Below are 72,089 nucleotides of genomic sequence, written 5' to 3' on the forward strand. Positions count from 1 at the left end.
TTGTGCACTTTTAGTCAGCATCCACGTTGTGCACATCGTGTTTGTGTGTTACCTTCAACCATCCTTGCTGGACACTAATATAGCTCTCCTTTTTTCTTTTTTTGTGTTCCCTTAAAGGACTGTTACACACCTTGACCACGCCCCCCGCCAAGCCCGCCTTGCTTTGCCCATATTATTCCACGTCATAGCGCACCCGCGCGCGCACTCGGCAAGTACTATAAGTACTGTTTGCTATTCGCGGGTCACGGGGTCCCGGTCCCAGGTATTATTCCTTTATTTATTTTGCTATTTTTTATTTATTTATACTTTCTTTCTCTTCTCCTATTTGCGTGGCCAATTGCATGATTCCTTACACATTAACCACCAGCATGTCGCCCATTCTAGAGACTCGGACAAAATTGATGGAGTCTGGGCGTGCAAGTGCTACGAAAAAAATTCTCCTTCAACCTCGACTCACAAGTCTATTACCACGTGTGGGACGTGCTACTACTCAACGTTCACACTCAGTTTCTAATAACATGCAACTATGTCCAACTGAGGGGTTTATGTCTGAGGTCGAGGGTCATTTTGGCCTCCCACCCCCAACAACTGAACCTTTTTGTACGGGGCCCAACGCTCGAGATCAACCCTCTGGCCCCAGTACTCCTGACCCTACGCTTATAGCTGCCCTTGATATGCCATCCCGAGAAACCAGCTTGCATGGTGCCCCCACTGATAACACACTAATAGCAGCCTGTGCCGCAGGTGATCTACGACCCACCACAGCTCTCTTCCTGGGGGACGCCATGCCCCAACCTGTTCAGTGCTCAGTTCTGGCCCAACACAAACTGAGACAAGCTTACACTCATATGACTATGATTGGGGAAACAGAGGAGGAGGATATTGAATTTATGAACCTCTCCAATCGGACTGAGGAGCGTTCCGAAGAAGTTTTCTATGTGTGCTCAAATACCGGTGATTTAATTCAGCTAGAGCAAGATATTAATAGCCATTTTGCTACAAATGGCAAAAATCCATCACCTGTGTTCCCCCATGATAATACGGCAGTGGTTGAATCGATGGCTTCGCCTGTAACACACCCGTCTCGTCCCCCTGAACCAATTGAGGAAGCTGATTCCTACATAGCACTTACCCCGAGACAACCACGTTTTGATCAGGTCCCCCGAGTCTCTGATTTCTTTCTCAACCCCAATCTCAGAGAGAGATACTCCTTTCCAGAGGCTCCGGCCACGAACAATACGTTGTCAGCAATGAATACAGCCCTGCTAGCTGTCGCAAAACTGTACGAGGGTTTGGATGCAAAAGTCTCAAAACAGACTTCCTGTCTTGAGCAGCTACTTTCCCTGTACTCAAAAACCATAACACAAACTAATCCATTGAATCAGATTCAAGAGCTTTTGAGCTCAAAAATTACCTATGCAGTTTGTACACAGACACATGATAATAATTTCACTCCACATACAGGAGGGGCACCAATCCAACCTAAATTGTCTACGATGCCGACCACAGATCAATCTTCTATTACAATCGAAGATATCAACACCATTGAAAGTACCACTAAGATAACGGCAAGTTCTGCCATGGTACCATCAACTGGTTATACGAATGCTCCCACGTCCGTGCTTGCCTCTATACCAGAGCCAAATGTTTATGCGGATGCTCCTGCACCTGCAAATACCACACTATCTCTACCATCACCCACCCACCGTACCCACACTCTTTCTACCCCTACCCCCACTCTGTCTACCCCTCCCACACAACTCATACTCTCTCTCCCCCTACCCACCCTACTCAGACTCACCCACCCTATTACCACTTGCCCGCCCTACCCCCACTTTATTTAACAAAACCAACCTACCCCCACTCTCTTTACCCCCACCTGCCCAACCTACCCTCACCCCCACCTCCCTTCCTCGTCACCCAACCTACACCCACTCTCTGTACACCTACTCTCTCTACCCCACCCACCCCATCTCTCTTTACCCCACCCAACCTACACCTTCTCTCTTTACCCACCCTGACCCACTCTACCCCCACTTACTCTACATGTACCCACCCATCCTAGCGCCACTCTCTCTTTTCCACCACTCGCCCCAATCCACTCTCTCTACCCCATCCACACACTCTACCCCACCCAACTCTCTAACAATGCAACTCTCTCTACCCCGCAAACGCACTGTACTACAACTTTCTCTACCCACAACCACGCATCTGACCAACTCTCTCTACCCAGACCCACCATATCCTCATCTTCCATATAGCCACCCTAGCTGCACTCTCGCTACCCCCACCCACACTACTATCCTCACTCTCTACCCCCACCAACCAACCATATCCCCTCTCTCCATCCACACATACCCATCCCTCTCTTTACTCCATCCACCCACCCTAATCCACTCTCTCTACCCCACCTACCCATTATACCGAAATCTCTTTTCTCACAACCACCCACCCAACCAACCCTCTCTACCTCCCACTCATACACCCTACCCACACTCTATCTAACCCACCATAACCACACTCTCTACTGTCACCCAACATACCCCCACCCTTTCTACTCCCACCCATCCTACCGCCACTCTCTCTCCCCTACCCTCTCTCCCCCACTCTCTTTTCCAGCCCTCTCTCTACCCCAAACCACCCACCTTACCCACACTCTCTAACCCATTCTCTCAACCCCCAAATACACATACACTCTCTCTACTGACACCCACCCACCTTGCCCACACTCACTCTACCCCTCTCCCCACTCGGTCTACCCCTTCCCACACAATCCACACTCTCTCTACCTCTACTCACCCTACTCACACTCACCCACCCTACTCCCACTCACCCACTATACCCCCACTTTATCTACCCCACCCAAACTATCACACTCTCTCTACTTGCACCCATCATAATGCTCACTCACCCCCACCTGCATTCCTCCTCACCCATCCTGCCCCCACTCTCTGTACCCCACTCACTCTAACCCCAATCCACCTACCCTACCCCCACTCTCTCTACACCCACTCTCTCTACCCCCACCCAAACTACCCAACTCTCTCTACACAGTCCGACCCATCCACCCTACTACCACTCTCTCTAAGTATACCCATCCATCCTAACCCCACTCTGTCTACCGCCACCCGCCCCAATCCACTCTCTCTATCCAACCCACCCACTAAACCCCACCTGACTCTCTAAAAATGCAACTCGCTCTACCCCCACCAACCCATCTTACCTAACTCTCTCTGCCCACAGCACCAACTCTCTATACCCCTCCTTTGAAAGGTTGCACATGCCTCCTTGCACCCTTGCAAAGAAGAGCAGTAAACAACAAAACTATTGGCATTACCAAAGCTTGTTTTTTTTATTACCTCTAACACATGCAGGATTCAAAAACATAAAACTAGAACAAATCGGGGTCTGCAGTATTCTCTTTGTGATACCCTTCAGCAAATCCATCAATCACATTTGCACATGAGCATTTCAACAATGCTCCATTTAGCTCCAGTGCAAACTTTTCTGAATCTGGTTCAATATCTTGGTAAAGGCTAACCAGAAGGCATCTGTGTTAAGGTATTTGACATACTGCCGCTCCTCTACCCAGCCGCTCTGACATATGTGAGGTTAACAATGTTATTCTGGTATGGCTTAATGGCGAAAGCGCCATGGAAACACATCTTACTTTTGTGTAGATTATGGTCCTTTTCAATGTCTATTATCTGGAAGGCAATTCATCACATGTTCGGAATTTATCTGGCACCTGGTGGCTATTCCACCCAAGCTCCTTTTATATTCCTTTGCTCTGCCATTGTGCAATACAAGGACCTACCAAAGAATTCAGGGGACATATTGATTTTCCGTTCACAGGTCCAGACGTACTTCATCTTGAGTTTATTGGCTGGGCAGATAGAGGTGGACTTTTTTTTCCATTGCGGACTCCATTATTGCTATCGACAGAAGCAGGGTTCACAAAGCACAGATGGAGGCAGGGGAGACTTTGCTGAAAACTGTCACTCTTGCAGAAATACATTTTCTCTCGTTGAAAACAGTGCATAATACTTGGTTTCTTTCGCCCTCTAAGTGTATTCATCGCTATAAATCGTGCGCCTTGTTAATCCTCCACGCAACTCCCAACTGTGAACTGTTTTCAGTAATCGTTGTGTATAGAAACAGGTAGTGAAACTATGTTCCCTTCTGGCCACGTGCAATCCAAACCCCCAAACAAACACACCTGCTGTTTAAGGGAATGTTCAGTGAAGTGCACTCAAGTGCAAGTTTCAGCTCCTTCCTAAATACCGGAATTGTTTCTTTATAATAAAATAAAAGTATAGGAACAGTAAAACTTGAAATAAAATAATAAAAATAGAGGAATACTGCTCCCAACCGCACCTGCCCACTAAGACCATGGACTGTTTTTTCCGAACTACCACCTACAGAGTCTGCACCTCCACACAGAACGGCCAACAGTGCAAGCCTTCCAGTGATACGCAAGAGGCACAGCACACATAACATCAGCCCTGCACAGTTCCCTAGCGCACCTAACTTCCGCAGACCATGCAGCAGCAGTGCAAGCTTCCTTTGCACATAAAAAAATGACAAATGGCAACATTAGCAGTGACAGCCAATCATTGTCTAAAACATTAGCGGTAGGGAGGTCACCGCATCAGAGCAACAGGGGTATTTCTAGGTCTGGAAAACATCCGGGGCTACACTAATGTCGGGACTGTCGGACTTGCGACTAGCTAGTCTTTTGGTTGTAGCCCTTGAACTTCTATCCAGCGCTACAGCCAAAAGACCGGCAGTATAGCAGGCGCGTAGGAGATCCATAAAATCTGGGGGGGGGGCAGGGGACACTTTGGGGACTTTGCTTTTTTTATTTATTTATTGTGTTTTAGTCAAAGAACTCGACTTCGCAAAATGAAAATAGCAGTACGTATTAAATTACATATATCATCACTGTATAAAATAAGCGAAAATAAGAAAAGAAACAGAAGTAAATTAAGAAAAAGAAAAGCAGTTCAGAGTATAAAATCCTCCCATGGATGGACATTTAGAGAGGACTTTTATAATACTCTCACCTGCACTTTAAGTGCAGATGCTTTATGGAGTTTCGCCAACCCATCCTATGCTATTTCACTTAAACCCTCAATGATGGAACATGAGTGTGCCCCTTTTCAGCAGTGTATGGGCTGCAATCAGACCTCGGCACCAGGGTATTCACTGGATTTACATCGCTAGCGGAACAAGTGCTGTTGTGAATCTCGAGGCTCTGCTGGGTCACCCAGATGACTTATGGTGGCCTCTATTAAAACGTGTCTATAACTCAATATCAAGCTGGTGGTGGTTACCAAAAATGCCACTGCATCCCTATTTTAAAACAAGTGTTGGCAAAGCCAACCGTTTGGGCTTTAATGTAGGCATGGAAAAGGAGCTTGCCATGCATCGCCATACTGTTATTAGGTACCTACTGATGCTCCTGTAATGTGTGCAGGGGCTATGGCAATGACACATTGATGGTATTTTGGGCAGGGCAGAAATGCCATGTTTCTATTTGTTGGAATACAGATGAAGTGGCTGCATGTGTCTGCATCTCCTATGGTAGCAGTGGGCAGGTTTTTATGTCCTCAAGAAGAAGTAATAGTGGTGGGCTCAGGGTCTAGTTTGCTGCTATTGGTGGGTGCATATAACTAAGATTTGATGGTCTCTCCCAGCTCCTGCACTGCATTCTATTCACAGCACCTACCATTGGTTACACAAACACTTCCATCATCCAGTGGCAGATAGATTTCTTGGAGGATCGAGATGATCTCCCTTCCCCTTGTTTGTGCCCTCCCCGTCTTTGATGTGCGAAAGAATAAAACAAACAATCCCCTGACGGGGAATAAGGAAAAGAGAGCAGGCTGCAAGAGTGAAAAGGTTTTATCTGGTGAATAGAATTCAAGAGATATCTGAGAGCTCTCTGCACAAATTATCATTACATTACGTTTTATAGGGTAAATGACGCAACTAACATAGGTTACTACGTTGGTCCCGGATTGGTCAGTTCACTCGATGTCTCAGGTGGGGTGGCATCTCTTCATCCGGGTTGGTCGCTTGGTTGGCGGGAGGATTGACGTCAGTCATCTGTGCTCCGAATGGGTGAAGGTCAGGTCGCTGGGAGGCAGGATGGTCACTATCTAAGCTAACATAATATATTCTCAAAAAATGCATGCACTAAATAATAATTGTTCAAAAGACCTTCAGTAGTTTATCATGTCTCTATAAAAGTCACACATATATCTATACTATCAATAACATAGGATTATACAAGGCTTAGGTTTAAGGTCTTGACCACTATAATACACTGGTTGAAGTTAAAGTCCGTACACATAAGAATCTCTAGTGTGTGGCATTTTTTAGTGGTAGGCAACGATATATTGCAGCAGGGGTCTAATGTTAGTTGGGGATCGGCTGGGTGGGCATCATGGCATGGTCAGTAGTCTGGCACATGAAAGGAATATCTTGCAGGGACACAGGGTCACAATGGGGGTAGGTTTCCACTGGCGAGGGTGCGGGAAGGATAATGACATGTTTGTGGAGATGGGCGAGCTATGTGCTTAGCTCATGCTTGTTCACATGCAGGACAGTGATCTCAGAGGAAGAGCGATGTGTTACATTTATTATTGTGTTGCAAGCATCTCCGGCTTTCAGCGTGAGAATGGACCCGCAAAGATTTCCAGTCAGAGTGAGAACGGGGGTGGGGCCCTGTGCCCGGCGCGCCTGGCCAGGCTGCTGTGAGAAAAGGGAAGAGAAGCATTTTTGTACTATCGCAGTGAGGCCTAGTCACCAAGATGGAGTCGAAAGGGGGTACAAAAATGGATGCCCCGTGTCCTGCTCAGTGGTCCCATCTACGCGAACGTCAACCAAGGTTAACATCGCATAAGGGCAAGGGGCGAACCCACTACTGGAGGCACTTGGTCCGAGTTTTGTACGGAGAAGTAGAGGACGCAAGGGGCCTGATGGCCCCTGCCTCACTAGAGATCTAGAATGACAACTAGCCCACAAATGGAGTTGACACGATTACGAGCGTTGTGTGACAGGGGACAAATGTTGCCCAGAGGAGGGGAAGTGCCACCCAGCGTAGCCAGTGAATTGACACCCTCTCCCAGTGTAGCGGGTGGGTCTACACTGTCGCCACCACCACAACATACAGAGGGGGCCAGAAAATGAGTGGCAATAAGGAGAGTTTTTCTTTCACTTGAACGACAAACCAATAGGAATAGTGCGGGCCGAACCTGAAGAAAGCCAGAGAGGGGAGGGACAAGGAGGTGAAGATTCAGATAGAGAGATAGATGAAGTATGGAGTGATTTAGATGAGTTTGAGGAAGGGGCGGCGGCAGCAGGACTATCGCTCCCACCACGAGAGAACCCTAAGCATGTGGGAGGGCTAGAAAGGTGGAAGGGAGATTGAGCAGCAGGCTGGGAAACATGTCACTAAGCAAGGCAAAGAAAAGAACAGTAAATAAAAAGGGAGAAAGGACAAAGCTACAAATGCCCCTTATACACAAAGGAGCAGGGCAACATCATTACATAGCATGGGCACAGATGGACAAAAACAACCTGTTGAAACTCCTCCCTCCACTCTTGTGTGGGTTGGGGAAGTGGATACACACATTTGAAAAGAGTACATCAGGGATGCCCCTGGCCATAGGAGATGTAAAGAGTTTGCTGGTATCTGCAGTGGGAGATAAGGCAGACGGAGTGTGGGTGAGGGCAGGCTTTCCGGGAATAACAATAAATTGTGACCGACATGATGGGTCATCGTTCAACAACGTAAGGTCCCAAGTATGGGATGCACTGCGGAAACATTCCTAGGTTCTCCAGATTTACATTTGGTAATGCAGTGTACTATGGGAGAGGAGCAGGAGGCTGTGCGTTCATTCTTCGGTGCAGGGTCTGTGGAGGACAGAAACGGGCACAGCTTGAGACCAATCCACCGCCCTGTTTTATTTTATTATTAAAAGAGGGCTTCCAAAGGAGGTGCAAAAGGCCTTGGATAGAATAGCTGGGATAGAAGCCAAGGGCTGGCCCGAAATTCAGAGCATTATAGTACATCATTGAAGGAGGATCAAAGAGAGAGAAAAAGAAATAGCACAGAGGAGGTTGGCAGACGAAGCAAAGCTCGCTCAGAATAAATTGGTGAAGGTCGCTGCGATTAACACAGCCCTATCCGATGAAAGACAGGAAGGAGGGGCAGGAAACAAACCAGGAAGGGTGGCAGCCAACTGGTCTGCAAACGAACAGGAGCATTGGGCAGGAGAGGAACAATACGAGGGCCCACAATGGCAGGGCAGGCCTACAAGAGGACGAGGTGGGTATTGGGGACAGAGAGGGGTATTTGGGGGACCGGGAAACAGAGGATTCGGAGGGCAGGGTATGCAAGGAGGGAACCAAGGGTCCTGTTGGAACTGCGGAAGGTGGGGATATTTCTCTAGAGAATGTCGAATGAGACCTATGGGGTACTACCAAGGACCCCCTCCCATGGGAAACGAACAACAATTTGCCCACCCACATTCGGGCAGTCCCTATGGGTTGCCAATGGGTGGTAGTGGATGACAAGAGCAATATTATAACGAATGAACCACAAGGACCACAACAAATGCAACCCAGGTAGCAAACACAAGAGCAAGGTATGCAACCACAACTAGCATTCCAGAAGACAATGGGAAACACAACCACCAACATCTTTGCTACCACAGCTAATGGCGTGCCAGCACCATTTCGCGGTACAGCGGTAGTTGGGGATAACGTTTTCCCTGTCCCAGGAACAAACACATACCATGATTAGGACAGCCCACAGAAAGCACTTGCGTGTCCAGTCCTATCAACTACCCTCCGTGCAAAAGAGGAACCACTACTGGGGGCAGAGATAGGCAACAAACAGTTCATCTTCACGGTGGACTCGGGAGTGGAAAAATCGTGCCTCCTGGAAGGCCGGTTTCCCCTCTTGGGGAAAGATTTGGAAATGCAGGGGTTTTCTGGGACTATTTTCAAAGTTCCTTACACAAAAGATTTGGATATAACAGTGGGGGAAAAACTGTTCGAGCGCCCCTGCTGTATCACAAAGATTCACCCATAAATTTGCTAGGGAGGCACCTTCTCAGTAAGCTTGACAAGACCATCTCCTTTACAGAAAGAGGAATAGTGTGCTTCACCCCGGGAGTATGTACCATGCGAGCAATGCTGATGATCAGTACCATGGTAAATGAGATTGTGGTAAGAGGGGTGCCCACAATGTTGACATGTTTATTTATGGGATACAGGTTCTGGCTAGAGTGGTGCCAGAAATAACACGAAAGTAATGGAGGGTGACATCTGATTTTGTTTTTCGCCCAGTAATATGCCCCGAGATAGTGCCTCGCACCATCCTATCAATTGATCTACAGGGAGTGCAAGTATCAGGCAGACATATTGTGGCAATAGGACTGACACGCATAGATGTGAGTGGAGAACCGTGTTATGCATAGATTCAAACATAGCGCTAAGAGATTTAACTGATGAAGAGCTGTTTACTGACAGTGAAACTGACGGGGAATTAATAATGGAAATGTGTGTGCCCTGTGATATAATGATCCAACACAGACAGATACATAACCCCCTCATAGCTAGCGTCAGTAAACCACGTTCCATATTCAACGAAGATATGGAGAAGGTACTACAAGAGGTATGGACGACTGGGCCTCACGATGTAGGACTCCTGCAAGGAGTAACGCCCATAAAAATAAAAATAAAGCCAGGTACAGTACCACCCAGAGTGAAGCAGTACCCTTGTCTAGAGAAGCAGAGGAAGGAATAAAAGGAACAATAAGTGCACTACTCCAACAAGGTATAATTGTACCCTCAAATTCCCCATGTAATACTGCAATTTATCCGATAAGTAAGGCAAGGGCCGGGGCTTGGAGGATGATACAGGACCTCCGCCCATTTAATGACATCATACAGAAGGAGTTCCCTCTAGTGCCAAACCCTGCATCCATTTTATGCAGCATCCCGAAAAATGCCACGTGTTGCACTGTAGTGGATTTGAAGAATGCCTTTTTCTCAATATCACTCGACCCCAGTTGTCAATACATAACAGCCATTACCCTGGGGGGAAAAAGGTGCAAACACTGCAGGCTACCCCGGGGATATTGTGAGAGCCCCAGCATTTTTAACAGGATTTTGCATGAAGACCTTGGCAACATTGATGTATAAAGCACAATAGTTCAGTATGTAGATGATCTTCTTATTTGCAGTGAGAGCGAAGTACAGTATAGAGCAGATTCAATAAAGTTATTGACCCTGTTAGCAACAAAGGGGTACAAGGTGGACAAAGGAAAATTGCAATACTGCCTGGCAGAGGTTTTGTATTTAGGACAGCTGATTTGGAAAGATGGGAAAAGAATCAAACCAGATAGGTCAAAAGCAATACGTCACACATTGATACCCAAGACAGTGAAGGACATGCAGAAATGTCTAGGAAAATGTAATTACTGCGGTGCCTGGCTATTAGATTATGCTGCATACACCCGCCCCCTCCACCAAGCACTAAAAGAAGCACAAAAGAACAGCACTCCTCTCAAGTGGACACAAGAAATGATGACGCACTATTTCAAATTGCAGGACCTCATCACACACGCACCTTTCCTGGCGAATCCTGATCATGATCGGGAGTTTTACCTCTTTTCACATAGCAATGGAATATTAATGACAGCAGTACTCACCCAGAAGACATCACTAGGCCACAAACCACTGGCCTACTACAGTAGCACCCTAGATTCAGTGATGCAAGGTCATTTTGCATGCGAACAAGCTCTCACAGCTGCAGCCTTCGCTATAGAAAAAAGCACCACCATAGTGATGGGCTGCTCTGTAACACTTTACGCCGAGCACTCACTGTTTACCATACTCGAAAGATCAAAGTCCTCTTTCACTACCCAAAAGCCAACAGCTTATGACATTATAATATTGAGCCCAAATGTACATGCAAAACAGTAAACCCTGCCACATTCATTACAGAGTCCTGCACAGTAGAAGACATGCAGGCACACAATTGCACCACATACGAGGCAGAGGAAGATGACAACCCAAAATCAAGCGTAAATGCCCTAGAATGAGGAGAAATATACTTCATACATGGGTCAGCTTCTATAGATTGTGACACAGGAGAAAAACATGTAGGGGCAGCCGTGGTAAGAATAGAGGGGGAAGAATATGAAGTAATAGTACAGAAGTGCCTCTCCTCACATTACTCAGCACAAGCAGCAGAACTCATTGCATTAATTGAAGCAATGCGCAGTGAAATATACTCTGACTCTGCATATGTGACAACTGTACACTTGGGCTTGTCACGATGGTGACGAAGGGGATCTAGCAGAGCGGATGGCTCCCCTGTACAACATGCAGCATTATTGAATGACCTCAATGTCGCTTTAGCAGAACCATCAGTAGTGGCCTTGGTGAAGTGCCAGGCACATACAAACAACACAGACGCAATCTCACTTGGGAATGTGCCAGCGGACGCAACTGCAAAAGAAGCTGCATACTTCAACATCCCACCAACAACCAGAGTGCATTGTAAAAACACCCACACAAGAAGACAGGGAGGATGGGTACAACTCTACCCCCGTACTACAAATAATAGAATTGAAAAGGTGTGCACCCATGAAGAAAAAGAGTTGTGAGGAAAAAAGAGGGTGCAAACAATCCCCCACAGATTTGATATGGTGGCAAGAGATGACAGGAAAAGTTGCAATGCCCATAGAATTGTTACAAATAGCGAGCCAACAACTGCATTTTCCAACACACGTTACAAAGTAGCATATTGCATTAGACATCCAGGAGGAGTGGTTTGTCCCTAATCTACAGGAGCACTTAACAAAATTAGCCATAGAGTGCACGACATGTCAAACATACAATTCAGTTATGACACTAAGATCACTGTGAGGAACGTTACCACACACATCAGGGCCATTTAGAAAATTACACATAGACTATGCCGACATGGGAGAAGGACGCGATGGGGCAAGATACCTCATAGTGTTAGTGTGTCCTTTCTCACAGTGGATGGAAGCAGGACCATGTGCACACCCTGAAGCCAAGTGCGCGGCTAAGTTTTTGGTGAGAGAGGTATTTTCCAGGTGGGGAATATGTGACGTGATCCATCGGATAATGGTGCGCACTTTGTAAACAACCTCTTTAAAGAAGTGACCTCATTGCTGGGAGTGAAACATGAACTCTGTTCAATTTATCACCTGCAAGCAAACGGGATTGTAGAAAAATCAACAGCCTGCTCAAGAGCATATTGTCCAAGTTGTGTCACACACTTAAGAACAACTGGGTTTGTTGCTTGCCCCTAGCATTGTTCCAACTCAGGCCGCAGCCAACTAAAGACCACCATTTGAGCCTGCTCAAAATAGTGATGGGAAGGTGGATTCACACGCCACTATCCCCAGTAAGAAGAGCAGCAGATGCTCATAGAGCCGCTAGAGTGCTAGGGGATGAATTTAAGGAATATACCACCCAACTGACAAGGGCAGTGCAGAGCATAGCAAGACAAATAGCACCTGCATTCACTCGAGAGAGTGAAACTGACACAACCACACCCAAGGCAGTGCCACAGGTCAGTTAATGCCAGGTGAGAATGTGTATGTTCGAAGCTTCGTGCGGAGGTGGAACTCCCCACAATTTCATGGCTTTTATGAAGTGATTTATTGCACACCCTCCGCCGTAAAAATGCAAGGTTTAAAGTACTGGGTGCACCTTTCAGATGTACGCAAGGCACACAAAAGTAGAACACCACAAAGTGAGCAGAATCAGGGTGATGTCATGATCACTGCTTCCAAGGAGCCAGGACCAGCCCAACGTCCTTGGAAGCAGGCCCCTAACCTTAATCCTAGGCACCAGCCGGTCGCCACGGGGACCTTTTCGTCCTTGTCCTGGCGCCGGTGGCACCAGGCTCATCCGAATCATCGGTCCCGGCACTGGAAGCGCCGGGCTCATAATTTGTGTGCAGATGCTTGGGTGGACATACCTGCAGCAGACCATGCTGCTTACTTACCAGCCACTTAGAAGTCCTCTGTGAACAGGAACTACTTTCTTACCTGGGTGGGGCAAGCTCCTCTCCCTGGATTCAGCACTGGAAAGCTTCTGGAACTGGAACTCTTTTCTTACCTAGGCGGGGCCGTGGAGGAAGATGCCTCCTCACTCCAAGGCTATTTAAACCACACCCGATAGATGAAACGTGCTTTGTGTTATTCTGCATCTGCAGCAGAACGCTCACCGAGTCTGCTCCAGCCTTTCTTCTTACGATCCTGAATCTGCAAGAATCATACTCACCATTCCTGCATCCTGAATCTGCAAGAAGCATACTCACCATTCCTGCATCCAGTCGACAGCAGCACCTGCAGAGACAAGAAATAGCAGGTTAGCAAGGCAGCCTTAACTCGCAGTGCTACTCACCTGATCCATTGGCTGCGGTCATTTTCGGCACGCTGCACCTCCGCCTACGAAGACAAAAGCATTGTCACTACTTACCGGCACTCCGTGAATTCTGGATTTCTTCACACTGCATTGCCGCCTGCGGAGATAAAAACATTGTATCTTCTTACGGACATTCCGCGGACTCCGGCGCTGCAAACCAACTTCTGAAAGACAAAAGAAGAGACATTAGACAGGTATTTACTTACGCCCATCGCGCTCTTCGCAATAGAACGCCTGCAATACCCCGGCGTCTCTTCAGCACGAACTACGCTGCAATGGAAAAGACAGTTAGAGCGCTTGCATTTACTCACGCATTTCCAGGCACTTCACTCCATCTTCCTCAAGAGTCCTGCAAGACAAAAGGGAGAAAAGCATTATACGAAGTCCTGTTCAATGTTAACGTGCCTTGCACCTAAAGACTATAAAGACTAAAAAGGTGTCTGGAAACTCACCGCTCGTGCAGTTAACCACGGTAACGGTCTTCTGAGTCCAAGAGGCCTATGTTTCACCAGTGAAGGAACTGGCAACAGCGCCCTGCACCAGACGCAGATGGAGAGCCCAGCATTCACCTATCTAAGGTGAGCACGTTGATCTGGGGGCTCTACGGAGAGGGAGAGAGAGGAAGAGGGACATTGAACAACCCAGACCATTAACCCCCATATTCTTTCACCTGCAGAAACCTCACCCTACGAGTTCGACACACAGTGCGAAGAGGTTCGACCCCAGAAGCCCATCGGGTTCTGAACATCACCTTTCGAGTCACAGACACCTTCCTGCCAAGATCAGCGCCTCTGTGGGAATCAGGTGAGCGTTACAGAACACGAAGCCCACCGCAAAACTCATGCCCAGGCGCAATGGAAACCTCAGACACTGATCACTTAGCCCAGTTGCTCGGGGAATTGAGAGCAGAAGTACATGCAGCTCGTCGGGAAACAAGCTCTCTAAGAAGAGAACTGAGAGTTTCCAAGGAGCGAACAGAGGACCTCGCTCGGCAATTGCTATAAACGCAGGCAGGACAGACACCCCTGCCCGCTCCAGGAGGAAGCTATCCTTCTGCATCATCTGTAAATCCAGTGCAAATCAATCTACCTGGTAATGTGCCCTTGGCTCCGCCCGAACGTTTTTCTGGTGACCCAAAGAAATTTGCAGTGTTCCTCAACCAGTGCCGCTTACATTTCTTATGTCGACCAGCTGCATTTCCAACAGACCAGACCAAAGTGGCTTTCGTGCTTTCTTATCTCAGTGGGAGCGCCGCAGATTGGTCGATCCCTTTAGTCACCCAGGATGATCCGGTTTTACATGATTTCCAGGCCTTCCAGTCCAGCATGGAGAAACTGTCTGCAAGACATGCACAAGGGCAGGCCTTGGACAATGAACTTCTTTCATTACGACAGGGTAATCAAGACCTCTTGACCTATATAGCCTCATTCAACAGACTCATAGTGGAAACTCAATGGCCCGAGGATAAGAGAATAACGCTTTTCTACAGAGGCCTGCGTGGAGAGCTCAAGGATGTGTTAGCTCAAGTTGTGAACCCTCCACAAGAATGTTCAGACTATATTGACTTATTCGTCCAATTGGACCACAGATTACAGAACAGGAAGGCTGATCGTTCTAAATTTGATACCCGAGTGTTTTCTAAACCACAGACTTCTACTAAGGGAGCTAACACCCTGCCTCCTCATAGGTCTTACGACTGTCAAATAGACCTGATACCCAGAACAACTCCTCCTTGCAGTAGGATTTAAGCCCTCACCGAGCCAGAGAATCTTCACCTCAGGCAATATCTGGACCAATACCTAGCTAACGGGTTTATCCGTCCCTCTAAATCTCCAGCTTCCTCGGCTTTGTTCTTCGTTCCGAAAAAGGAAGGAGACCTTAGAACTTGTATAGATTACCGCGCCCTGAATCAAATCACCGTTAAAAACAGATACCCGTTACCTTTGATCCCTGAACTCCTGGACCAAGTCAAAGAAGCATGTATATATACAAAGTTGGATCTCAGAGGAGCCTACCACTTCGTACGAATAAAAGAAGGCGAGGAGTGGAAGACGGCCTTTCACACCTAGTATGGGCTATTCGAATATCAAGTGATGCCCTTTGGACTTTGTAACGCTCCTGCCGCTTTCCAGTATTTTATGAACGATGTCCTTAGAGAACTCATAGATGTGTGTGTTGTTGTCTACATTGATGACATCCTTGTCTATTCATCATCTGAAGAGGAACATCAGAGACACGTTAAAAAGGTTCTCGAGAGACTGCGTCAACATAACCTTTTTGCCAAGCTTGAAAAATGCGTTTTCAACGTAACTGAAGTTGAGTTCCTGGGATTCATATTGTCACCTAATGGGGTTCATATGGATTCAAAGAAGGTCGATGCAATCATCAAGTGGCCATCACCAACCTCGGTAAAAGGAGTTCAAAGCATGTTAGGCTTCGCTAACTTTTACCGCAGATTCATTCCTGAATTCTCTCGGATAGTCCAGCCCATCACCGCTCTGTTAAAGAAGAACAAACGTTTTGAATGGTCTACTGAAGCAGAACAAGCCTTTCAGGACTTAAAAGCTAAATTCATTTCTGCACCTGTTCTAAAACATCCTCGCCCAGAACTCCCCTACATCGTGGAAACGGATGCTTCTAGTCTTGCTATGGGGGCAGTGTTATCACAAAGAGATCTGGTCACACACCAATTACATCCAGTAGCCTTTTGGTCCCGCAAATTCTCGGCTTCCGAGATCAACTATTCAATTACAGACAAGGAAATTTTAGCTATCAGATCGGCCTTTAAAGCCTGGCGGCATTATCTGTTGGGAGCCAGACACACAGTCACTGTAATGACTGATCACTGCAAACTACAATATCTGAAGATGGCCAAAGCTCAGTCTTCCAGACAGCTTCGCCCGGCTCTGTTTCTGGCTGAGTTTGACTTTATAATTACTTATCGACCCGACAGTAAAAACGGAAAAGCAGTTGCCCTCTCTCGGATGGGAGTAGATGAACATTTGACCAATCCAGAACCAATTCCCATAATCCCAGAACAAAGGATTTTGGGGTTGGTCAGCGCTCAATCCTTTGAAGACATCAAGACTACAGTCAAGTCACTCGTAAGTCTGGCCGATTTGCAGGACTGGCAATTAAAGGGAAAAGAATTCTCAGTGGATCAAGACCTACCATATTTCCAAGGGCGATTGTACTTGCCCTGTGAGAAAATACAAAAACAAGTAATCTCCGGTTATCACGACTCTCTAATGGAGGGTCACCCTGGCATTCCCAAAACCATGGAAAAGATCAAGAGACATTTCTGGTGGCCATCATGGAAGAAGGATATTAGAGACTTTGTAATCTCCTGCGGTGTGTGTGCCCAGAATAAAAGTCAGAAGGAGAAACCAGCCGGCCTTTTACACCCTCTGGATATTCCTCCCTGTCCATGGCATACCCTGTCCATGGATTTCATCACGGACTTACCTCCATGCTCAGGGTATAACACCATTTTAGTAGTCGTGGATCTATTCTCCAAGATGGCTCACTTCATTCCCTTGAAGGGCCTACCTTCGGCTTCGGTATTGGCCCGAGAATTCTTAGAAAACATCGTTCGGTTACACGGTTTTCCCTCGGTTTTAATCTCCGATAGGGGAAGTCAATTCATCTCCCACTTTTGGCGAAGTTGCTGTCGTCTAGCCCAAATTGATGTAAGACTTTCAACCAGTCACCATCCCCAAACTGACGGACAAACCGAGAGGACAAATCAGACTCTAGAGCAATATCTGCGTTGCATGCTCCAACAAACTGAAAACCCTTGGAAGGATATTCTTTGGATCGCTGAATACGCTTACAACAATTCGACTCATTCTGGAACCGGGAAGACTCCCTTCTTCCTATTATACGGACATCATCCTAGAACCTCTAATCTGGATCCTCCCCAAGAATTCGAAACACCTGCTGTGGATCATTTGCACTCTGAGATTACCCGTGCTTTTAAAGAAGCCACTGCCCATCTGCAAAGAGCTAAAGCTCAAGTCAAAAAGGGAGCAGATCGACACCGTAAAGAGGCCCCTCACTACGCAGTAGGAGATCAGGTCTGGTTATCCACTAAGCACCTGCCTCTAAAAGGACCCCGCACCTTCAACCCGAGATACCTTGGACCTTACCCCATCTCTACCATAGTTAATCCGGTGGCGGTCAAATTGGAATTACCTGCGCATATGAAAATACATCCAGTATTCCATGTCTCCTTATTAAAACCAGTACAACCAGAAACCCGATTGACTGAACTCCCAGAACCTGTTTTGGGAGACGGAGAACTGGAATTCGAAGTAAAGAACATTCTAGACTCCAAGATCTTCAAATCTAAGTTATATTATCTGGTTGATTGGAAAGGATACGGCCCCCAGGAAAGGTCTTGGGAACCCTCAGAATATGTCCACGCACCTCGTCTGGTCAAGAGATTCCATCTGAATCACCCCGACAAGCCAAAACCCCCGGAGTAGACACGCTTAGGAGGGGCCTTGAGGGGGGGTACTGTCATGATCACTGCTTCCAAGGAGCCAGGACCAGCCCAACGTCCTTGGAAGCAGGCCCCTAACCCTAATCCTATGCACCAGCCGGTCCCCACCGGGACCTTTTGGACCTTGTCCTGGCACCGGTGGCACCAGGCTCATCAGAATCATCGGTCTCGGCACTGGAAGCGCCGGGCTCATAATATGTGTGCAGATGCTTGGGTGGACTTACCTGCAGCAGACCATGCTGCTTACTTACCAGCCACTTAGAAGTCCTCTGTGAACAGGAACTACTTTCTTACCTGGGTGGGGCAAGCTCCACTCCCTGGATTCAGAACTGCAAAGCTTCTGGAACTGGAACTCTTTTTTTACCTAGGCGGGGCCGTGGAGGAAGATGCCTCATCACTCCAAGGCTATTTAAACCACACCCGATAGATGAAACGTGCTTCGTGTTATTCTGCATCTGCAGCAGAACGCTCACCGAGTCTGCTCCAGCCTTTCTTCTTACGATCCTGAATCTGCAAGAATCATACTCACCACTCCTGCATCCTGAATCTGCAAGAAGCATACTCACCATTCCTGCATCCAGTCGACAGCAGCACCTGCAGAGACAACAAATAGCAGGTTAGCATGGCAGCCTTAACTCGCAGTGCTACTCACCTGATCCATCGGCTGCGGTCATTCTCGGCACGCTGCACCTCCGCCTGCGAAGACAAAAGCATTGTCACTACTTACCGGCACTCCGTGAATTCTAGATTTCTTCACACTGCATCGCCGCCTGCGGAGATAAAAGCATTGTATCTACTTACGGACATTCCGCGGACTCCGGTGCTGCAAACCAACTTCTGAAAGACAAAAGAAGAGACATTAGACAGGTATTTACTTACGCCCATCGCGCTCTTCGCAATAGAACGCCTGCAATACTCCGGCGTCTCTTCAGCACGAACTACGCTGCAAGGGAAAAGACAGTTAGAGCGCTTGCATTTACTCACGCATTTCCAGGCGCTTCACTCCATCTTCCTCAAGAGTCCTGCAAGACAAAAGGGAGAAAAGCATTATACAAACTCCTGTTCAATGTTAACGTGCCTTGCACCTAAAGACTATAAAGACTAAAAAGGTGTCTGGAAACTCACCGCTCGTGCAGTTAACAACGGTAACGGTCTTCTGAGTCCAAGAGGCCTATGTTTCACCAGTGAAGGAACTGGCAACAGCGCCCTGCACCAGACGCAGATGGAGAGCCCAGCATTCACCTATCTAAGGTGAGCACATTGACCTGGGGGCTCTACGGAGAGGGAGAGAGAGGAAGAGGGACATTGAACAACCCAGACCATTAACCCCCATATTCTTTCACCTGCAGAAACCTCACCCTACGAGTTCGACACACAGTGCGAAGAGGTTCGACCCCAGAAGCCCATCGGGTTCTGCACATCACCTTTCGAGTCACAGACACCTTCCTGCCAAGATCAGCGCCTCCGTGGGAATCAGGTGAGCGTTACAGGTGAGGAGGTTGCAACCCCCTATACAAGAAAGTATAATAACAAGGTGTAAAAGGTAAAAATTACAGAAAAAGGTTTACAAAGGAAAAGAGTATGAGCAATGATAAAGAATGATTCAAATTAAAATGTATATTTCTCTCTCTCTCTCTCTCTCTCTCTCTCTCGCTCTCTCTCTCTCTCTCTCTTTCTCTCTCTTTCTCTCTCTTCTATCTCTCTCTCTCTCTTTCTCTCCCTCTATCTCCCCCTACCTCGCCACATCTCGCTTTTCTTTATATCACTGTGCTCCACCCTCGCGGTGTATTTTTACTTCCACCACTTTCCAGCTAGCATGTTTTGATTTCTGCTAACGTGACCCACACTCACTCTCTTCACTAATAATAGTTTGACATTTCAAATTATACCGTTAGAATTTTGAACAAAAAATATGTAATTGTAAAGAATAATGATGTATCATTGAAAAAGAGAATAAAAAGTTATATTATTTGTGTACTTAACCCATTTATATCACCCCTTCAGGTGGAAGTATGGCGGAAAGGAGGGCCCTCACTAATAACGTGACAGATGTAGACAGTGATAGAGTAAAAATTAGCAGTAATAGGAACTATAACTATGAGTGTGGTCTTTATTTCATGGCTATCGTTTTTTCAGTGATGTTGTTCTGCCTTGGTCTGTACTGGAGCGTTTCCTTTATGTTGGGGGATATAAAGGAGGGGTGGAGTGGGGTACACCTGATACAAGAAAGGTCCAACATAATTTGGGATGGCTTTAAACTTATTTGGAGCCACAATGCTTCTGTTGATGCTAATTTTACCACTTTGCGCAAAAAACAAACCGTCAAACCCCCAATTTTTACATATGATGCTGCTATGGGTTATGATGTGTATAATGTGTCAAATGAATATGATGATGATTATCCTATGTTCGGTAGTTCGGAATCGCCATTTGTAAATATGCACACAACTGAAGAACCTACCTCTGATGGCGATACAATGCACTTTATATCCCATGTCCCAGTTACTCTAGCGTGCCCCGCGTCACAATCACTGCAAAGTGGAAACAAACAAAATGATGAAAATGGACAAACATTTTTCCTATAAGACACCTAAAAGTGAAGAAGTTACATAATGATAAAGGGGAGGGTAGAAGACGAAAAAAGGGGGGGGCGGGAGGGATAAATGATGATGCATACCATGGGTTGGGATTAGATCAAATTGAAGACCCCCACCACCCAGACCAGTCCAACAGATGGTATACAGATATGAGTGCCACAGCTAAGCAAGCCACAAATGAGAGCTGTTACGTGTGCTCTCTCATACCCCATGCTTCTGGCACACCTATAGTACGTATACATCAGGAAATACCTGTTAGGGAAAATTCTCTTCTCAGGCTAATTTCCCTTACCTATAGAGTCCCCCAGCAGTCTTGTTGGATTTGAAGGGTTTATTTGTTTCTGCTGCTAAGAGTGAGACTCTTTTTCCCACTCCTACACATATTGCTGATGTGTGTTTTAGGCTATTTTTGTGCTAATGGTCTATGGGGTTTTTCTCACCCTCATAGGTATCATCTTTTTACATGTGTGTTACACACCACCCTCAGTGCAGTAACACAGGGGTGTCATAGTGACTCCCAAAATTAGACTCCATACCCTGGGACTGACGACTGTCTCCCAGGGCATGTAAAGTCCCCATTGACTTTACTAGTCAATAGTTATAATCAAAACCAGTACAACCCATCTTACTATGGAAGTACTGGAAAGGGTTAATAGATTTTCCCTGGTGTTCATTTTTGAGAGGGTACTGTCCAGTCCCTCGCTCCAAAGTTTCTGGCTGGTGGCAGTGGTTACTACCGTAAATATTCTACCGCAAATATTTTCCTATGGGATTTTCCCATTGTTCGAGGCTACCACTTTTACTGACAGCCTCTAACATACCGCCGGTTTATCTTTTTATTAACTTTACTCCGGTAGGTTTTTATTGCCAGATCTTTGATAATATTTCTTTCTCGTGTCTTTCGCTAAAATCCTAACCCAGGTCAGGGATCCTTTGTTCGTCCTTTTGGTGGGCTTCTGCACAGAAGCCCTCCTCTCAGCGCCACTGAGTCTGGGGTAGACAGGATGTGTGGGAGGGGGAATATGCACCCTGGACAGGGTTGCCTAAGCAACCCAAGTCGCACTCTGCCCTGATAGGCTTGGGGGTTATCCCACCAGGATAACCACCCCACTGTGTGAGTGACAGATATAAAAACAGGGCTCTGAGGACTGGAGGAACTGCATAGGATTCTGCTAACAATACCCATGTCGAATTCCCAGTGTCTAATCCATCTAGCCTTATGTAGGATACAAAGTACCTTCCAGGCACACACAGTAACAGTGCAACTGCTGAAAAATGAAAAACCGTGCACAAGCAAACCTCAAGGAGTGATATGTTTGAAATAACCATTTTCTATAATAAAAGGGACATTGTTCACAGAAAACAAATGGCAAGATGAGACAATCACATGCAAAGCTGAAGCACTGCGAGGACTGACAGAAGAGAACGTTCAATAGGTGAAATGAAAAATGCACTGTAGCCTGGTATCAGCACATTGCGAAACTAACATGGGTGACCGCACTTGAAAAACCGATCAAGATACAAAAAGAAATTCAGCACAAACTTTGCTTTCCTGGGGCGGGGAAGGTACAAATGGGCTCCAACAAGCACTGCAACAAGACAATCATCCTGCCAGACATGAAAAAAGGAACAGCCGCCTTAGTGGACACTTACTGGGTGTGTGGCAAACAAGCGTACCTACATCTCCCGCCATCATGGAGAGGCACCTGCACCATGGCAACGCTGCACTCAGCCTTAATGGTGATTCCAGAGAGCCATGTCCAAGGAGGGAGGGCACCAGTCAAAACATCAGCGGCACCCCAGCAACCAACCAAAGAGCCCTCCACGTACAACATCCTAACTGAAGATGAGTTACAGGACAGAGTTTCCCGCAAAAGGATAGCATCAAATTATATCTCCAGCAAATCTTCAGACCTCCTGGCAGAAATCCCGGATCAATTCAAACTTTTTAATTCTGCAGAGACATTTTTTGCATCACTGCTCGTGCCAGGACTCTAAGCTTGAACGAATGCAAAATGGCTGCAGATCATGCACTGGGAATTGACCCAGCTGGCCAATGACACAGAAGAGGGTTTCAACATCACTAAAGTGGAACTTCGCACCTTGCGGGTGATGACCATGTAAAAGCGGTAAGTCCTAGGCCTCCTCACAGCAATGGATGGCGGTGTTTGCCGAAAAATAGGGAGTGTATGCTGTACATTCGCACCTTCTGCGGATGTGGACAATGGGACCCTGTCCCATGTAATATCTGCAGTGCACAACTTTGGTTAAAGGATGAGAAAAGAAGGAGGAATCACCCCAAGCAACTGGTTCGATGACATGTTCAATTGGAAACCTTCATGGTTCAGCGTGTTGATGAGAATTTTTGTCCCACTCATTGTTTTCCTGTTACTAATTTTTTGTGTGTGTCAGGTAAGCGTTCATTGTTGCGCAAAATCAATGCCTAGTTCTACTATGATGATGGTGACGATGGGGCAAGGGACAATGGTACAAACCATGAAGGATGCACAAATACAGACAGGAGAATCTAATCCCCCAGAAGCACAGCATGACAGCAGTGTACCGTTACCCCGGGGACAGGGTGGATAATTTGTATCACACCACAATATAGGACCCAAGGGAGTTACAATAGTACAAGGAGGTCTGGGTGGACCTGGATGGGGATGGGGGAATATACATGACCTGCACCCCTGATGAATATGCTAGACAGGGCCAAAGCTTAAGAGTGGTATGTAGGGCCTGGATGCCAATAAAAGGCACACCTGCTTGGGACGAGGCGGTAATCGAGGCGTAGTACCTCCGAAATGCAACCAATGATAAAAAGTAAGTTGTTACTTTAGATGTAATGAAAGGGGGGAATGTTAGGAAGGAAGGGGCAAGTTAGCCCACGATACTTTCTACATGAGATGAACCGCTTGCTCTTGCACTAGTGGGGGACACCTCCACTGCCCATCTGCTACCTCAGTGAGGCCTCAGCCGGAGCAGAGGTGGGACTATTGCAAGACACACTTGGACTCCATTTTGTGTACCCTCGACTCCATCTTTGGACTAGGCCGCGATTCAACACTATGAAGTCTCCTCTCCCCTCAGCAGTGCCGCGCACAGTGAGCACCAACCGCCCCACCTTTTATGCGTGGCCCAAGTCCCTTTCACACAGATGCACTGAAGCTAACTGCAACAATGAATACTGTGTATCATATTATTCTTCCTCTGAGATCAATGTCTTGTGTGTGAACCAGCCTGAACTATGCCTTGTAGCTCATCCATCTCCACAAACCTGCTCCCCCACCCTAACCCCTGCTTTTAAAGAAGTACTGCTTTGGTAACCGTGTGCCCCCCTGAGGTATACTCTTGATGTAACAGAAGTGTGCCCCCACTACACTGACCACCCGCTGAGTGCCCCCAATAAACTCGAACCCCTGCCACAATATATCCTGTCCTAATCTAACATGTGTCACTCAACCCCCCCATTTCGCACAGATGTGTCAGTCCAGCCCAGTTCCCAGGTTATCGCAGAAAGTAAGACCCCAGCACCCTTCACCTCACTAACGACCTAATGTAAAGTTATGTCATTTTGTATGTACGACCTGTAAGCCTCCAAGATTTACTCAAAGGTATATTGATGGTCATTGTTTATTGTGTGCCAAGATTTAGTATCTATGCCAGCTTAGTCAGTTTCAACCGCATCACCAGCATGACCCGACATTCACCCAGCCCGGACAAGTCCAGCCGAACCACGTGAGGCTCACCATCCCACCAAAGGAGCAGCCAATCCTGAAGAAGCAGCACCTACAGGCCCCTATACATCGCTGCATTGTAGCCAATAGTAGTGTATTTTTGTAACCAGTATAGCTGACCTCACTGGTGATGTTTTTCTGTTTTATAATCAATTGTAAGTGTATTGTTTGTCAGAGTACTCACAGGACAGCAGAGTTCTCTGGATGTCGAATGCTATATAAACTTTGGCAACCTTGCAATCTGTTCTCTTAGTCTCATTCCCAACTGGGATGTGTCTTTTATTCTGAGTTTGTATTGGTTATTTGGGGAGTGAGCACTTTCACTCTGTTACCATTTGTGTGATCCTCAGCCAATGACTAGATACATCTTTACTATCACAACTATCATGCTCCTTTCCCTCAGTTTCATGTCACATTATACCACCTGCAAAACACTGGTTCTACAATATATTGTTCAGATGACATTAGATCATTAATCGTCGCTGATCAACGTATTATGTCTGCTGGGGATTCTCTGAAAAATGTGGCAGAATAACCTAAGACAGTAAGTAAAATACATTCTGGCAAAACCGAAACACAATGCCGGCTTTATCCATTCCACCTCCCTACCCCCTCAATTGTCGGAGTCAACTATTTTTGGTTTCAGTGGGAGGGGGGTGTTTGGGGGTTGACATATTTTTTAATGGGCGTTTCTCTAAGTCCAATTTGAGTGGGAGATCTCACCCTGTACCAAGCTATTTCCCATGGCACCTCCAATGCCGATCTACCTCCCGAACACTCCCCATTTCACTTTTTACATTCCTTTTCTGGCCTGCGCAGACTGGACCTTTTCCGCTGATCTGCGTGCAGAAACGTAGTCATTGCATGCTACTTCTCCAGCTCGTAACCCCACCAAAATGAGTGGGGACACCCTATGTGCCCCACTCCTACTCTACTCTTCCTCCCACCTTTTCCTTTTTCATCACCCAGCCGCATACTTGTCAACATGGCCCATTCTAATCTGTATGTGCTTATCCAGTCCTGGTTATTTTCTTTGCATTCTGGCACTTGTAGTTCCACTCTTCCTATTATAAACTTGGTCTACAAGTCCCAGAATGCAAAGAAAAAAACAGGACTGGAGAAGCACCTTCAAATTGGATTGGGCCATGAAGGCATCTATGCAGCTGCATTCCGATGACGCAAAACCTGAGCAATGAAAAACCAAACAGCTTTGTTTGAACTCTGTTTGAAGAGACCGTATTTTATGGGCCGATTATATGATACCTATGCCTTAAATTTCTTAAATGTGGCTCCTTTTCTAATCCCACTTCTCAGACACTCTCCCCTTTTCCCATTGGTTTTTGCCACACAAACCACGGTCTGGTTTGCTCTGGGTGGAGGCACCATATACCACTATCCAGACAAGGTTCAGCACCATGTGTGCACTACAGTGGTGAAGCGTGCAATACAAATGCATATTAATATAACATAGCGGCATCACGCGACAGTGCATGCAAGATGCCTCATCTCCGGCAAGGATAATGGCACTGACTGCAGGGTCGCCTATACTTTTTTAACCCCACCCTGCATTTTTCTAATGCCTTACTGTTCAGAACTCTCCCAAAATCAGGGAAAATGCCATCTTGCATATTTCAGCCAGGCCCAGGGCATTTCTAATCAGTTAATGTAGCAAGGTGCGTTAATGATGTATGTGTGCGGCGAGTGGCACTTGCCTGCTCACCCCTTGCGAAAGCTCAGTGCAGGAGAAGGCAGCTTCATCAGACATGGAGGATTCCAGCACTATCAATGAAGCGGAAGTGGGGGGAGGAGGCACATATAATACGGAGGAGCATACAAGAAGGCAGTATTACTGACCCCAGACAAATCCCCATGTGAAATACTTGCAACAAGACACACACACATGGCATCGAGGTGAAGGCGCTAGAGACACACGTTCTGGGGGGATAAAAGCTATGATATCCCCCACTTAAAATTGTGGGGGGGTTGTCCCCACTGTCTCCCCCATGTCCTACGCCCATGCAGCATAGCCCTCTACGCCCCTGCCCAGCAACGCCTCTGATTGCATGCATCAAAGATGGAACAGTAATGGTAGGGGGAGAAGAAGTGCAAGCTTCCCTCACACAAATAACAGGTGAAGTGAGTTCAGCAAAGCTCCATTCACCCACGCAACTGACACACCAGTGGAAACATCAGCAATACTAACTTCCCTTAAATACACAGAACAAATATAGCACAGGCAGCAGTGTCTCCTTATATTATAGCGCCCCCAGAGTCTTTCGGGTGGTGACTACAGAACACGATGAACTCAAAGAAAGAGAAGAGCATATGGGCATGGAGGGAGAAAGAGAGAGCGAGTCTGTCTCCCAAAAGGGCCCCTTTCGTCTTGCATCGTAAGGTTACTGACAATTCAGAACGTTGATATCGTTCCGAGAAGTACTTTGTATGGGTCTGCAGACTGCAGTTACACTCTGACAGGTTTTTCAACTTGCAGATGCGTTGTCTGGGGCTCAGGGGTCTATAGCCCCAGGTCTTTTGGTTGTAGCCCCAGATAGAAGCTCAGGGGCTACAACGGAAAGGCTAGCTAGCCCTGAGTCCTGACAGGCCCGACATTTGCATGGTCCTGGATCTTTTCCAGACCTAGCAACACCCCTGTTACCTTGACATTTTGAGACACAAGTAAAGCATTACCAAATGATAGTTCCCCAGTTCAGATGAATAAAAGAATCGGGACCTTGTAGGTCTAGTTTAGTTTTGTTTATTTATAGAGCGCACCTAACCCTTCGTTATCTGGGTGCTTGCACTTAAACAGTAGGCAGTGGTTACAAAAGCAGCTGTTTAAGGTTGTGTCCCGAGATATTCTAGGAAACGACGGGTGAATTTGTTGTAGTGTGCCCCTTTAAGTGACTGTGCTATGCACACTGTTGTCACGTGATGCTCATCCAATATAGGTGGGCCCCTGCGGCGCATGTGCTAATTCGAGCAGGCGAATAATTAAGCACACACTGTGTCTGTGTGTCCTTCACTGCTCTGGGCCTGAACTGGACCTGGCCCATCATCACAGTTGTCACAGCGGTGACAATGATAAATAGATCATTTCTCGTGTTGACAATTAGGCACACACAATAGAGGGAACGTTTGGACTAACGTCCAGCACGTGAGACCCTGTTATGTAAAATGTCGATGAGTTGTGTGTTATTTTATATGACAGCTTCTAGTGGTGTTTTACACTTTGAAAGTCTATATTAATGTTGTTGCTTCAATGTTTTCCTCCTTAGCATAGTCATATAGCATCTGACCAACCGCCTTACTCGAAATGTAGGGGTGAAACATGGTAATGTCAGGCAATCAATTTTAAGACAGTCTTGTTAAGCAGCTGGGTACAGTAATGTTGGGCAAGTTTGAGGCAGCTGTGTGGAGCAGTGAGATGCTAATTTTAATAATATATTGTGATATAGTAATACGTATGTTTTGTGTACCATAAGGAACTAGGCACTCATTTTTTGTGTTTATGTATCTTGGTGAAAGGGTTGTTTTTCACTTAAGTCAAGGCCCGATAAGACACCTTGGCTGTTATGAGACGCCATGTGTGAAGTTTTCGAATGTTTCTGAAATAATGAAGAAGCTTTATTCTAAAGCATTACCCGCAGCAGGCGTATATATCAACATACTCGTTTAAGGAAAAATGCTTTAAGTATGTAGTGCATGCAGCAGTAAGGCCAGCTTCCCTAACAACAAAGAAGTACCACATAATAGCAGTACTGCTATCTTTCTCAGAAAGTCACACCACACAGCAGAAGCAGCAGCAGTGCAAGCTTCTCGCAGGCACACACGCTCCAGACACAGGGGTGTCCCTTGTACAGCACAGGCAAGAGTGCAGGCCTCACTCGCATAGTAAAGGAACAGCAGAAAAGCTGCACTGCAAGTGTCTCTTACGATAATCATGTAGAATGTTATTCTTTAAGGATCAAAGTATCTGGAATCATATCGTGGCATTGCCACTTCGGTTATGAAATCATTTGGTGTCCTACGAATTCTGTGAAGAGCTCATATGTTAGCAGTTTGCATAAAGCAGTTGTGAATCGTGGGACATTTAACAGAATAGATATTGATGCCAAGTAACAACCAGCAGGCCATCTAATCTGGCCATTACTCTGCCTGCTACAAGCCCACATGCCGGTCTGCATGTTTAATACACTCTTAAATCTTCCGGAGCTGGCTGTGCTGTTGTCTGTTCTGGCAGATTTCGGTCATTTCCCAGCTGGGGGTCATAAAAAGGCAGGGAAATCTAGGCACTACCCGGATTTGTCTTCCCTTTCCACTCAGTCCAAGAAAAGAGCAGTATGTAGCCTCTGTTATTATTGCAATCCATTCTTGCAGAATTCTCTTGTTTTTTTCAGGCGCAAAAAGCAGGCAAAAATGCATAGGAATTCACACTACAAAATACAATCCCCCCACCCACACACTCCTGTCAAAGCTGGGGAAATGCCATGAGCACATTTCATTCTCTCTGTCCTGTTTGTCAGAGGGAAACCTGATATAAATAGCAAGAACTAGTAAAAAGCATTTTGAGAGAGTGTGTTGTGAGATGTATCCTCCCACCCCATGCTATTTTACGCCTCAATCAAAATGAGGCGGTTCATTTTCAGCATTTATTCATCTTCAGAATGATGCAAGAATTGCTTCCCTTCTTGGCAAAGTGACGTTTTGTTGCCCCCTGATTAAAACATGGCTGCATTTGTTGAATCGGAGGCTGCGCAGTACTTACTGGCTTGCTTCTGCACGGGTCCTGTTGATCTTCCATTATCTAGGCTGACACAGTTTAAGCAACAATACCCAGTTTAAAGTGCTGTACTGGGTGGTAATGGCACAGGCCGTAATGGATAGCTTTAACAAGGGTCCCCTGGCCATTACCATGTGGTATAGCCCATAACCTGGGCATTTGTCCATTTGTTATGCCAAATTACATCACCAATTACTCATTTGTGTATGCCCCTTTCTTTCCCCTCCAGTAAGGTGCAGGATGAGACATGTTTTCTTTTTGGCATAAAAAGGCTGCAGATTTATTTTCACATATTATAACCACAGCAAACAAATAGTGAAAATAGCTCCAAAGGTGCAGCGACTGCTCCATATCCCAAAAACCTGTTTCCCCCATTTTCTCCATGTCCATAATAGGCCCAACTCCCCCAAGCCCTTTGTGTCTGAGAACCGCCTGCCGCTGCATTTATTTCTGGACTGGGGAGCGCTGTTTGTTGGGGGGAAGCTGAGCCCTAATTGCTACCACCAGACGCACCCACCATTTTAGGCTCCCATGAGGAGCTGGTCCGAAAGACCCTTCCGGCTTAGCAAAGGCTCATTCGGAGTCTGTCTCTTATCATTGGTCGCCAAAACACTGTCGACGGCCAGGCCCTGCCATATCTGTTCCTTCTGAAGGGTGGGTGGGCCGGAAAACCAAGTCTTATCCTCGTTGGCGGGCGTCCGGCTGCTGGAAAACTGCAAGTGCTTTCTAGCCAGACGCCTGCCGCTTATATTGGACTTGCCCCTCCCCTTCCTTTTGTTCACCCTTCGCGGGATTTCTGTGCGCTTTTGCGCTCTTTGGGGCTTCACAAGCTTTCTCCCTGACCCCGGTGGGGGGAGGGGGACGAGAGAAGAGGAGGGAGGCCCCTGCCCTGGTGATCGCAGGGCCTCCTCCATTTTGGAGATATCTTTCCGTCGTCACCTTCATAACCTGGGCATTTGTCCATTTGTTATGCCAACTTACATCACCAATTACTCATTTGCTTTTGCCCCTTTCTTTCCCCTCCAGCAAGGTGCAGGATGAGAAATGTTTTCTTTTTGGCATAAAAAGGAAGCAGATTTATTTTCACATATAATAACCACAGCAAACAAATAGTGAACATAGCTCCAAAAAACCTGCTTCCCCCATTTTCTCCATGTCCATTAATAGGCCCAACTCCCCCAAGCCCTTCGTGTCTGAGAACCGCGTGCCCCTGCAGGTATTTCTGGACTGGGGGAGTGCTGTTTGTTGTGGGGAAGCTGAGCCCAGCCCACTGACCCCGGTAACATTGCTATTAGCTTCCCAGGGATTTAAACTGAGACTTCAAGAGCAATTATTTTGTATACCTGAAGTGAGCAAGCCACATGTTGACTTACATGAATCTGAATGCTCCTACTATGGCCAGGATTGAAATTGCGTTTCTGTGCTGAGTCCAGTCCCTCTTTCATATCCATGGTGGGCTAGGGCAGATATCGAAACACCCTGATAACAGGAAAGGTAACAAGAGTGCGAGTTGTTTTGGGCAGCAGTGCAAGGGAGCACCCGAGTCTAATAAACATGTATTGCCGGCGGGTGTGAGCAGCTGTTGGGTGCATGCAGTGCGCAGCTTTCTCAGAACTGTTAGCAAGGCACAGTCAATACGTTTTGCTTTGAATGCATAACGCACAAACTTGTAGCTATTAACATAAACGAGAAACGGAATAGCTTAGTAGCTTAATACATGCTTGTTATTATTTTATTTAAAAATGTTCTTATTTATTGTTTTTAATGTTTTTATTTAAAGTATGTTCCCAATCTGACATGCTTTAATTATTGATATACCAAGGATGATATACCAAGTTTGCGTTCCTAATTCATCATTTTTTTTATTCCGTAACACACAAAGCAAATGTTGACCAATAATTAAAACAATTTCAACATAATGGTAATAGGTCCTACATGTAAATGAAGCATTCAATATTATACAATTCGTATTCATAACATTATGAACAGCTAAGGTACACAACAAAAGCGCTGTCAATGCACATTTGAGTGACTGAGTCGACGTTAGGTTTATTTATTTATTTTATTTATTGTTTGCTTGTTTGACCCTTATACAAAAAGAAATATTGTTTCAAAGCACCCACAGGTCAGAGAGGGAGCAGGAGTGAGATATACATTAAAATACATTAAAAAGACAAAATATAAGATCTTTGGGGGAAAGAGGAAAACAGGACGAACCTACTATGCCTTGTGAGTATTCAGAATGTGCAAGTGCAGCAAGGAAGAAGGCAGGGGGTCAGTGCTGTGCAGGGTCAGAATGGGAAAAGAAATAGGCCCGGTTAACCAAAAAAAAGTGGCCCACCCTTCGCCTCAAAAAATGGTCCACCCCTCGCCTCACGCTGCTTGACCTCTGATGACATCACCTGAAGTGATGTCATTTGACCCCACCCCAAAGTGACATCCCAGGAAGCGATGAAACACGACCTTTCACCCCTTGACAAAACAAGATCTGACATCAAATAGCATTGTTCCTAAGTACACTAAATTACAGTGAATCCAAGCAGACGTCCAAGGCCAAATGATGATATGTTATTGTATAGCACTTACGCTTAAGCTCTTTTATTAAAGAACACATATGCATACAATATCACCCAACCTGTGTTGGTACTCATTTATCCACCTAAGAAGGATGAAAGGCTTTTAAAAAAAAAATAGAAAAAAAAACATATTCTTTTTTCAATTCTTTTTTCTTCCAAACCAGGCCAGGCAGGGCCAGAAAACCCCACTCCCCAGGGATGATTTCGGCCCGGCCACGGGCCAAAAGGCCGAGGGGTCAATCCAACCCTGGTGCTGTAGAGTCTGAGCTCACTGGTGAGCCACAGATGAAGTGCTAGCAATTTTGAGTGCTAGAGGGTCAGGAGCCTCGAGGGCTGTAAGCGAGAGCCACCAGTGCAGAGGGTGTAAGTGCAAGTGCAGATAGACAGGAGCTGGGCCGATTGGATGCAGGAGGTCAGGGCCCCGAGGATGCATAAGGGCCCAGGAAACCAATCGCAGCAATTGTGGGATTTGCAGAGGAGAGAAGAAGGGAAGAAGGAGGTAAAGAGGTGAGTCTTAAGGAGATCGGGAATTTAAGAAGATCCTACTTTAAGCGCAGGGGAGAGCTGGCTGTTCCGTAGGAGGAAGCCAGCTAAGGTCTGGAATTTTCTTCATGAATTCACAGTTTATATTACTTCAACAAGCACATAGAAGAGCAACCAACACAGCGTCAATTGCAGGAGCTGGAGTGGAGATGCTCCCGCTCCTTAGAACATGCTTTTCATTTAGAAAAAACATATACAGAGGAAGTCAGTGTCCTCCAGATTGTGTGTTGGGCCCTTAAAACTCTAGAAAAAAAATCAGGTTGTGTTTAAGGTATGCCTCTTCAACTTGATTAAACGAATACATATGTTCACGTTCTTAGAAAACGACATGCACTCCTTTCCACAAAATGCATTACACAGTCGAGCGTCTGCTACTGAATTGTTGGTAAAAATCTAACCTTGTTTAGAGTTCATTCAAGTAATCATTGGAACCTCTTGTACGATAAGAACATGCTTTATGCTGCGTTTATTGATCCATCAAGGCACTAGACTCTCATTATTTCAACTGGAACATAAGGGCCCTTTGAATTGATGTCAGCGTGTTCCTGTGTGGTGTGCTGGCTGTATTGTGAGTAGAGGCTTTAGCGGCCATACCACGCCTCCTTGCCTGCTATAAATATTTCCCAGCACTCACCTCTGACCGTGACTGCCACCTCATACTGCAGTTGTCACAAACCTGCTCCTATGTCCAATAGAAAACATGTACTGTCAACACCAACAATGTATTTTGGCTTTGTATAGGCATGGGATAGGGATTTGCCAGGCACTGCCATAATGGTACTTCCTGGACGTAAGATGGCAGCAACCAGCAAATGGTGAAAGTACCTGGGAATATGATAGCAGCATCTGGAAAATGCCCATCTAATACCTATACATCTGCCAACATTATTGGCTTTGTAAATGCCTGGTTTTAACAGGATTTCAGTGCAACAAACAGATCTGAGGACACACATATTGCTAGTGAATCAAGTGGTCCAAGGTACACTTGTTTAAGGCATTGTTCTTACACCAGGAGCTCATCTACAGTTGCAGTTAAGCCCACAAGCTCTCAGAAGACTGCTCAGAAATAACACTGGATTGCCCTTTGTAGCACAAAGTCTAATGCCACTGTTTGATACAGCTAGCCCAAAAAGATCCCAAGGGGGAGTGCTTTGGGTGAGGCGGGGCAGGTGGTTGGTGGGCATGAACATAGGGTTCAACATGACCATGAGCAGTAAGTGAGCGGATAAATAACCAACAACACCCAAAAGCTATGTGCCACATCTCACATTCCATTTTTCTCCAATCCGTATTCCAGTGCAATTGTTTTGCATTAGAGTGGGTTATAGCAACACCTCATAGAAGAACTAACCAGTACATGAAAGGATTTAAGATACTTAATTTTGTACGTATTTTAATATTATTGTGGTTATTTGTTGAGCAGAGCCCACAGCTAAAGAGCAGCCAAGCACTTTATTTAACATTTTGAAAGTAAACAAAAATACAGGATACATATCAATGGGGGAAGGGACAGTGGCAAGTGCAAATAGCAATGGGTGTCAACATTAAAGTCTACAAGAAGAACATAGGTTTATATATGTATTTATGCACCCTTGTGAATAGTTCAGTACCATTTAGGGAATAATAGGACAATATGAGTAGGTTCCACTGGGGTCCGAGGGACCAAGGATACACCTGGACTCAAAGTGCCAGGGCCTTATTTACAAACATGTTTTCAATGGGAATTGCCCATGTTAAAACATGTTTGTGAATCAGTCCCCAAGTCTTACAAATTGGGAACTCCCGCCCTCAAGCGGTGCGTACCTCCACTAACTGAGAACACATTAATGCACACCCCACAATAGGGCTTCAGATGTTACAACCAGTAGCCTGGCATTAACAAATACAATAAAACACGGAACATATAGTTCATTACCCTTAACAATGCTGTTTAATGCAAACTGCTGCATTGCACCATGATACTCTGACACAGAAATGCACACACTTTTTATGTGCTTAAAGGTTAATAGGGCCTTACATTGACCCCATTTTGCTCCAGGCATAACATAAGTGAAACACGTACAAGCTCTCGGTAAGGCTTTCACTCATTTTGTGTTCATTATGCCTCATTTTCATTCATGTGTATGTCAGAGAGATGGCAGGGATCGAAAGTTCTGATTCTGCCCCCCCCCCCTTCCTCTCTGTCATCCAAATACTCCACACATGTGCACCAGCATGTATTTTCATGCTGGTGCAAATGCTGTGGATTCCAAAAGCGCCCATCTGCATTTTACAACAACAGGAAGCAGGCAGACTCCAAAGGAACCCATTATAAACATAGTCTGCCATGCATACCTGGCAGGCAGGGTTTACTCATTTTTCAAGGCAGAGTGCAAATGGGTGGTGTACAAGCATGCATGCCACCTTTTGGCTCTTTCCTTTTGCATTCCATCGTACAAATGTATAAACCTAGCAGGTCCACCCCACTTATTTTACGTGGAACTGCAAAACGAGCACCTATGTGTTTGATGGTGCAGTATATTTTGGGCGGTAATTCCATTACCACCAGGTTATTCGAGGTAACGGAATTAACACCAGTTTTGTACAATCTCCAAATTCTGATTTTGACCTTGAAGGGGAGAATTTAACTCCCAACAAGGTGCTGCGGGTAATCCTCCACTTCAATGTCAAAAGATGGCCGATTTACCATGGGCAGAATTAATGTCTGCGGTATACCAGCCAAATTCCCAATACAATCATACAAACTCCAAAAATGGCTATGAACTCTTTCATGCTGCCACCCATAATCCAGCAGTTATAGACTCTAACCTCAAAAAACTCAGCCCTAATTATCTTGGCTTCAATATAGATGGCAATATAATCAAAGTGGCAACTGAGGTAAAAACTCTAGGTTTCTACCTTGATTCCACTTTATCCCTCAAAAAACAAGTTAATTCCCTGGCTTCCTCCACAGCTTATACCTGCAAATTAATCAGGGCCTGGCCTGCAGACCCTACTTAGCCACAACGAATTGCAGCACACTAGCCAATGCCCTAGTAATGTCCAAACTGGACTACTGTAACACCCTATACACGGGCGCTAATAAAACTGTCATAAACAAATTGCAAATACTACAGAACAATGCTCTTAGAGCAGCTTTGGACATACCGTGCAGAGCACACATATCCAACATCAGGAAAGACCATCATTGGCTCAAAATCAGCGACAGACGTCTCCTTAAAACGCTATCGCTTACGCAGAAAGGACTGAACAACAATGCACCCCAATACATCTCGGCTAGACTGACTAGTAAATCCACTACTCACTACACTAGAGCATCTAACCACTCTCTACTTGAAACTCCCAGATTTAGACTATCTAAAGCGGGTGGAGCAAGCTTCCCTGTTAGAGCTGCCCGTGCCTGGAATGCTCTCCCTACTGCACTGAGAACTAATCTACCTTACTCTAGATTCAGACGTAATGTGAAAAGCTGGCTTTGGATTCATGACAACTAACTACTTTGGCTCTTCCAATATCGGACTACAAACTATCTCACTGCCCACAAGATGTGAGGTACACATATCTTGCATCTCTTGTATATTTGTATATCTGTATTGTATACATGTTAATAACACATGTAATGTAACTTCTGTATGTATACTCGTTATGTATGTAACCTAAGCTTAAGTATTCTTGCTACTGCTGCGCCCGGCTACCACTGGGTTTGGAGAGCATTATCAAATAATAAACTAAACTAAACTAAACTATATCCGCCAGTCTGAGTGGGTGGTAATGATAACTGAGTTAGGTGTTATTTTCCATGGAAACACCACAGGAATACCTCCAAACTCAGAATGAAGCCCATAGACATTTAATCAATCACATAAGGGGAACACTTTTTTGTGCTTGATATTATTTTAAATGTAGCATGTGCAGAATGTTGTATGATACATATCATATATACAGGTGTATTTTTAGACACTTGGCATCTGATTGAGCACTAAGCAGACATTTTGGGGGAGGTCAAGCAAAAACTTGAATTCAGGATTATCTTCTGGTTGACGGGTGTTGGTCTGAAGGCTTGCATTAAAAGCAACAACTTCAACTCCTTTGTAAAATGCAAACGTCTCTTCTGGCCAATTATTTGACCATTGAGGGGGACATATGAGACACTTTTCCCCAACCCACTTTTTGAGGATTTAATTGTAAAGAGGGAAACCTTTGCAGTTGAGTAAAGCTATCTTGAAGGCAAGTATGGTGTAGCGAGGGGCTTAGATATTTTAGACCCATACCCCAGGGCTGTCTCTGGGATAGACAAATAACCTTGAAGATGATTTGTGAGTCAACAGGGAGCATAATCCAGCCAATTAAGATTGGAGCAACGTGCTCCTGACTTCTGGTATTCAATATCTTGTGAATGCTCATGCATGAGTTGTTTGAATCAATATTGCAGTGTTTCTGCATCGACACTGTTGCAGTAGGTAAGGTGTGGAGAAGGGAGGCACTCATAATATTCACTTTGCACTGGTTATACCATAGAAGTATGATGTTCTTCAGCAAATCCTGTACCCATGCGGAGTAGGAGTTGTTTCCCATGATTGACAGCTAGTCTTGTTTCTTAGGGATGTTGCCTTTAAAAACAATGTTTTTGATTTATTTATAATGTGGGAGAATACACTTTACCCATAGTTTGACCAGTGATTAGGATGAGCAGTGACATGGAGAGCAACATCCAATGCATTGAGACTGGTTTTAGGAAGGCAATGAGGTTTTCTGCCATCAATTTAGGAAAAGACATGTGTTTGATACATAGTCATTGTCAATTGCTTGGATTGTAGCAGTAGATTAACTGCATTTGGGGCAGAACTAGACCGATAGAAATGGACAGCATTTGGTTGATATGGTACAAAGGTGCTAATAGTTTGCATAAGAAGGGTTAGTGGAAGATGGGGCAAAAATTGGATTTGCTGTTGGGTTGAGAAGGGTTGAGAAGAGCTTTCTTTAGGAAGCAGAGGTTTTTATTATTTTAGAGCAACAAGGGGGTAATCCAGAACCGTTCTAAACGTGGTTCTGAAATGAACGAAGGAGGTGCTCAAATTGATGGATATGGTAGGATGGAAAATATGCAGCTGCTGATAGAAAAAAGTGATTAACTCTGGATAAGAGAAGAGGAGGAGGGATCAAAAGTGAAGCAGAGTTTGTAGAAGAATTGTTGAAGTAGGTTGAGGAGTGAAGGAGCATCAAGGAGGTGAAGTAAGTGAAGTGAATTGAGGTCTATCTAGAGGGTATTACCCAAATTGTTTGTTTACAATTGTTCCAATGAACAATTGACCGAATATAAAGGGTCACAATTGACAATCTCGGTTTGGTAATATATATATATATATATATATATATATACATATATATATAGGGGTGTTGGGGGATTTGGCATTGGGTGGGGTTTGTGGGGGGTTTCCCCCCACATATATGGTACAATTGACCTTCACAATTCGGTCAATTGTGAAAATGTCAATTGTCATTCAAACAGTTGTAAAATGAACAATTTGTATACAACCATCTAGAGACTAGGGAATGAGGAAGTAGAAAGAACAGAAGCAATGAAGTGGAGACGCTGTTAAGGAGTGGTAGATAAGGTAGCAGAGGGACGTCTAAGGTTGAATTTTGTTAAAAAGCAAGTGTTGGAGCCTACGATGCAAAAGGGAACACCACAGAATACAGACAACCTAACGCAGAGCTTTTTGGGAGCGAGACTTGAGGAGATATGTCTGGGAAGAGAGAGAGCTTGGGGCAGGTGGCTGAAGGAGCAGAACCTACAGAAAGAGAATCAGGGCATAGCGAGAACCTTGTTCCAGCTTTAGGTCAGCCTTTAGTCATCTTCTGCCTCCAATCCATCCTGAAAAGCCAGCCATCCTGAGAACATTTAGCTCAGTTCAAACTCTGTTTATTTATTTTGTCCCTCACCTTTTCACAATGGTTAATACAGTCCTGAATTTTGTGCATTCCCCTGTCTGGCCTTCATGTTGACTAATGTGCTCCACATGACAGTGGGTAGTTCTCAAACAGCACACAAGCTATGTATCCACCCACACATATTTTTGTTATGTATTTTATTTTATTTATTTATATAGCGCTAGAGCATCAAGGAACTGTTACTTAGAACACCTCCTATTTCTTTCCGATCTGTACTCCTATGCCATTTGTTTAGGTTTATAAGTGGTGCTACTTAGGTACCAACATTAAAAACGAAATGATTTTATTTTAATAACTTGTGAACTGACACTTTAAAATGTTACAATGTGCATTTCTAATAATCACTTCACGTATATACTGTGAGCATAGTGAGAATATTACACTAGTCTTAACGAGGAAACCATGTTCTTAAAACCTAAAATAACTATATCAATGATGTCCTATTGCGCTCTTTCAAAATGCACCCCTGAGAAAAGGAAAGGGGGGAAAAGCATCAAATATGGTTTCTGCCAACTTTGCATAAAATCAAAGAGCATTTTGGGAACTATATATGATCGTTTTTGCTCTGATAAATGTGCTATAGGCTTCAATCAGTAAGTACATAAATCAGCCTAGGATTGGTACTTATTTCAACTTCCATAGCCTTCACCCTAACATTCAAGCATATGTAACCTTCAACCATGTATACTCATTCAGAAAAATACATAATTTGCATCTAACATAGCTGTCCTCGTCCTTTTTCCCCCAATAAAATGTTTTCCTCCCCTCTCTGTGAAATTTAGAAAAGGAGGGGCTGACAGTGGAAGCCACTTCTGATAAGAACTATCTAGAGAATGATATAAATAGGAAATGATATGATAAAATAGGACGCATTAAAAAAGCAAAATACACAGCAAAACTTCAGAGGTCATTATGAGTTCCTGGTAATGGTAAAAACAGTCTATATTTCAAATATCATCTTCATGATCGTGAATCGATATTGGCTGCAGTATTTCAGATATGTTCTGTGCAGTATTTTTAAAATACTGCATGCACTAAGTAGTGCATGATTACAAGTTTATAAAACACTAGCAAATCCTCAGAAATCAGACACAAATACAGCAAAACTGAATTTAACAATGACCGAAGAACAATACGGTGATAATTATTCTAGACATGTAATAACGCAGGCTGAGTAAACAAATAGTACTGTGCATGGGCGGCACAAAGTGAGTAATAATACAATAACAAAAAAAATCAATGAAACAATTGATCAGGGAAAATTAAAGAAAGAGGTGCAGTTGGGCAACCGCTAATCACCCCTGAAAGTTACTATTGCAATGCAAACCATTAATAATCTTAATTTGCGAAATTAAGAGCAGTAAGGTGATAGCTAATCTTGCTGTGTAAATCTACCTACCTGAGCCACATAGTGATATTAAGCAATCAGGGAATAAACTAAACTTGCTGGTGACTGATCTAGTTGGGTTGAATTAATCCAGGGCTGCAATAGTTAGTCCAAAAAAGCAAAAATAATTAATCTGGCAGAATTCTAAATAGCCTGGCGGAGTAATGGTCAATCTTGGAAAATCAGGAGTCAGGTACTGCTGGGCGGTAACTAATCTATCCAGGTAAACTTAAGGTAGCTCTGCAAATAATAATCATTATGCATATAGGGAGTGCAATACAGGAGGTCAATAACTAATCTAGATTTGTTAGATCGATCTAGAAATGCGACTCAATCTAGTAATACAAAACCATTTGGGCCTGATTCATGGCATTTTTTGCACTGTGCATGGTGATTTTTCACTGGCGCAAAGTGACGTTGTACTGCACTGCAAAAATACTCTTTGCACTGCTCCATGAAGCAGGATGGAGCAGTGCATAGTCTATTTTTCAATGCAAAGTGACTTTGTACTGCGAGCAAACACCCTGATTCACCGAGCAGTGCAAAGTGATTTTCTGTAGTGCAAAGTCATTTTGCACCAGTGAAAAGTCACTTGGCACAGTGCACACAATTCCATGAATCTTAATATTGTATAGCCTGCTAGCAAAATGGAACAGGGTACACACGAATCTGACTGTGTGTGGAATTAATGTAGTAATGCAGCAGTTAATATGGCAAGGCAGACAGTCAAACTCACATTATGACAATAAGTCTGGCAGTGCACTAGTTCATGTGCGCTTCTCATGCAACCAGGTACAATGGTGCAACAACTAATCTAGCAGAGCAACACTAGTCTATCACTGATGCAACAGTTATTCCAATTATGCAACAATTAATCTGAAATAGTCATAACTAAGCTATTGATGGAAAATTCAATCTACTGGTGCTACCGTTAGTGTGGGGAGAAAGAAGAGAATGCAACACGGTTGGCAGACAGTTAAGCCAGCAATCCAACAATTAGTCTAGCAATTGATTGAGTAGTCTAGTGGTGCAATCCGGGGATGACCAAATAGGCAAAGTGCAGTTCAATAGCAGTTAATCAGTTATACAAAATATAATGGGAGGGGAACACATTACAAACTTCCTGCCTCTACTCTCCGCCCTTTGCAACTCATCCAGAACAGGACTGCGAGACTTGTCCTTGGCCTCAAGCCCAGAGAACGTATCTCTCCAGGACTGAAATCGCTACACTGGCTCCCAGTGGTCGCGAGGATTAAGTTCAAAACCCTCTGCATTGTCCACAAGGCCTTCTGGGGCCTTGGCCAAAATACCTTCAATTCCCTCTTCCTAAATATCTTCCTTCTCAAGCTCTTTGCTCATCCACCTCCAACTACCTCAGGGTCAGCCGCTTCTCCAAGCAACGAGCTGGGGGTAGATCTCTCTCCGCAGCAGAGGCCTCCCTCTGGAACAGCCTTCCTGCCTCCCTGAAACTTGAGGAGAACCATCTCCAGTTCCGGAAGCACCTCAAAACCTTCCTCTTTGCCTCCGCTTTCTCTCCCTCTCTCCCCTGCTAAAATCACTGAACCTGCACTGAATCTGCAACTGGCCACTCACCGATCTCGGTCCTTGACCCTGCCACTCTTCCCTGCACTGCCTACCTGCACTACGGGACTGTCTCTGTATCCTACAGCCCCTTCTCCCGGCACTTACCTTGCACTTGCCACCAGCTGGCCCTATTATTTATCTTGTATTCTACTAACCATGCACTGCACTCTCCTTGCACTTGCCACCAGCTGGCCCTATTACTTATCTTGTATCCTACTAACCATGTACTGCACTTCCCCTCTCCCCTTCCCCTTGCACTTTTCCCAGTCCCCCTACCCTTGCACTTGCGCGATCTGAATGACACGTGGCCTAGTAGGATCGTTGTCTGTTCTCCCCTTGTCCCCCCCCTGCCTCGTCGCGCCTTGAAACACTTGTGTATAGGCGCGTTACAAATGCCATATCATATCATATCATATCATGGGTGAATTACTCCAGCAATGCAACAGTTACCATAGCAATGCACGATCAATCTGGAGGGACTACGATTGTTCTGTAGTGGCCTACCAGCTGAGTGCATTTGGGCAATAATTGATCTGGAGGTGAAACAATATATCTGGACAACCAAGGAGAAAAGTATAGCTGGACAGCAACAGTAAATCTACCTGTGAAATAATGAATCTACATATACAATGTTCTACCATGGACACGCATTATATAGTTTTGCTGCAATTAGTCTGAAGTTGAAACACTTGAGATAGGAACCAAGGGAGGTGTGTGAAGGTGGATAATAATTAAACTATGCAACACACGAGCTAGATATGCAAGAGTTAGGCTATGGGTGAAAGAATTAGGGACTGATAAACAAAAGCATTTCATATTGGTGCAATTCTGAGGGGAAATGCTCTGTGTATCCGGCCCTCAATCTGGACAACCAAGGGAAGAAATTCAACTGGGGACAACTAAACTAGTTGTGCAACAATTACAATGTATGCACAGAAAGTGTGCCACTGTGTTAGTCCAGTATCCAAAGGTTTTAGATTTTATACATTTTATTATACATATTGAAAATATGCTGAGGTGGAATAATGCATGAGCTCTCAAAGTCACATGGAACGCCTTCATCAGAAGGTAAAAAGCCAACATGAGGCAAACAAAATAGTAATGGGAGTTTTATAGCCAAAGCTGGCATGTACAGAATGCAGTGCTGAATTTGTCCTAGCTGACAGCTATAAATCTACACTGCTTGTTTTGAGTTTAACTGCTGGAGACCTGCTTTTATGTTACTTTTAAGTGTACCAGATGCTACTAGCGATTGCACACATGCATGCTATTTACAAAGGCCTTACAAAAGAAGGACATCTCTTTATTCCTCTTCAATGTGATTTAACAACCATTTATGTATTTTAATACTTACACTCTGCCGTGTCTTTGCCTGATCAGGGATTTGTTTATGGCTGTTTCTGATGTTGTTGTTTTATGGATTGTTTTTACAAATGATTGAATGAATGTAAACTTGCAGACAGAGCAGTTGGAAAGATTGCACGACTTAAAAAGTGCTCCAATTTGCTCTAATTTATAGAGTTAAAGCTGTCTGTCCAGTCTTTTGTGCATTTCAAACATGTGAGAAATGCTGCCTAATGCAGGGCCCAGTGAATGTAAATATGTACGTACTTCTGTTCATGGTAGAAAAGCCTAGGAGTGCAGGGTCTTGAAAAGGGAAGCAGGAGCATGTATGTTTCTTTATTAATTTCAGAGGTAACATTTTATTGCTGAAAATATCTGTAGCAAAAAATTTCATTTTCAAATACTGGCTGTTTATTTTGAATGCCCAAAGCTGACTGACTCTAGTGATTTTAACATTTAATAACTCCTTGCGAAATGCACATACAATGCATACACCTTAACCTGCCTTCTCGGCAATAACTACTTATGCAATAGTTAATCTAGCTGGGTTATTATATTACAAAGCTATGCAAAAATCCACCGGTACAATAGGGAATCTAGTTATGCAACTGATTCATCTAGCTATGCAGCAATTGATGTGGAGCTGAACCCATTAATCTGGGCAACCAAGGAGCAAAGTACAGTTTAAAAAGGATTAGAGCACCAAGCAAGTACTGTCAAGTACTATTTGCTGCCAGGAAGTTCTGTGCGATACGAGAAATATCCATTTGTTAGACCTAATTGATTAGACACGCCCACCTCTGACTGCCTAATACTTAAGATCTGGCGCACACGCACCAGCGCACGTGCACCGAGAAATTACCGTCAAGTACTGTTTGCTGGCAGGAAGTTCTGCGAGTGATTCCTGTTCTGAGTGCTACGTTTATAAAATACTGTATTGCCTGGTTAATGTAGTACTGTGACCATAATAGCTCAGTCATTTACTTATTTAATGTTTCCTTTCCTTGGAGATACGTCAAATATCCATTTGTTAGACCTAATTGATTAGACACGCCCACCTCTGACTGCCTAATACTTAAGATCTGGCGCACACGCACCAGCGCATGTGCACCGAGCAATTACCGTCAAGTACTGTTTGCTGGCAGGAAGTTCTGTGAGGTAATTCCTGTTCTGAGTGCTACGTTTATAAAATAATGAATTGCCTGGGTAATGTAGTACTCTGACCATAATAGCTAAGTCGTTTACTTATTTAATGTTTCTTTTCCTTGCAGATACGTGAAATATCCATTTGTTAGACCTAATTGATTAGACATGCCCACCTTGGACTGACTACTACATAAGATCTGGTACAGGAGAACCAGCGTGCGTGCACCGACCAAATATCGTCAAGTTCTGTTTGCTGGCAGGAAGTTCTGTGAGGTGATTCCTGTTCTGAGTGCTATGTTCATGAAATAATGTATTGCCTGCTTAATGTAATACTCTGACTGTAATAGCTCAGTTATTTACTTATATCATGTTTACTTTCCTTACAGATGCATGAAATATCAATTTATTAGACCTAATTGATTAGACAAGCCCACCTCTGACTGCCTACTACTTTTCTGCGAGGTGATTCCTGTTCTGAGTGATACGTTTATAAAATAATGTTTTGCCTCCTTTCCTTGCAGATACGTCAAATATCCATTTGTTAGACCTGATTGATTAGACACGCCCACCTCTGACTGCCTACTACTTAAGATATGGTGCACGCTCACCAGCACGCACGCACCGAGCAAGTACCGCCAAGCACTGTTTGCTGGCAGGGAATTCTGCAAGGTGACTCCTGTTCTGAGTGCTATGTTTATAAAATAATGTATTACCTGGTTAATGTAGTACACTGACCATAGTAGCTCAGTCAGGATACATGAAATATCCATTTATTAGACACGGCTACCTCTGACTGCCTACTACTTAAGATCTGTCGCACGCGCACCAGCGCATGTGCACCGAGCAAGAACTGTCAAGTACCGTTTGGTGGCAGGAAGTTCAGCAAGTTAATTCCTGTTCTGAATGCTATGTTTATAAAATAATGTATTGTCTGGTTAATGTAGTACTCTGACCATAATACCTAAGTCATTTACTTATTTATTGTTTCCTTTCCTTGCAGTTACGTGAAATATCCATTTGTTAGACGTAATTGATTAGACACGCCCACCTCTGACTGCCTACTACTTAAGATCTGGTGCACACGCACCAGCGTGCACGCACCGAGCAAGTACCGTTAAGTACTGTTTGCTGTTCGCTGGCTCGCACCGCGACAGCTACAGCACATACCGGGAACTACTCTCTAGTAACCTGTATTAGTGTTGAGTTGTAATCAACATTCGCAGAAAATAAAGTGGCTATTTCCGAAAGATATGTTGTTTGCAACTATACTGACAGACAAGACAAGTAATTTGTTTGCCGAATCGTACCGCTCCAACAAGGGAGTGGCTAAGTTTAAAGAGCTGAGACGAAACGACGTTGAAATACGGTAGGGTGTGATTATCTATTATTCGTCATTTTAAGTATGTCAGAAATCTAGCTATGTTATAACTGCCACTGCTGTATTGTGCCTTGCGCAAAGTCTATATCTGCAGTCAGCAAAACTAGACTGGTAATCGCTTCATGCGCACTGGACAATAGTACAATCAATCTGACTAATCATCAGTTACCCATCATTAGCGATGTTATATATCACTCAGTGCTTAAAACTCAATAGCAATTGACCTTCTGTCTCGTTTCTAAAATGCTTTGTGAGTTTGTAACTATTAACAGCTGAGTAAGTTGAGCAGGGAACACCATATGATTTTGTTAGATGAGTAGTCAAAGTTAGATAAAAATTGTTACAATAATCTAACTGGTAATGATACCTACACTCACACATTAGTATATAGCAAGTGAGTATACCTGTGAAAAGTCAACTGCATACCTAGAATGGCAGGGAACAACCTGCCAAATCCACCTATTTAACTTAAAGAGCAACCTAATGCACTAATTGAAGAAAAGCCTGTGCAGCGTTGCCGTAGACTTTGCCCATCCAAAGTGATTAGCCAACCAGGACCTCCAAATCCTGCCTCCAAATTCAGAAGAAGTAGCAGATACTGTAGAAGCAGTGACTAGTGATTTTAATAGCTCACTTAGTTGTTGAGATCAATGCTTGTAAGTGCTTTAATGACAACAGCAATACCGGTGATATGTAAGTCAGCAACAGTAACTCTAGGTCCCTTGACCCACTTGAGAGGCTTGGACAGTGAATGCATGCCATTTATGCCAGTATCCGAAGAACTAATAGAAACCGATACCCTACCTTCCTTAACTGAAACCAATGTCAATGACGCTCCTATTGTGATGAATATGCTCATCCCCCAGCCACATTAGAAAATTAGCTCATGAGCAACCAAGTGGGAATTATGAAGGTTCAGATTCTTTACGAGTAATTTAAAAAACCTCTAGTCTATCGGAACCCACCATTGTATTGGACTTGGTGATGCTCCCTCCAGAGGTTGAATATCTTGGTCCTCATCTTGACTCTTCCTTTCCTTTTCCTCCCCTTGCACTGATTCATACCCGCTTTACTTCATTAGAACACACAATTAAAATAGAAATGGCAAAATAATCCTACCATTATCCTATATCCGGGCATATTCTAGCATCCAACCTCACTTTTCCAGTTGTGGTATCTCATTTGCAATTAAGAGATAAGTATTTATCTGATATAGGATCTGAAATGAAGATAACAGCATCCTCTTTACAGGATCATATTTCCTCTATATCCCCTCTTACACAGAGTTTTGATGCGTTAAGTGAATATAGTATGACATCTGTCCTCCCTCTCCTCCGCCCCCCTCCACTCCCCCTCCTCTCCCCTCTTGCCTCCCCTCTCCTTCTCAGCCAACTGACCGTCCCTCAGACCCCGCCGCCTTCTTTCTCCTCCTTTCCTTTTTTCTCCCCGGATGAGGTTGCTAGACAAGTCCGATCTATGAAAGCCTCAACAAAACAGGTTCATCCCTGTTCTTCTAAAACTTTTAAGGACCACATCGATAGCCCTTGCCAATTTCTGTAACCATTCTTTGCCTCGGGATCGTTCCCCTTCCCTTTCAAGCACCTCCCCTGTCCTGATCCCTACTGTCCAGCTAACTATCGCCCAATTTCCATTAATCCCTTCTTGAAAAGCTAGCCATCTCACAGTTCAATCTTCATTCCAGCTCTGTTGGCTCTCTCCATGACCCCCCAATCTGGTTTTAGAGCTGCCAGAAACACAGAAACTGCTTTGCTGAACATCCGTGAAGACCTGCTCTCCAACCTTGACTCTAACATTCCCTCTGTCATCATACTACTCGATCTCTCCTCTGATTTTGACATGGTCAACCATACCATCCATTCTCAATCGTCTCTGTGACAACCTGGATATCACTGATCAGGCTCTGGCCTGGCTGACCTCTTTCCTTTCTGACCCTACCAGGTACACCTTGGGTCCTTCCTTTCCTCCTTCTCCTTCTCTACCTGCGTTGTTCCCCAGGGGTCTAAACTCTCGCTCTGGCTCGCTCTGGCTTTTCAACCAATATCTAGCTACTCTCCCCTATTGCATTTCCATTTTCTGCTCAAACTTCCAGTGCTATGCTGACAACAGATAACTCATTTTCAGGCTTCCCTCTGACTCCGCCTCTCCTTCCCTCATCTCAGATTGCCTAATCACCATTCAAAATTGGTGTGCCGCCAATGATCTTTGTCCAAATGCCAACAAGACTGAGATCCTCCTCATTGGAACACCTGCACCATCCTTTCCTCCCACTGTCTGACCAGCCTTCCTTGGCCCTCCTCCTACCCCTTCCTGCAAAGCTAAGAATCTCGGGATCATCTTTGACTCCACACTTTCCTTCTCTGCACAGATCTCTGACATCTCTAAAAAGTCAAACTTCCTACTGTACCTCCTTAGTGGTACTCTGCCATTCCTCTCCTTCCCACAGAAGCTCACTGTCTCCTAAGCTCTGATTCTCTCTAGGTTGGACTACTGTAAGAGCCTCTTTCTAAATCTACCTGCCTCCACTCTCCGCCATTTACAACTAAGCCAGAACAGGACTGTCCTTGGCCTCAAGCCCTGGTATCGTATCTCCCCAGCTCTGAAATCCCTTCATTGGCTCCCAGTGGACACAAGGATTACATTTAAAACACTTTGTATTGTCCACAAGGCTTTCTGGGTCCTGGGTCCAAAATACATTCAACTATCCCACTGTAAATTCCTTTCCTCTAGAGCCCTTCACTCCTCTACTTCTGACTCGCTGAGGGTCAGTCGTTTTTCAGAGAAACAAGCTGGAGGCAGATCCCTGTCTTCGGTGGGGGCCTCCCTTTGGAACAGCCTCCCGGCCACTTTGAAACTTGAGGAGAACCATCTCCGGTTCCAGAAGCACCTCAAGACCTTCCTCTTCGCTTCTGCCTTTACCTCTCTTCTCGCCTGCTGATCTGTTTTCTCTCTTGGCACCATTCTCCTTGCCACCCTGGGGCCCATGTACCTGCTCTCCCTCCTGCACTGCCTCCAAACCTCCCCGTGCACTGGGAACTGTATCAGTACCCATACAGTCCCCCATTTCTCTTCTGCACTTATCCGTTATACCCTATCTGACAAATCACACACTTGCCTCTGCCTTTATTTATTTATTCATTGCATTTATTTATTTATTGCACTCATTATTTATTCTGTTCACTTCTTTGTGCCACATTTATTCCACTTCCCCCTTCCCCACACTTACCCCGTTTTCCTTTTTCTATGCACTTGCGCTTTCTTATTGTCACTGGGCCTAGTAAAACTGTTATTTTTTTTTATTCTCACTTGTTCCCCTCCCTTTGCTTGGTCGCGCTCTTAAGCTCATAAGTATGAGCGCTATATACATAAAACATCATATCATCATATCATATCTGATGAAATGCTTTTAGCATTTGAATGTCTGTTGCATATATTGCTAGAAGAAAATGAAAAAATCAAACAAAAACTCGATATGCAATCCGTGCTATTGCATAAAAGCATAAATCGTGTTCGCAAATCGACCAAGGGTCAAGCAACTAATACTGAGCCTATTGAGTTTACGAAGAATAGCATAAGTAATAAACCTTCTCAAACATATAATATGCTGTTGATTCTAAACCCTGTCACTTTCTTAGATACGCAAGACCTGAAACGGCATCCGATTAGGAAAACTCTAATGGTTAAACGTAAAAAAGAAAGTGATCTCACAGGCGATTATGTATGCTAATAGATCAAAGAAAAGCGATAATCCCTGTTTGAGCACCCAAATCAATAATAATATCATCCCTTCTATTAGCAACGTGTGATACTGTCAACTCATTACCTGCCCTGCGTTCTGGCTGCGCCCTTTCAATAACCGTCCAATTGGATTTGAACACCTTTGAGTTGGCCAGAGCTTGTTCACAGCTAACTATGGAACCTAATAGAGTAACATCTAAAAGTACTATTAGCACTTCAATTATTAGACAATCACGGGCTCACAGATAAGTGGTCCTCTATTGCCTCTAAATAGATGAGTGGTGCCGATATTATAATGAATAGTGCATTAAAATCGAGAGGCGCTTCTATGTATATTTCAACTCGTTCCCCCCCGAAGAGTGGTGCAATCTAAGGATATAATTATTGTCGACCAAGTTGACCATATCCACATTAATATATCCAACATTAGGTTTGTTTCTGATTCCCTTCTTTATTATGTGATAACCTTTCAAATGAATTATTTGGATTGGGCTCTATGTGTTCTTTGACCCAGATACCTTAGATCAAAGCACGCATAGAGACTACTTTTGAAACTTTACAAGAAAATAGATTGAATTCCTTAGCTATCAAAAATAATACAAATATAGACATGACCAGTAATTATCATCACATATGTTGCCAGCATACCTGATTGAATGAAGGTATGCTACTAGATATCCAATTTAAGGATATAAGAGCCAAGAAATGCCAAAATACTGGCACAATAATAACTGAGACAACATTATGCGACTTCTCTGTGAATACATCTAAATTGCCAGAAAAGAAAAATACAAAGATGGCAACAGAACTTGAAGTCCAATGTGATACACCTGAGGGCTATTGGCAATGGTTGCAGGTGGCATTCAAATCCCAGTTTGAACAACAGCATTGAGGACATTGATGTGCTCATGTCTTGGAAACTCTAATTTCCTAAATGAAGATGGCCTACTAGCTAACATTCCACATTTTCTTGTGGTAGCCCTCCAGGAGACCTGGCTCTGGGAACCCTGTGAAATTGATAACCGGTGCACCATTCAAAGTCTAGCAATGAAAGGGCCCAGCGGCCGTCTTAAAGGAGGCTTGTTAACCTCAATTAGACATCCATGGGTAGGATGAAATACTAGCTGGTCTACTGATATGGTACTAGCAGTGATGGTGAGCTGTGTCAAGAGTCAGGGTCCTTCCATTCTAGTGGTAAATATATGCAATCCGCCAAATGGAGTAAATAACAAAGTTAATATCAAGATGTTTACTAAGATCTTTGAAGAATGTGAGGTTGGCGCCCCTATTATCATTTTAGGTGATCTGAATGCTAAGATTGCTAGTCCACAGTATAATGGAAATGATAGTGAGCTATCAGGACCATTAGATAAGAGATTTTCTAACCAACAATATAAAGCATGGGATAAATTGTTCCTCAAATATCGATTAATTATGAAGGGATAGTAACAGAAGTGCTACACGTGTGATCGGGCAATATCTCTCAACCAGTGACTACGTAGTTATCAATGAGTGCGCCAATGCACTGGTGTTTGATATGGCAGTTGGCAGTCATGAAGAAAGTGATCATCTTCATCTGATCCTCTTGATCGCCAATACTAAAGAGAAGTCGAACTATCAACTAAATGGCAATATAACGCTCAACAATGGTGGTAATTGAAAAACATGGAATCCTATCAAATTAGAAAGGGGTACTGAAAATATGCTAGGACAACTAAATAATGGTGAAGAAATTATAATGCGTGTGTTTGAACAGGTGTTGAACGCCATTAACAGCACTACCCCGCAAAAATGTAGTTATCTAAGTATCAGTGAGGGATGGAACGCTAGTCATCATCAGGATACGTTTTTTGATAGAACAATAGATGAGGCCAAAAAGAAGCTTAGAAAAACTAATGGTGTTTTGAAGTGTGTGGATTGCCCAAACGCCACTCACAAAATTAAAGAGACAAAGAACAACTATCAAAAGTGGGTGTCCCTCCATAAAGCACATCAAGCAAATGAACGATGGCGCTCTGTTGCCTTGTTTGCTAGGAATGAAAATAACCCAGGTGTCTGGGCAGTGGTAAATAGCACTAAAAAGAAATCTCTACCGATAAACAGTGTATCTGAAAAAGATTGGATTGCTCATGTAACCAAGACTCTGGGCGCTGAAAATAAAATTAATCAAGCTGTTGCAAATAGGGCAGTAGTTTGGAGAGGCCGTTACATGATTGATGACCTCATCAAACTAATCAAAAACATACCCACTTCTCGTTCTATTGGCCCAGATGGCACATGTAACGCATTGGTGAAACTGTCACCGGAGAAATGGGCATATGCGTTGAATCTATTGTTTCAATGGATAGGTCACTATAGACTAATAACCCAATCTTGGCAAGAAAGTGTAATACTACCTATCTACAAGAAAGGAAGTTGGAAAGTTCCGGCTAATTGTATAATGTTAGCGATGTTAGACATCCCTGCCAAAATGTTCGCGAAAGTCCTCTTAAAAGATCTGAATGAATGGGTAGCCAAGAACCACATGCTGCAACCATAACAATCAGGTTTTCATGCTAAATCATCCACTACTCACAATATAATTAATCTTGTTGCTATGATTGAATACACATGGAATTGACGGTGACTCCCAGTGTATGCTGCGTTTATTGATTTTAGCACGACATTCGATAACATTACAAGGGAAAAAATTACAGAAGCAACTTCAATATTGGGGAATGCCGGCAGGATTGTTACCAATGATTCGCCTATTGTTCACGGACACATCGGTTAGAGTTTGCTTAGATGGCGAGTGTAAAATCTGAGTCTATTCCTATTTTGCAAGGTCTAAAATGGGGATGCATATTAGCTGATATTCTTTTTAACCTGTACTTAGCTGATTTTGACGATTAATTAAATGTAAATCCATCCAACGATATTGAGATAGGAGGCATTAAAATTTAAAATTGGATGCATAAGCTACGGAGACAACCTAGTACTAATTGACAATGCCCCTGAAGGCTTGCATACCAAGCTAAATGCCTTGGATAAGTTTGCGAGAAAGAACGGACTAAAAATGTACATTGCAAAAACAAAAATCATCCTTTTTTTAGGAAAATCAAAACAAGAGAGTATCACAAATGTCGGCTGGTTGATTGATAAACAGTTAATTGAATAGGTTAGTTGCTATAGATATTTAGGAGTGATCATTCACAAAAACTTTGGATGGAAACAACAATGGCAAGAAGTTAAAGCTAAATGTATGAAGATAACAATGGCATTAAGACATGTTATAGGAACCCAAAGTGTTTTTTCTATGCATACAAGACTGCTGCTATATTCATCCAAGGTTGTTTCTTGCATGCTCTATGGAGATGAGATTTGGGGAAAACAATACAAAAAAGAAATGAATACATTTGAAGCAAAGATTTTAAAGATTTCATTTAGAATGCCTAAATTGGTCTCTATTGAATATATTTAGCTTGAATGTGATGTGACACAGATAAGCAATATTTTAGAGTATAAGGTCAGCATGTTGCTAAATGCACTGAATAATGATACTTGTATTGTAAAACTTATGGCAAGTTTTAAAAATGTTGATAATGCCCATGATCTATGCACTCTATATTTAATATGATATGTGTATTTTAAATGGACAGAGGAACAAGCATACGATTGGTTGGTGTTATCATAAATAAAGATTAAAGCCTTATTGAAAAGGATAATATACACCCAAGGAAAAGAGAGAGTCATGCTTGAGCATGCTACAAAGTCTAATAGTGGGATGTGTTTACAATTTTGGTCAAACAATCATGAAAGACCAAAATACCAAGCTGCTTATCCAGACAGTAAGATAATAACGTGCTACCTACTATGTAAATTTAACACCTGTGAAACATTAGAGATAGTAGGCGCTAAGTGTGGCATTCCTTGTGAAACTAGAATGTGCAGACTATGTGGGATACAATTGCTAAAATCAGCCAAACATATCATCTGTCAATGCGAGAGCTTGAATCTCTTAAGAGCCAAGCACTTGAAAGCATATGATAACAACAGCATTTGTGATCATTTGAGTGAAATATGGAAATTATTGTTAAAAGGAAACACCATGAATCTGATGTATCATAGGATGAAATTCTATGAGCTTGTTTTAATTGTTCTTAACCAATTGTCGACTGGCATTCTTTTATTGTAGATCATTTTGAAACAATTATGTTATTTAAGTAGGATGATGTATGTATTTATAGAATGATTCACATGATATGTTTTTGAATTTGTTGTGCTTGTATATAAAGCCTTTGTTGGCTATACACATATTTTTCTAATAAATGTACATGTTGCTACACTGCAAAAACAAAGAGGTGATGGCTGAAAGGTTTTGAATGAATCTTAACCACTGACATTGCTCTGGGCAACCCTCCCGACCATCATTCTTCACCTGCCAAGCCATTACAGAAGGGGAAAGACCATATGCAAATCAGGTTTGGTCCCCACCCCAAAAGGGGCAGTCCAGCCGGAACTGCTAGGTCACATCCCTTCTGCATGAGACCACAAGCATTCTACATTGCTACACTGCAAAAAGAAGAAAAAAGGATTAGTCTATCTGTGAAACAATGGTTGTATTCAGAAAATAATTCATCTGACTATTAACGGAATAATACATCCATGCAATAATTAATCAAATTGTGCAATAAATAATCTTGTTATGCAGCAGATCTGTGTCTAAAGCAACACTTAATCAACATGTGCAATAAATAGTCAAGCTATGCAACAAATTACTGAAGCTATGGAATAATTAATATGAATGTGAGACAATTATTATGGTAAACCAAGGAGCTTAGACCTTTTTGACAACAATGAATGTAGCTGGGCCACAATGAATATATACGGATGCAATTAATTAAATAATTTGTTATAACATGCTGCAGCCTCTAAGGACAGGATGAAGATGTGAACTTGTGTTTTTCTGCGTTGTCTTGTTTCCAAGACAAACACGTTGCCCCTGAGCTATCCTCCCATGCAATCGCGTAATGATTGACATAGCTATTTAACACGTTAATATAAACATGGCACCATCAATCTGCATGTGGAATTAATAATCTAGCTATGCAGCAGATTAATATATCTGTGCCAAACGTCATCTAGAGGTGAAACAATTAAGGTAGGTAATCAAGGAATGAAATTCAGTTTTAACAGTACAGCAATAGATCTTGCTACGCATCCATTAATGTAGACGTGCAACAACTTAATATAGTTATGAAGCAATTAGCCTGGACACAATAGAATTAATCTGAGCAACCAAGAAGTTAAATACAATTGGACAACAATATATATAGGTATGCAAATGTTCACCTTAATGCGTAATAGGTAAACTAGGTATGTATTCCACAGTCCTGAGGAGAGACAGTTAATATGGAATAACCACAAAACAAAGTGATTGGGTCATTGCCCCTAACCTGAATGTGCATCTGCATGATAGCTGTGTGGGTGGCTGGAGAAGACAGTGGGCAACATAGAACTAGCCAAACCTGTGCAATCTTTGGCTTTCGCTCTTCACCATCTTCACAACACGTCACAGGGGGTCAAGAAATGCGTTTGGCAGAAGATCACAGAAATATCAACTCTGTCTCAGCAAACGGTAGGACCATTGTAGAGATAAAAAGTGATGCTACTGTGAGAGGTGAGACATGACACATATACAGACCAAATAAAACTGAATGAAAACTGTTTGTGGCACTTAAGCCAGTTAGCTGAATATCTTCGAGACAATGGCCACTGCAAGCCTAAGAGGAGTCAGAGGGACCTATGCATTACTGAACAAATTCATAAGTAGTGTATGTCTGGCTATGTATAGGGCAGGACCCATTTCCGCATGAACATATCCCCAATGTGCAGTGTGCAAGTACACTGAAATGCAACATGTGCATCCTCACATGTCGTTCACATAAGGGAGCAGAGGAAGTCAAAAAGGAACCTGACAAAAGCGTATGGACAACAACAGCCTCTCCTTGCAATGGGTGATGTGACAGAACAATACATCTACTTGCAGTGTAAGGACTTTGTCAAGGAACGTTTTCTCACAAATTACAGAACTGAACTGACCATCAGCATTGTGGAAGAGGAGTGGCGTTCACATTTAGTGAAACTTGCAAGCACAGCATTCCCAAGAAATGGTTGAAACAATCAGAAACAGTTCCCCTGAAGATGTTGAAAGAGTTTGGAGAAACCATTGGGAAACAGCCAGATACCTTGTCGCTCATTAGCAGGCATGTCAGGAGAATAAATGGGATAAATAAAAGAAACAGGTAATGGATCACATGCCGACAAGCTTTCAGTAGTCAATCAGTCACATTCAGAGCTACAGTTGTGGGAAAGCTAAGCTCCTAACTTGACACTGTGCATGAGTTACTTGATAGCCAACAAATTGAACACTGTGGGCCTCATTCCGACCCTGGCACTCCTGTAATGAAGGGTGCCGGTACAGGACCGGCCCCGTACATTACGGGACGCCCTATTACGAGGTCCCCTTGCGGGACCCGCTCAGAACATCTGGTCAGACCAGACGTCCTTAGCGGGTCCGGCAAGAGGACCAGGGAGCTAATAACGGGCCTGTTAATGATGGGCCTGTTATTAGCTCTATCCCCATTCCCATTGAGCCCTATGGGGGTTCAAATGGGAATGGGGATGGGTTTTTTCAATGAGGAATTTCCAGGTCCTCCAAGGTTGGAATGACCCGGTAATTTCTCATTGAAGGAACCCTGTACTGGAACCCGGTATGGAGGCAGCCATACCGGCTGCCTCCATACTCGTAATGAGGCCCTGTGACATTCTCAATGGGGAAACCTGTTGCAGCAATAGTTCATAGAAATACCCAATACTTCCATACTCTCGCAAAACTACAATAAACAAAAATGATGGAGTATATGACACCTTAGCTACTTCAATTCCTGCTATTCATGAGAACACAATGTAAGAATGTGCTATGGTGGAATGTAATATTTTATGAATAACATTAACTTCTTTATTCTGCACTTCCAAAATAGCAAACATCTGAACAGTTGCTTTAGAAAACACACCATCTGGCCCTAATCCATCAACGACAACAAGCAGTCTCATTGACCTATCTAACTAGTCCATTGTGTAATATCACGTCACAGCCTCTTCCAGGTCTTAAATTTTTGGAATCTAATTAATTCACCAAGGTAATATTTTCATTGAATTCAGTGGTGGTTTGATGCCTTGTCCATGCATGCCCACCATATCAAATACACGCTTTCTGTGTTACCATATGAAGATAAAGTAACACAAAGGGCCCATTCCTAGACAGCAGTATTTTGCATGCTCCAGATGAAAATGGAAATGTCCACAGTAAACAAGTGTGACATGCATGATTAGATTTCTGTCATTTGAGGATTTTAAGTCAGTGTTCTGAAAACATAAGTTCACAATTGCACCCAGGGGCCACCAGTTGATCCATTAATTTGGCATGGCTTGTATTAGCTCATTTCACTCCATAAGCTCTCGCTCTCAATTGTGTTCACTCTATGTTAAACTCTACAGACAGTGGTGCAACTAAAGAGTTTCTGTAACTCATTGAGACCCTCTTCACATGTCTAGAGCTAATACCATAATATTTGGGGACTATGAGAGTGGCGCAATGGGCAGTCACTTCACATTCCCTTTTGCTATCCTCTTGCTCCATTATCCATCAGTCCTCTGCAAGAGAGTGGGTGGGTCCGGTGCACATGCTTCTGCTAATTGTGCTCTCCCCCATCCACAACAAAGGCAAAAGCCTAGACTTAGTCTTTACATCATCCCCCTCAATACCTGCTCTGATTGTATCCCACTCAACAGGTCAGACCATACAACTATTCAACTGTCGATCACCCACTCGATCACAGCCCACAAAGATTAGGCTAAGATCCTCCTCACTCAGCGGCACTAATTCAAAACCTTCCTGGTCAATGATCATGAAGTAAACTTCACAGACTTCGTCATCACAAAGAAAGCCTCAGTCTTCCCAGAATTATTCAACAACTGGGCTCTGAATCTTGCAGACACTCATGCCCCACTAAAAACCACCTGGGCAAACACCAAACAATCTGTTCCTTGGTACACCCCAGAGCTTGCAACAAACACATGCTCAATTAGAGCCCTAGAGATGTGGTGATGCACAAACATAATTCTGGAGATCTAAGCAACCTTAAATCTCTCCACGCCAACTGTAAGATTGTGATTACAGAGGCTAAAGCTGCTTACCACTGCACCACCTATGTGGCAGCCTCTAACAGAAGTAAAGCCATCTTTGAAGTAGTAAAGCATTGTATCAACTCCTCACCTGAGCCTTAGGTGCAAGCAACTCAGGAAAAATGCAAAGGAATCAACAACTATGTTATAGAAAAAATAAACACAATTTGACAGTTCATAGAATCAACCTCCTACAGCATTATCACCCTCTGTACTTCAACATACACACTTCCCCTCTTGACTGATTTGCCTCCTCGCCCAGTCCTCCTAAAAACAAGCTCCACTCTCTCAAACCTACTTCCTACTCTGATGATATCATCTCTGTATAAATCAGTAAACAATTGATGGGCCCGACACTCAAAGCACTACTCAGATCATTAATGCTGCCCTCAAAGAAGGGCCATTCCTAGACACTCTCAAATCTGGTCTCATATGACCTCTGTTAAAAAAAAATTACCCTAGGCAGAGACGACTTTGCCAACTACCGGTCCATTATGACCATCCAGTGTATTGGCAAGATCTTGGAAAAAGCAGTTGCTATACAACTGCCCGCCAGAATCAATCAACTACACCACCTAAATGACTATAAGTCTAGGTTCCATCACTAGTGTAGCATCAAGATGGCCATCATCCAGGTGGAGGGCAATGCCCTCCAAATCAAAGATAAGTGCAACTCATGCCTACTATCCTCTTTGATCTCTCGGCTGCATTTGACACAGTCAACCACTGTATCCTTCTCTCACTCCTCACCAACAGGATGGATTATCTGGCACTGTCCTGAATCGGTTTATCTACTACCTCTCGTGCAGACACGTAGCCATCCAGACAAACATGTTTCATTCTAACTGACTCCCAGTCTCCTGTGGAGTACCCCAAGACTCCAAACTCTAACTGATCCTTTCTAATCTTGACATGGGGCTTCTGGGTACACTCCTCGAAGACCCTAATATACCCATCCACCACTACGCAGATGATACTCAAGTGTACATAAGAATGAAAAGCACATAGGACATCAGTTTTCTCTGTGATTACCTAACCATCATCCAGTCCTGGATGTAGGCAGCCTCCACCAAACTGAACCCAACTGATATGATATGATAAGATATGGCATTTGTAACGCGCCTATACACAAGTGTTTCAAGGCGCGACGAGGCAGGGAGGGGGGAACAAGGGGAAGACAGACAACAATCCTACTAGGCCAGGTGTCATTCAGATCACGCAAGTGCAGGGGTAGGGGGAAGGGAGAAAGTGCATGGGGAAGGGGAGGGGGGAAGTGCAGTACAAGGTAAGTAAAATAAAATAAATAAAAGGGCCAGCTGGTGGCAAGTGCAAGGTAAGTGCAGACAAGTGCTGGGAAGGGGGGCTGTAGGGATACAGAGACAGTCCCGCAGTGCAGGGGTTGCCAGGGAGGCAGTGCAAGTGGAGAGTGGCTGGGCCCAGGACTGGGGTCGGTGAGAGTGGCCCAGTTGCAGATACAGTGCAGTTTCAGCGAAGAATTAGCAGGGAAGAGGGAGAGAGAGAAAGCAGAAGCAAAGAGGAAGGTTTTGAGGTGCTTCCGGAACCGGAGATGGTTCTCCACAAGTTTCAGGGAGGCAGGAAGGCTGTTCCAGAGGGAGGCCCCTGCCGCGGAGAGAGATCTACCCCCAGCTCGTTGCTTCGAGAAGCGGCTGACCCTGAGGGAGTTGGAGACGGATGAGCGAAGGGCTCGGGAAGGAAGATATTTAGGAAGAGAGAGTTGAAGGTATTTAGGCCCCAGGCTCCAGAAGGCCTTGTGGACAATGCAGAGGGTTTTGAACTTTATCCTCGCAGCCACTGGGAGCCAGTGTAGAGATTTCAGTCCTGGAGAGATACTGTCCCTGGTCTTGAGGCCAAGGACAAGTCTCGCAGTTCTTTTCTGGATGAGTTGCGGAGGGCGGAGAGTGGAGGCAGGCAGATTAAGATAGAGGCTGTTACAGTAGTCCAGCTTTGAGAGAACCAGGGCTCGGGAGACAGTGAGCTTCTGGGGGAAGGAGAGGAACGGAAGAATACCTCTGAGGAGGTGCAGCTGGTAGTGTGACTTCTTAGAGACATCAGATATATGAGGAGAGAGTGTGGAGTTGAAGATAACCCCGAGGTTATCTTCGACCTAATTCATCCTCATCAGTCCCGAGCTAAACAACAACTTGTCCAATAATGGCTCAATGAAATGCGCTTAGAAGGATTTAATCTGCAACTCTCAGATTCAGCACAATTCTTAAGCTTCACTAGTGAAAGCAGCCAGTTCTTCCAGAAACACATAGCCAAGAAGACCTAAACAGCTTGACTCCACATCTCCGCCCATTGCAAAATAAAACCCTTCCTCCCACAGCAGGACTTCCAGACCTTAGTGAAGACCCTTGTGGTCTTGCACATTGATAGGAGAAATGCATTCCTGGCAGGGCTGTCAGCCACTCACTTGTGAAAGCAGTCCAGCTTGCTGCAGCATGTCTTATTACAGCTGGGCAGAAATTTGACATAATCACCTCTGTCCTACGTGAACTATATTGGCTCCCCATCCAGACCAAGATACTGTTCAAGACGGCATGTATCATCTACAAGGCAGTCACAAGTAGCACATCCACATTCCTGGCAGCTAAGCTCCACATATCTGGTGGTACACGCTCCTTGTACAACAAATCAACCAACCTGCTCAAGTCACAACTAGTCCGCAAAGAGAAGACCTGCAAACAATCCCTCTATTGTCACGCACCCACCCTGTGGAACTCAATCCCATTAGGGACTCAGAATTCCCCCAAAATGCTACACTTTCGCAAATCTTTTAAAACATGGCTTTTTCAACAGCACTTGACCATGGACAGATTGCAATGGATGCACAGAATGCAACACATAGTGCTGCACTACTCTTAAAAGATGCTAGCTCAAACTCTGGCTATCCAAATCTTGTAGAGCACTAGACTGCTCTTGAGGTATTTACTTTCCAGAATAAAATACAATAAAAATTACAAATCCCCCCCACAGCATCTATCATTGCCATGGGTTCAACTCCCCACAAATGACCTGGTAATACAGGTAATGCATGCCAGAATATCCCACAGTTTGCCCCTCTGTGCTTTCCTAGAGAGCTGCAGACATACAAGGCTACTAACCATAAGGTGTAGTGGTGCATGGAGTGGGAACAAGGCCCATCTCATGTCTGGTGACACAGGTAGAGTTTGCAGGTAGAGTTTGCAGGCAGAATAGAGGTGCTTGGCAGGGTAAAAGGGCAGGGGTCTGAGGGCTTCTTGTGCTAGTGTGGTCAGGATCTGTGACAGGCAGGTGGATCCATCCATCAGGACACTGCCTCATTGCCTTCCTCACCACTGTAGGATGTTGTGGAAGATGAGACCCTGGAAGCTCGCCTGTGTACCCTGCTTTACTAGTATATTGGATATGTTGCATTTCCCAATTCCTCCCTGTGACCTCATTGTCTTCCACTCAGCCAAGTTAGTGCAGTAGTAAATAGCTTACTTCAGATAGAAATGTAAATCCATCAGACTTGTAAGATCTATACATAAAAACATGAATAACAATCAAAACCATATTATCAATACATAATCAATGGAATAGTAAAAACACATACCTTGGTTACACCTAAGTCAACTCATACACCTTAATACAGTTAGAGAAACGTTGACAATTCTAAAGACACAAAAAACATATTGTAACATGATTAACCTATGTCCTCTTTTTACTAATAGTTGAAGCCAAAAATACATAGGAAGCCAGTTCATGAAGGTGACCTGTGATCTAAGTCTTACAAGACATAGATCAGCGACTCGATAACAACGACAATGTGCCCCTCTCAATAGTGAAACTTGCAAATGCCTCCTACAGTTTACTTATTTTTCTACATTTATAAAGCGCACAAAATCAGCCCGTAGGCACTGTGGCGCTGTTACAGTAGGCTTACTTAATTGCGAGAGGAATACAGCATATGGATAATGATTGTGGTACCACTCACAGAATAGCAAAACCAGTGTTCTCTGTCCTCTCTCTTATGGGTAGGGAAAAATTACAAAGAGTGAAGGTGTCAGTTTGATCATTGTGCCATGGTGATATTCAGTGCGAAAGATACTGATTCCGTTTTGATAATAGGACTCTGTCTTTGCTAATAGTGAGTAGATCTTAATAGAGAGGAAAAGGGAAATGGTTAATATCACCAATATTAATCCACTTGATAACAGTTTTTTTGTCTGGATCTATGTGTTAACGCTCTGCATTCTTGGAGTTGAAGGGCTCCCAGTTACTTGATGAGGGGGCCGGTGTACAGTGTTGGGGTTGGTTAGCCACCTCTTCCCCCTGAATAATAACAAGGGATGTCCATGCATGTCTTGCCTCCTCTGTAAGAGCAGGCACGTGTGCAGCAGCCTCAGTTTCTTTCTCCTTTTGAGAATGCTGCTGGGAACCACCTATGTCTCATTCAGTTCTTGCTCTTCCATCTTTTCCCACATCACCACCTGCATCCTCTCATTGTCCGCCTCTGGGAAGCCGAACATCTATGCAGGCCCTCTATCTGGATCCCCACCACCTCTTCTCCAATACCAAAGTTGGCTAAGGCATTGTCCAGCCACGACTCTAAAAGATTCTCAACTGCAATGCCCTTTTTCAGCAATATGTCCACCTGCAAATACACATATGCAATACCTCTGACTTCCATGCACAGGCCTTGCGTTCTCACCTCGCCTCGGCCCCCTCCTCCCGTGGCAGTGAAACACCTTTCATTGTTATCAACCCTTCCTTCTCCTCCTCACCAGCCCCCTAGTGGCAGTGGAAACCTCTCCATCAGACATGCCAACGTCACACTTTCTCCGCCATCCTGCCCTGACACTCACACTTCAGGCAACACCTGCTGTGGTTCTGGGTGTCCAACACCTACAGAGCCCACAATCAGAAGAGATGGCCATTCTGCTCTGAGACACCCACCAAAGTGATTGCATGATTTAGTTAATTGCAATAGCACCCAATGGAGTCTCTGAATGCTGAACAGCTATCTGTGAAGATAAAATAACAAGTGTTCATGGTGGGATCCAAACTCAAGGGGTCGCTATAAAATCAGATAGAAACAGGAGGGGAATGGCAGATTTGGGGGGCTTGAACCACAAACTGTCTGTCTCACTTAGAGACCAACCAAAAGGGAGGGGTAGAGATCGGCAACTTATTGACACTGCAAAGAGGAAACATGGGGTGGTGCTACTAGACTTTATAGGAGATACATACAGGGGTCGGCTCACAAAGACACGTGTAGGTCATGGAATCAATTTTAATTTTGACTCCTGAATAGACAGGAAGAAAATGAAGGACAGGTCTTGTCACAGACATATAATCTCATTTGGGAATATATTAATCAGATAGGCAGCGTATTCTGAAATCGTCGCTGGAGCATTGTAACAAGACATTGTGGAGTAGCAAAGATCCCCAAGGCTCTGTGTTTAGGCAAGAACAGGGGAACAGTTCTTCAGAGTTGCCAAAATAGAAACAACAGCTTCAGAATACAGAGTCAACCTGGGGATGGAAGGTCAGATCTTCAACGAAGTGGAAACCTTAGGTGATTTGCTTTAAATCTCCAGGGAAGAGAAATCCCTAACAAAGTGGTGAAATAAATATTCTGTGATTTTGTTTCCTGTGTTTGCCCCTGAAAGAGGATCATCTCTCTTGTGGAGTCATTCGGTTGTGGATGGTGAATTCATCCAGTCTATCATTGAACAAATTCATGATGGCAAGTTAGGGGCCTGCCCTCCACACCTTCCCTCCCAGTATGTCATCACTGTATGATCGAATTCTGATTTTAAAGATATTAAGAGGCCAAATGGGAGGAACATGATGCATGTTGAAGAGGATGGGATCAAGGGGAGGAGCCCCCTGGGTTTCTCTGATGGTGGATAACAAGGCAGAAGGTGAAAATAAGCTAAGGATACCTCTGGTTTCTTCTTTCCTGTAAATAGTGAACCCACTACAGGTCCCTGCTGTTTATTTAGACTACTGAGCATAGTGTGTCAATAAGAATGGAATAACCAACTGTATCAAATGCAGCAGAACCCACTACCACACATTATAGCTGGCTATGGCAGCATGAACAAAACCCCATCAAGCTGCTGTCCGCCCCAACACTAGTTCTAAAATTGGGATTGAAATGGGATGTGCATGCAAAGGTGTTAAAAGTAGTTCTTTCATGATAGCAGCAAGAAGGGACATGAAGTTGGCAAAAGAAAAAGAGGGTCCCAAGTCTGTTTTTCAAAATTTAAAATTCCCCTCTATGAGAGCAGGCAACATTTAACATAAAATAAAGATCAGTTTGATAAGATCCCTGAAGAAGTCTGTGAAGATGTTGGGGTGCTGCAACAGCTTCCAACCCTGAGTAAGATCTACATCTGAGTTGATAGTTTTGTTTTGTGTGCCAGAGCCATTCCGCCTGAGGGCTCAACTGTGTGCAGGGAGAAAAGTTATTTCCATTGATCCTCTAAAAAAGAAAAGAGACATCCCATGTTGTTTTTTAATGGCTGTGATTTTTGTTAGACAGATCAAAATCAAGTGGTCATTCAAGTCTTAAGACTGAGAAAAATAAGGAAAAAAAGAAGTTTCGTTAGTTTGAGTATTGACTAAGTCAAAACGTGTTTAAGGCTAGTTATCGACAGAATCAATTTTAGAACACTAATATATTTTCTTTGCGGAAATATTTTTTGTGAAGTTGGAAATATAACTACTTTTGTCTTTTGCTCGTCTCTATTTGCACCTGAGAGATTCATTTTCATTATAAGTTGTTTTAAGTTGTTTCGTGGTTTTCAACTACAAAATGTAGCAAGATGCTGTATGCAATTCACTCATAAATGGAATTCTAAAAGCACATTTGTCTAAAATGGTTTGAATGCCCCTACAAGGGTAATGAAAAGCTTCAATGCAAGTCTTATGAGAAGACCTCTGCAAACAGCAGCTCTTTAAAGTCTTGCAATTAACAGGGCAAGCCAAATTTACACCTATTATGGTTTTGAAATGAGTAGGACAGTGTGAGCATAAAAAATAATCAACATTATATGAAAAAGATCACAAAAGTGATCGGACCAAATAATAGGCTCAGGTGTAGCCACTGGAAACTTTTCGGGAGTGGAATAAATAGCATCCAGTGTGTGGCCCTTGATAGGAGTGGGAGCAGAAATATGAGAAAAGGAGTAGGGGGTTATCACATATTCATGAACTGAAGAGGCAAGAGTGCCAGCTGGCACATCTAACAAAAGGTTTTCTTCCTCTATCAAGGTACATGAGGAAAGCTGGACAGAGAGAGGCTTCACAATATCTAAATAGATTTGAAGATGGGCTTGGGGGTTTATACCTAAGCACCCAACCAGAGGGCATATTTGCCAAAAGAGACTGAGAAATCATCATACAATCCCACACCTGATGGCATTCTGGCAGAGGGAGTTTGACCAATTTAAAAAAAATCTCCAATACAAAACTACGATTTCTTCTAAACGCTATATTCTGTTTTTCAACTACATTAAATACCCTGGGGAGAAATATGGCGGATTAGATAAATGAATTATGCAGGAAGTCAACTCTCAGAAAGCCAGAAAATGTCATTGTGACTTTCTGCCACTTCAGCTGTCTTCTCCTCTGTTAGGCAAAGTTTGAATGCAGTACCCTCTGGGAACATCACAAGCAACTATGACTACTGGTGTAAGCAAAACCGACCTTTGGTATAAGTCTGTACTACACAGTTTTGGTAGAGTGTTGAGCAGCCGGGCTTAACTCAAGAGGGAATGTGAGCTGTAATGATGTTACACAGAGGTTTATAATCACAGGTGTTCAAATAAACTCTTACACTCAGGGTTTCTTGGTTAAATACTTATTAATGTATTAACTAGTCAGTTATACAACATTCAATAGAAGGAGGCAGTCATTAATAATAAACAAATACACATCAACACTGTACACTCTAAGTTTCTGAATTAGATAAGACCCTTTTGGGATGGCCCACAAACGCATCCTACTATCACAGGTAACTTTAGTAACAAGGGTGCTGGGGGCATGAATATCTTACTGTTGGCATTCAGAATACTTTTCAAAGATGAGTAAAAGGCAAAGGTTATTAGAACATAAAAGGTTACAATTATTCTTAGACAGTTCAACTATTTTGAGTTCACCAGGAGAGTCAATTCATTTCAATAGGCTAGGGCAAAGTCAGTGGGCTAAAGTCTTGAATAGGATAACGCAGTTCTGGTAGTTAAATGAAAAAGTCTCTACACAGGTTTTTATGAGTAGTTTGTAGCAAGAAGAATCATATGTTGGGTCACAAGCTGATTAGGCTTGTGAGTTGCGAAGGTTCCAAGCACTTTCACTGCGAGAGGTAAGTACTCTCAGTCTGATTTTACAGTACCTTACAAATGAAGAAAAAGGGGCAGCTGATGACTTCTGTTCCTGGCAGTTCCTGCAGATATCGTTGTTCCTGGGCCTCACTCGTGGGGACAAGAGGAAGAATGTTGGGGGACTCTTGCACTGCAGTGGGACAGTCAAAAACTTGTGACTGGCAAACTTCAATTCCAGTGGCTGTAAGTAAAGCAGACAAACTGGTGTCTCTCTCCCTGGTTCCACGGTTTCCTGCAGCTACTCTGAGGAAATTAAACAAGCTCCAAGATTAATATCCAGGTGGCTTACTGTTGAGTTGATTGATCCCACCAATTCAAAGAGAGAACTCGTCCTTGAAGGGGCTTCTCTGTCGATGCAAACTTGGCAATTCGCACTGCAGCAGGGCTTCACCGGGCAAACCAACGGTCCAGGAATTGCAGCAGCCGTCCTCCTCAAACTGTTCGTCCCAGTGGTTGACTCTGCCTTCCAAGACAAGAGACTCGCCTTTTATTCAGTTCTCTCCCATTCATTCCAGCCTAGCTGTCACTCACCCAGCAGGGTGGCTGTCCTTGCCAGACAGTCAGCCAGCCAAACACCAAATAGTGCATTTGGGTCTCCTAAGAGACTGAGCACAGGGAGTTTCGGGCACCTCCCTCACTTCCTGCCCACCCCAGATACTCAGGCACCAGAGGCGGTCTTCACTCCTGGTTTGGCTCCCAGAGAAAACATCTACAAGGACTTTTCCACAAAGAAATGGTGAAAAAAGAAGACCGGGACCTGCTTAAACAAAGGGGGCTCAGCTGCCATCTTGAAAAACATTGCTCCCGCGATTTAACGTTACCGGAGCTACAAATAGTTTGCGGTCAGGAAAAATCATGGTAGTTTTTTATAAAACCACTGCCACCAGCCATTCGGAGAGGAAAGGATAGCATTTGACTGTTACATGAGTATCTAGACACAGGGGATACTAAGTAACCCCTCTAACACTCTATTGTAAGATGGGTGTACTGGCTCTAGGAATTTAAAAAGACTAGTAAAGTCAATTTCACTTTACTTACTCTGGGAAACAGTAGTTTATCCCAGAGAAGGTATTTAAACCTTGAGAAAGCCTGAAAAGGCTTCCCCGTGCCACTGCACTGAGTATGCTGTGTGACACAAATGAAAAGATGATGCCTATGGAGTTGGTTAGACTCCATAATCAAAAGAAACAAACACAGAAAACAAATAGAATTAAAAGAACAAAGTCCCAAAGTTCAGCAAAAGAGCTGGGGGTCTCTAAGGTAGAGAGGAATTAGCACATTTATGAGAATGCTTCCTAACATCCTATGTTGAGCTAAACTGCTGCTATGTCTATGACAAGGTGGGTCCTCTCCAAGCTTGTGGTCAGGATGTCACCTATCCCAACGCAAATATGTCAAGAGATACCTGTGCATGCCCTGCCCTCTCTGCACGAGCGAGGATAGGTGCAGAGAACCCAGTCTATTCCTCCTCCTGAGAAATCTGCTGGAGGCTACCTTTATCTCCTCCACTTCCTGCTGTTTTATCTCCTCATACACCATCATTTGCACATCCCTCTGTCTGATTCTAGGCAGCTCAACACCTCTGCTTCACCCTCGCCCCTTTTTTTTTATCACAATCTCTTCTCAAACTCCAAAGTCAGATGAGGCATTGTTCAGCAGCAACTCCAGAAGATCTGCCACTACAATGCTCTTTTTCTGTGCTCAGTCTAGCATTGCTCAGTCATATCCAAAACCTCTGGCATAAGAACTCCCGGCACAGGCCAAGCATCCTCCATCTCCCCCTCCACCATCTCCTCCTGTGGCATGAAAAGCCCTCCAAGGTTAGTAACCCTACCTCCACCTCATCACTTTCCCCAATGGCGCTGGCAAAGAATCCATCAGCCCTGCAACTCTCCCTTTCCTGAGAAATCCCTGGTATTCTTCCACTTCAGGTAACACTTGCTCTCTTTGTGGATGTCCGGCACTTACAGAGCTCACAGCCACAAGAGACATCCCATTCTACTCTGAGACCTCCACCAAGTGAGCCGCAGGAAGCAAAAGAGACAGAGGAACAGGATACTTAATTTGGAAATCAGACAATGCTTTAGGCCTGAAGTCAATTGAAGGTCTTAGGACAAGACTCCAAGGAAGGACCTGGAGAAAGAATGTATTACAACGAATGGCCACAGCTCAAGAGGACAGCTAATAAGAGTCACTGCCACCAGGGACACAACCTTAAAGCAGATACGTTTCAGAGGAGCTTGTGAACAGGTTGAAGGATGAGCCTGGTTTGCAGGCATATTTACACTTCACTGTGCAACCAATCGTCAATGCCTCCCGCTATGTGTGTACATGGCAGAAGGCATCTATATGGATTCCTATGCATTCCGCTGGCTTTTATAAGCTGACTGGTTCCATTGGAATCCAACGCATTTCCGTCAGCATGAAAATCAGATGCTTGCAGAAGTGCATTTGTTTTTGACACATAGAGCTATTGGGCAGGGTTTGGGGGGGCTACGAACATGCCTTTTTATATCTGAATGACCACTGTTGGGGCCAGCAGGGGAATGTGGCTAGGGGATAATGGGCAATAAGCCTGCACTGGTTATGGCAATATTGAGATGATTTAGCATTGTAATCCAACACAACTCTTTGGCGTTACATATTGCAGTTGTCTGACAACATGCCAAAACAGTGTGATTCAAGAGGGAAAGCAGATAATGTAGTTTGTGAATCAAACAGATATGCACTTTTGCACCCATATACCAGACATGTTTAAATCGAATATCAATCACTTACAATCAGCTTTCCTGGATCGAGTCATCCTTTAATGAATCTTCGTAGCCTGTTAAGGCTGTGCTGCTTGGTGTTCGTTTAATAGTTAGAATAATTTCCAGCTGGAACCGGGTGTCTCAGTTAAGCCACACATTGTGTATTTGGATTCTTAAGGCATCCTCTGTGAACTCAGTGTAACTTGTGGCCTAAAAATTGAAAGCGGGGAGGCGAGGAAACTGATCGTAACATCCTTTTTAGATTAGAGGAGATCTTAAAAGTTTAAGGGCATGTGCGGGCACCGCAGCACATTGACCAGGGCCAAGAGTTTGAAGGCGTGGCTCAAAGTTTGACACAATAATGAAGTGGAGGGCAGAGAAGTGGAAGCCGTGTCAGTGCCTGGTGCCAAGCAGGCGCATGAAGGGAAGCCCAACGCAGATGAGCCCAGAGTCCGGAGCACAGAGAATGCAGTATGCAGTGGATGGGGCCTATGGTAGAAGTCACTACCTCAGCCAGCATGGTCTAATGACCCACCCCCTTCGCTCCTGCTGCCCCTCACTCTGGAACTCCCTACCTCCAAACATCAGAAACCAGTGCTCCTATATTACCTTCAAGAAATGTGTGAACACCTGGCTCTTCAGCAAATACGTATAATGACACTCTATAATTTGCTACTATGGTTACCACTTTATGTATCTGTATCCCCTGTGTACAAATGCAGCAATACCCTTGATTCTTCGCTGGCACCACCTGTTGCAACCATGTTACAGCTGTACAAATGCTGTGATACCCTTGGGTCTGGGCGTTACATAAATGCTATAAATAAATAATGCGTGTACATTTTGATGCTCCAGAGTCAAACATTGTGAGCCCATTATGTTTCATGCTGACATTATCAAGGTGGGCATAAGGTGCCTGTAACATGGTACAGGTGTTTTACTGTGTGAAATGTTATAGGTAGCTCGATTAGTTGTGGATGTAGTGTTCTGACTTCACCCACTGGAATAGACTGTGTCCCCAAGCCACTTGATTTTTCTGCAGGGCTTCGCTGCAAACGCGCTCGGCCAAACGGTCTCTCCAACTAGAGGAATATGTGGAATGTTCTGGCAAGTGAGACTGGGGAACGATATGCCCACTCAGCTCAGAGGGAGCATGTAGATGGAGGATGAACATTGGCCATTTCATCTATGCACGACGGCCGAAGCAACACGCTCCCTTGGTAACAGTATGATGCTGTGCTATAGGGGCTCGGTACATTGGCCGTGCCGACTCAGCCCTTCATTCTCTCCAGGTCTATAAATGAACTACCACAAATGGCTAATGTAGTATAGTAATACAGTATAGTAATAGTCATGTAGTATAGTAATACAGACTATTAGAGTGTTTTGAACTGGAGGAATTGGGCATGAAATGCGATGATATTCACCGCATTAATGCTATAGCCACTCCCCTTGCAAGAAGGGGGAAGCAAACTGGCGATGTGATTGGTTCTTCCCTGTATTGTCCGTTCATGTGGAGGAGTAGCAGTGGCAGAACCCCCAAGCATTGTGCCCAGACCAAGGGGTCTTGAAGTCAGCCCTTCTCTCAATGACAAGATATGTTCTCTCACTATCGAACGAACGTGTGTGAAACTCGGATCAGTATTCCAATTTTGTTCGCAGACGCATTCTTTCTACCTTTTCGTTGTATTATCGATTGTGCTATTAACATTTGCTAAAGGTCTTTGAGCAGAACAGTTTGCAGAGCGAGCATGGGGAGAGTCACAGCAGAGCACCAGAAGGAAGAGACAGCAGGCGGCAGGGAAGTAGCAGGGGAGGGTCTGTGCGAAGGGAAACACTGCCAGCATAGTTATAGCTTAGCAAATAAGCAGACAGCAGGGCGGATTAGCACGCGACGAAACTAAGACGCTTTGCAGGTTTGAATGCCTGCAGACCCCAGGCCACGGAGGCCCACTAATAAGTGCACTGAAAAACAGGCTCGTTTCAGAATATGCAGACAGAACTGAGAATCAAAGTAAAGTGACAGGATGCCATTGGGACCAGCCCAGGTTTTGAATCCAGGTGCAAGAAGAGAAGCAGCAACATGGCAGTGCACCGTTGAGATGGCACGTAGACCAGGTCATCACTGGCAGCACACAGATGGTAAAGTGGCCCGACGTCCAGGAACAGCCTACATGTACCATTCTGTTACTGCGCTATTCAGAATACATGCACACATATGACACACAGGCCGTACAAACATTGGCAAAGCCAATCGTTTTGTATGGGCTATGATCGCCATTTGGTTGGCCCTGGCATCATGTGTCCAGGTACTCACACTATTTTCCAGCTGTTGCCATTTTAAATCTAGGTTAAGTATTGCTATGGTATGCCCAGTTCCTCACATCATATGGCATTGAGAAATGCTGCAGCTGGAGAGTCTCCTCTAAACTGTAGACTGTGGGGTGCCATGCGGAGGACTGGTGACAGAGCAGCAAAGAGTATGCCCTGTGCGGTGTGGGAGATAAGTGGCAGTCTGCAGCAGGGAAGCTGCTTGTACTATGCATTCCTGCTTTTTTCCTGGTGATACAGCTCAGGGAGAGAGCATTGCCCCGTCCCAAAAACATGTGGAGCGCACGAAGCGTGCACAAACTGGGAGACAAGTGGCTGTCCGCAGTCCGCAGTCCGCAGCCAGCAAGCCATAAGTGAAGGAGGGCACGTCGGACTTGGGCAGGTAATACCAGCTGTTGTTGTGCTCTTGTTTTAATTGCCATCTTGTGTCATCAGCCATCTTGTTTGGGCCTACATCCCACAACATTATGTCATATAACTTGAGAAGTAAAATGCATTCTTTTTTAAAAAAAAAAACGTTCTTTATTGCATTTTCTTATACAAGCAACATAGCATCAACTTCATTAACTCCTCCTTTAAATCTGGTATAGTACCAAATAACCTCAAGGATGCCTGGGTAATCCCCTTAATCAAAAAACCTAACTTAGACCCCAGCAACCCCACCAACTATAGACCTATCTCCACGCTACCTTACCTACTAAACATCCTGGACCGTGCTGCATATCTCCAAATTCAAGATTATCTTGATAAGAACAACCTATTAGGACTCAGGCAATCTGGTTTCCGTCCGAGACACGGCACAGAGTAAGCGCTAATAGATCTAAAAACACAAAATTGAGGATCTGAAAGACAAGGGCAAACAAGCGCTCCTACTCCTCTTAGACTTATCCACAGCCTTCGATCTGGTGGACGACAAAATCCTTTGCCAGCATCTCAAAACGGCTGCCCACTTCTCCGATGCAGCTACCTCCTTAATTCCGCTCATTCCTTGCCAACAGATCCATGAGAGTATTCTCACCGCTTGCCGCTGCTGACCCAGCGCACGTCCCTTGCGGAGTCCCACAAGGCTTGTGCGTATCACCCACGCTCTATAACGTTTTTACTAAACCACTCTTTGATATTCTTGACCATCTGGTGTCACCTACACAAATTATGGGGATGACACAGAGATACTCATCCCTATCACTGGTGATTATATAACTGACGTAAAAGCTCTCAATGCAGTCTACACCGTCATTCAGGCGTGGATGGCCCACCACGGTCTCTGCCTAAGCGATGAGAAAACTGAGTTACTCATCCTAGGCTCTCAGTCCAAACTCTATAAACTTGACAGCAAATATGATGCCTTCAATATTGATGGCAACATCATCAAGGTCACCAATGTCACTAAAACCCTCACAATTTACCTAGATTCCACCCTCTCTCTCACTAGACAAACCAACTCAGTAGTCTCAGCATCTGCGTACACGTGCAAACTTATCACTGCTTGCCGTCCCTTCTTAACTATGGACAACTGCCTGATCCTTGCTAGAACCCTCATCTTATCCAAAATTGACTTCTTCAATGTCCTTTACCTTGGAATGAGTCAAAGAAACATCAACAAACTTCAGGTAACCCAGAATAACGCCATCAGGG

This window comes from Ambystoma mexicanum, chromosome 8, assembly GCF_040938575.1.
Source record: "Ambystoma mexicanum isolate Mex_15411 chromosome 8, UKY_AmexF1_1, whole genome shotgun sequence".
NCBI lineage: Eukaryota > Metazoa > Chordata > Amphibia > Caudata > Ambystomatidae > Ambystoma > Ambystoma mexicanum.